Source organism: Dendrobates tinctorius, unplaced genomic scaffold (assembly GCF_039654945.1).
Source record: "Dendrobates tinctorius isolate UK_male_01 unplaced genomic scaffold, ASM3965494v1 ptg000028l, whole genome shotgun sequence".
NCBI classification, from domain to species: domain Eukaryota; kingdom Metazoa; phylum Chordata; class Amphibia; order Anura; family Dendrobatidae; genus Dendrobates; species Dendrobates tinctorius.
Window position 1 is genome coordinate 76067037 of NW_027361696.1, and position 72089 is coordinate 76139125.

The following is a 72089-nucleotide window of genomic DNA, read 5'->3' on the forward strand; positions in this document are numbered from 1 at the left end:
CTAGAGATTTGAGGACGCTGAACTATTGTCTCAGGCACATTAGAGATTACACCTCAATGTAACAGGCTGAAATTGGATGGTGTATGACAAGGTGGAGGGTGTCTATAGTAGTATTGGTGAGAATTTGAATCTCACTAGAGATTTGAGGACGCTGAACTATTGTCTCAGGCACAGGAGAGATTACACCTCAATGTAACAGGCTGAAATTGGATGGTGTATGACAAGGTGGAGGGTGTCTATAGTAGTATTGGTGAGAATTTGAATCTCACTAGAGATTTGAGGACGCTGAACTATTGTCTCAGGCACAGGAGAGATTACACCTCAATGTAACAGGCTGAAATTGGATGGTGTTTGACAAGGTGGAGGGTGTCTATAGGATTGGTGAGAATTTGAATCTCACTAGAGATTTGAGGACGCAGAACTATTGTCTCAGGACCTGGAGAGATTACACCTCAATGTAACTGGCTGAAATTGGATGGTGTATGGCAAGGTGTAGGGTGTCTATAGGATTGGTGAGAATTTGGATCTCACTAGAGATTTGAGGATGCTGAACTATTGTCTCAGGCACAGGAGAGATTACACCTCAATGTAACAGGCTGAAATTGGATGGTGTATGACAAGGTGGAGGGTGTCTATAGTATTGGTGAGAATTTGAATCTCACTAGAGATTTGAGGACACTGAACTATTGTCTCAGGCACAGGAGAGATTACACCTCAATGTAACAGGCTGAAATTGCATGGTGTTTGACAAGGTTGAGGGTGTCTATAGGATTGGTGAGAATTTAAATCTCACTATAGATTTGAGGACGCTGAACTATTGTCTCAGGCCCAGTAGAGATTGCACCTCAATGTAACTGGCTGAAATTGGATGGTGTATGACAAGGTGTAGGGTGTCTATAGGATTGGTGAGAATTTGGATCTCACTAGAGATTTGAGGACGCTGAACTATTGTCTCAGGCACAGGAGAGATTACACCTCAATGTAACAGGCTGAAATTGGATGGTGTATGACAAGGTGGAGGGTGTCTGTAGTAGTATTGGTGAGAATTTGAATCTCACTATAGATTTGAGGATGCAGAACTATTGTCTCAGGCACAGGAGAGATTACACCTCAATGTAACAGGCTGAAATTGGATGGTGTATGACAAGGTTGAGGGTGTCTATAGTATTGGTGAGAATTTGAATCTCACTAGAGATTTGAGGACACTGAACTATTGTCTCAGGCACAGGAGAGATTACACCTCAATGTAACAGGCTGAAATTGCATGGTGTTTGACAAGGTTGAGGGTGTCTATAGGATTGGTGAGAATTTAAATCTCACTATAGATTTGAGGACGCTGAACTATTGTCTCAGGCCCAGTAGAGATTGCACCTCAATGTAACTGGCTGAAATTGGATGGTGTATGACAAGGTGTAGGGTGTCTATAGGATTGGTGAGAATTTGGATCTCACTAGAGATTTGAGGACGCTGAACTATTGTCTCAGGCACAGGAGAGATTACACCTCAATGTAACAGGCTGAAATTGGATGGTGTATGACAAGGTGGAGGGTGTCTGTAGTAGTATTGGTGAGAATTTGAATCTCACTATAGATTTGAGGATGCAGAACTATTGTCTCAGGCACAGGAGAGATTACACCTCAATGTAACTGGCTGAAATTGGATAGTGTATGTGTCATGGTCACGTGTGTCAGGACGCAGATGATACCGCAAGGCAGACCCATAACACACGTGACCCTGGATACCCCGCCTCCAGTGGGGCGCATTTAAATAATAAAACGTGCAGGTGGATACGCCGCCTCCACCTGGCGAATTTAGGTATTACACGTTATACATACAGTAATCAAATAATAAAGGGGGGAACCTGGGAAACTTTAACAATGGTGGGCCCTGCGATAGGGAATGGGGGACGTGGAGACCTCCTAAGCTCCCCTGAGCCAGTGTCCCTGCACTCCTGACAAAAACCAGGGGAAGAGTCTTGAGGAGATCATTTGCATATTCCCAGTGCCTTCTGGGATAAGTGAAGAGTCTCCGCGAGCTCAACGATCACTGGGTTTTGGCCGTTTTTGAAATCGGAAAAACCGCGCGCCTATCGGCGCGCGAATTTTGGCTCGTCTTTCATCGTTTTTAAGAAATCTCAAGATGGAAGAGGCCAGGAGCCATTTGGTGAGCTGCATTTCTTGCTACATGTACACAGATTTACCAGTGGAAAAGCCAAACTTCACATGCCACAAATGCAAGCTTGTGTCCCTGTTGGAGGAAAAGTTGCAAAATCTCGAAGAGAGGTTAGCTACGTTGAAGATCATTAAGGAAGGTGAAGAGTTCTTGGACAGAGCAGGATTATCTCTTCATGTTACAGAAAGAGAAGAAATTCAAAGTGCACCTGAAGAAACAGAGGAATGGAGACATGTGACCCAGAGAAGCAGGAGGATCAGGAGGCAGTCAGCACCCATACTGCTCAGAAACCAGTACCAGGCTCTCACGCAGGAAAGCGATGAAGAAATACATCAGGATAAGACTTTGCCAACAAACAGCAACCTTGTACGCCTTCAGAGTCCTCCTGGATGGAGAAAGAAAAATGTTGTGAAGAAGAAACGGAGAGTGGTGGTCATGGGGGATTCCCTGTTGAGAGGAACAGAGGCCGCTATCTGCAGACCGGATATAACTTCAAGAGAAATGTGCTGTCTTCCAGGTGCAAAAATTAAAGATGTGTCTGACAGGATATCAGGACTCTTCAGACCTACAGATGACTACCCATTCCTGCTACTACATGTGGGGACAAATGACACCGCAAGAAACGACCTGGAAACCATCTGCAGAGACTTTGAAGACTTAGGCAAGAAAGTGAAAGAACTGGGAGCGCAGGTGGTCTTCTCTTCCATCCTCCCAGTGGATGGCCATGGAACAAGGAGGTGGAATAAGATTCTGCAGGTGAACAACTGGCTACGTCGATGGTGCCGTCAGCAACGATTTGGATTTCTGGATCACGGAGTGAACTACTTATACGATGGACTACTTGCTAGAGATGGGGTGCACCTTACGAAGACTGGAAAACATGTATTTGGAAGTTGCCTTGCTACACTTGTAAGGAGAGCTTTAAACTAGAACAACATGGGAAGGGAAGCAAAAGACCAGAAAAAGCCATACACCTGACAAATGCTATTGAGAACTCTGCTATTAGAAGTGGAAAGGAAGAACAAAGACAAAAGAATCTAATTAATAAAAATATTGGAGAAAGAGAAACCAATCACAAACTAAAGTGTTTCTATACTAATGCACAAAGCATGGGCAACAAACAAGGAGAACTGGAACTACTAACACAGGAAAAGAAATATGATGTCATTGGAATCACTGAAACTTGGTGGGACAATACACATGATTGGAATACAAGACTAGAAGGATACAACTTATTTGCAAGAAACAGACTTGATAAACGAGGAGGGGGTGTCGCATTGTATGTTAGAAACGCGTATATCTGCACAGAGATTGAAGCTTCAGAGACTGGGAGTTCTGTGGAAACTGTTTGGGTAAGAATACAAGGACAGAACAATGGAAAGGACACCATTGTAGGCATTTACTACAGGCCGCCTGTGCAAGCTGAAGATATGGATGAACTCTTTATGCATCAAATGGCCAAGTTCTCCAAAAAATATGACATAGTTGTCATGGGAGATTTCAACTATCCAGACATTTGTTGGGAATCTCTCTCAGGCAAAACAAACAGGTCAAGGAAATTCTTATCCTCTCTTGCTGACAACTTTATCTTCCAAAAGGTAGGGGAGAAAACAAGGGGAACTGCTACCTTGGATCTAATCCTTATAAACAGGGAGGAAATGGTTGAGGAGGTAAAAGTGGCTGGGACCCTAGGAGGTAGCGACCATGCTATTTTAGAATTTTGGATAACTAGAGGCGGAAGACCTGTGAAGACTCAGACGTCAAGGTTAGATTTCAGAAAGGCAGATTTTAAGGGATTCAGAAAGAGAATTGGAGGGATCCAATGGATGGATATCCTTAAAGACAAAAATGTCCAGGAAGGATGGGAAATCTTGAAAAATGAAATTCTCAAAGCACAGTTGTTAACAATTCCGAAAAGAGGGAAGAATAGGAAGCATTTAAGGAAACCAGGATGGATGAACACAGAACTTAAGCACATGCTAAAAAGGAAGAAAAAAATGTTTATAAAATGGAAAGAGGGAGGCATATCTAAAGAAGAATATAATGCTGTCTGCAGAACCTGCAGGGCACAAATCAGATTAGCTAAAGCTGAAAATGAATTGAGGCTTGCAAGAGATGTCAAAAGCAATAATAAAGGATTTTGGGGATATGTCAAAAGTAAAAGAAAAGTCAAAGATGCTATAGGATTTTTACAGGATGAAAATGATGAAATGGTAAGACAGGATGTTGAGAAGGCTGAACTTTTAAATTCCTATTTTGCATCTGTTTTCTCTCAGAAAGGAAATGTAACATCAACTGTTATTCTCTGTCCTATTAAGGGAATAGAAGAATCCAGGATATCTATAAACAGAAAGATAGTGAGGAAACACTTAGCTAACCTAAATGAATTCAAGTCTCCAGGTCCAGATGAATTACACCCCAGAGTACTGAAGGAGATAGCAGAAGAAATTTTTGAACCCCTCTCCATAATCTTTGAAAATTCTTGGAGAACAGGAGAAGTGCCAGAAGACTGGAGAAGAGCAAATGTTGTTCCTATCTTCAAAAAGGGGAAGAAGGTGGACCCAGGCAACTATAGGCCGGTGAGTCTGACTTCTATACCAGGAAAGATCTTTGAACAAATTATTAAACAACATGTATGTCAATACCTGGATAAGAATGAAGTGATTAAACAGAGTCAGCATGGGTTTGTAACTAATAAGTCATGTCAGACTAACTTAATTTCCTTCTATGACGGTATCACTGATTGGGTGGATCAAGGAAATGCTGTAGATATAGTATATCTTGACTTCAGCAAAGCATTTGACAAAGTCTCTCATACAATCCTTATTGAAAAAATGACTAAGTATGGAATGGACAAGGCAACTGTTAGGTGGATTCATAACTGGCTTAGTGATCGGACACAAAGAGTGGTCGTAAATGGCTGCACATCCAGTTGGAAGAATGTCTCAAGTGGGGTACCACAGGGCTCTGTCCTGGGCCCTGTATTGTTTAACATCTTTATCAACGATTTAGATGAAGGAATTGAGGGTAAACTGATTAAATTTGCAGATGACACAAAGCTAGGAGGGATAGCTAATACTAGAGAAGAGAGAGAGAGGATTCAAAAAGATTTAAATAAACTGGAGAAGTGGGCAGCAACTAACAGAATGGTTTTTAACAGGGAGAAATGCAAAGTACTACATCTGGGCAATAAAAATGAAAAAAGCATATATAGAATGGGAGGAATAGGGCTAAGTGACAGCACATGTGAAAAAGACTTGGGTATACTAATAGATCACAGACTGAATATGAGTCAACAGTGTGATGCAGCAGCAAAAAAGGCAAATGCAATTCTAGGATGTATTAACAGAAGCATACAGTCTAGATCACGTGAAGTCATTATTTCCCTCTACTCCTCTTTGGTCAGACCTCATCTGGAATATTATGTCCAGTTTTGGGCACCACATTTTAAAAAAGACATCAACAAACTGGAGCAAGTTCAGAAAAGAGCGACCAGAATGGTGACCGGTCTGCAAACCCTGTCTTATGAGGAAAGGTTGCAGGATTTGGGAATGTTTAGTTTGCAAAAGAGAAGACTGAGAGGAGACTTAATAGCTGTCTACAAATATCTAAAGGGCTGTCACATTGTAGAAGGATCAACTTTATTCTCATTTGCACAAGGAAAGACTAGAAGCAATGGGATGAAACTGAATGGGAGGAGACACAGATTAGATATTAGAAAAAACTTCTTGACAGTTAGAGTGATCAATGAGTGGAACAGGCTGCCACGAGAAGTGGTGAGTTCTCCTTCAATGGAAGTCTTCAAACAGAGGCTGGACAAACATCTGACTGGGATGATTTAGCGAATCCTGCTTTGAGCAGGGGGTTGGACCAGATGGCCCAGGAGGTCCCTTCCAACTCTACGATTCTATGATTCTATGATTCTATGATTCTATGATTCCCTATACAGGCTCCGAACCTGTCGCCGCACGTGTACCTTAACGCCCTTGCTCACCCTGACCCTAAACCCTCACTAGGGAATGGGTCGGTGCAGAGACTAATCCCACCACTGCACTAATAACACACGAGGAAAGAGACAATACAGGGGAAACACCACTTAGCTTTGCTCAGTTGCGTGCGCTCCCAGCAACAGAGCCCTCCACCTGAGTGCATCTTCTCCTCCACCTGGATCCATCACCATTACAGGATCCTTCACCTTAGTGCAGCCTTGGAGCAGAGTCCACCACCAGTTGCAGCTGCTTAGAACCAGAGTCCCAAGGATGAGTTCAGCTTCTGACACGAAGTCGAGCATGCTTGAGTCCAGTTCAGCAGCCAAGTCCCACATGGTGAGTGCCACTCTCCATAGTCGCCACTCCACCAGCCCATGCAGACACTTCCCGCTGACACCATCACTGCGACTCCACCACGCCATGCCAGCCCTTCGTCCAGACACCATAGCTGAAACACATCCCCCCTGGCTAAGCTGCGCAGGACTCCTCACCAGCTCCATCCTTCCTCCAGGCTCTCCAACTCAAAGTGAAAGCAATCTCACAATATCACAGGCAGTGATTACACACCCCTAGCACACCTTTATAGGGTGTCACACCTGATCCATAATTAAGTGAACATTAACCTAAACCTAAGGTGCGATACCATTCCCCACCACCGGGCAACTTAGAATGAACGACACCACGTGATAATTCTAATGGCCACCGGGGGCAATCACGACACACTTTGGAACCAAAGGAAAAAAAGTTCACTTAATGCATTTAATACCGCCAGATCCAACACTGGATCATGACAGTATGACAAGGTGGAGGGTGTCTATAGGATTGGTGAGAATTTGAATCTCACTAGAGATTTGAGGACGCAGAACTATTGTCTCAGGACCAGGAGAGATTACACCTCTATGTAACAGGCTGAAATTGGATGGTGTATGACAAGGTGGAGGGTGTCTATAGGATTGGTGAGAATTTGGATATCACTATATTTTTGAGGACACTGAACTATTGTCTCAGGCCCAGTATTGATTATACCTCAATGTAACAAGCTGAAACTGGATGGTGTATGACAAGGTGGAGGGTGTCTATAGGATTGGTGAGAATTTGGATCTCACTAGAGATTTGAGGACGCTGACAATGATGCTCTCAGTCCAAGTATGAACGCAGGCAGCCTAATAAGCAGGACTTCTGCACAGTGCACACACAAAAGGGTGGAAAAATGAACGCTTGGTAACTGTGCAGAAAAGAGGAAGAAAAGTATTTTTGCTTTTAAAAAAGCAGTGTGCAAACAGCAATGCAGCTATCAGGTAGCCTTATAAGGCAGCGTAATAACCAACAGAGCTGATGCACAAAAATATAGCCTCCCCTGTCACTGCACACAAAGTGTTGTGTTGTAAGTGGAAATCGCTAACAGCAGAAGCAGTTTTTTTGTTCTTCTTCCCTGCCTAATGCTCTCCCTACAGAATCAGCAGCAGCAGCAGCTCTCCCTATGCTTAGATCGGCATAAGTTAGATGGCGGTCGGCGTTCACGTCTTTTTATAGCCCCTGTGATGCCACACAAAGCCAGCCAATCACTTGCATGCCCTTCTCAAAGATGGTGGTGAGCGATGCCTATGTCATCGCGTTGCCCACAGTGTGCGTCCTCCATCATTGGCTGAAAAAGGGCGCTGGAAGCATCTTTTGAAACGCGACTTTGGCACTCTGGTCGCCGACCTCGTGGCCGACCTCACGCTATGGTCGGGTTTCGTTTCATAAAACCCGACTTCAGCGAAGGTCGCCGACTTTTGAATATGACCGACCCGTTTCGCTCAACTCTAATCACGGGGCTCCTGAATGAAACTCCACCTATGCTCTATTCATTGTCTATGGGATGCTTGAGAAAGCCAACCATTGCACTTTGCTTTTTCAATCAGTCCCATCATCGACAATGAACAGAGCAAATGTAGAGCAAGTGTCCCTGTTTTAAAGCTGCTTTTTTGCTGTTTCGCACCAGATTTCTCTGTGTGCTTGTGTAACCCCATTTTCTGGATTCCAAAAGTTTGTGCACTAATAATTATTTGCAACCTTTTAAAAAATTTTGTGCAAATGTACTCTAGTGTCTGTAGGGTTGTTTAGTACACCAGAGACTTCGTTGAGTAGTGCCTGTAATATTTTAATGCAATATGCAACTTTTTGCTCCAAAAAGGCTCGGAAAAAAAGCATAAGTCTAACATAAAAAACACTTTTTATTTGGCACAAAATTTATGAATTCTCATGTGACAAGTTGACTCCCAAAAAGACAATATATATTGCAACCTCACTAAAAAAAGCAATTTAAAAAACTTTTTTTCACAATCACACATGCAGAAGGATAAATCTTGTGCAACTTTAGATACTTCGTGTTTGGTTTTCCTTGGGACCAGTGTAAGGGGTTACAAAGATGGTATTATTCCTCACACTTGTCCTGGTAAACCATTGGTTAATGTTTTACTGTGTATATAATGTTTTATACCTGATTGCTGCATATGTACAGTATTGTTCAGGGAGAGTGCAGTACCTAAATTAGTCCTCTAGATGGGGACACATTAGTATTGTAAATAGTTAACATAGGAAGGGTCAGCTGTGGGTAAGCTAGAGACATTTCCTGATTGCAGTCAGTAGGGCCAGGGAGCCCAGACCATCCTGTAGGGCTTTAGAGCCCGGGACAGCACAGTGACCCCGCAACGTTTAAGATAGGAGTCCAGTCGTCCAAAGCTTGAGTATTGGAAGATTCAGCAACAGCGGAATGCAGGGCAGCACCAAGATTTGGCAGCTTCCTATGTGGGCAGATGCCCTTATGTCTGGGGTGAAACAGACAGGGGAACTCCTGAAGGTAGTGAAGCTGGACAGTCGAACGAACTCTGCAGTACCAAACGAAATGGTACAACCCGAGAGCATTCTAGAAGAAATAGGGAAAACCACAGACATAGACCAGGATGTGTGATGTGATGTTCCCTGTGAAGTTGCTGTAACTGATCTGGATGTACTGCAAAAAGATTCAAGTAAAGTTGTCTGTTACAAGTTGAAACTGGACTCTGTCTCCTTTAGTGCGAAACAAAAAGGGGTGACCCACCAGTGTATCAAAGTGGACCCTGATGGCACAGAAGGTGTTAAAAAAGGTACGCTGCAAAGAGGACATTGTAAGTATGTGGCGGGAGACCAGGATGCGTTTGAGCAATCTGTGGCAGCCACGACTATGGCCCTGGCCCTCCCTTAGACCACTATAAGGCAAAAAAAAAATTGTGTGTATCATAAAAAATGTGCTTTTTTATTACAAGTGCCCATAGCCACACAGTGTTTTCTACACTTTAAAAAAAAGTCCTAATGAAGAGCAAAAAGTATCTAAAACAGTAATTGTAGCATATGGCGTGTTCACAAGAATGCTGGCTCAACTTGAAGCAGATTTCTGACATATTTTAGTTGGTAAATCTGCCCCGCTATACTTCACAATAAACACAATTCATATTCAAAGGTGTTAGAACATAAAATCTTTATTACCTCTAGAACTGACAGTATGGCGTAAAGAAGCTTATAGCTTGTGCTATGGTGACATCTAGTGGTGAGTTCTCAGTATGCAGATGATAGCTTTTTTTTATTTTGTATATTATATTATTATTGTAATAGATTTTTTTTGGACTATACTTTTGGAAAATCCAAAAATACCTTGTGTGGCTTACTAAATGTGTGTATATATATATGTATATATGTATGTAGTGAACCAGATGGGGTATTTTTGGATTTTCAGACAGTATAGTCCAAAGAAACCCTATAATGTTATGTATATAATATTATAGGTCTATATCTATAAACATATACGGTATATAAATATATATATATATATATTATTATTATAGGGTGTTTTTGGAGTATACTTTCCGAAAATCTAAAAATATCCCATGTGGCTCACTAGAGATATACATTTTTTTCATTTTTTTTTCATTTTATCTGGATCAGGGCAAATATTGGATGCTTTGCTGTGGAGGCTTCTTGTGCACCTCCGCTTGTTGGATATGTGCTGTTCCATTTTTACATATATATATTTATATATATATACATATATATAATTGGGGCAGCACCAAAATATTACCTCAAATGATGTGCAAAGCTTTCTCAACCAATAATCCAATGGTTACCAACAAAAGAATGAAAAAAAGGAAAACAGCACAAAAAAAATGAAAAAATGTGGACTTTATTGCCCAATGGCGTAGCAACGTTTTGGATAAAGTCCACTTTTTTTTCTTTCTTTTTTGTGCTGTTTTCCTTTTTTTCATTGTATGTATGTATATATATATATATATATATATATATATATATATATATATATATATAGCTCTGAGCTCTGACAAAAATTAAGAGACCACTTCCAAATGTTCAGTTTGTCTGATTTTTCTCTTTATAGGTATATTTTTGAGTAAAATGTAAATTGTTCTTTTAGTCTATAAACTACTGACAACATGTCTCCGAATTTCCAGGCAATAATTTTTTTTTTTTCTGAAAGGAAGAAATGGTCAAAATTAAAAAAAAACCTGTGCTTTCAGACCTCAAGTAATGCAAAGAAAACAAGTTCGTAATCATTTAGACACAACAATACTAATGTTTTAACTCAGGAAAAGTTCAGAAATCAATATTTTGTGGAATGACCATGATTTTAAAAACAGCTTACATATGTCTTTCACACTGCTCCTGGCGCCAAAATTAAAGCAGTTACTCTTTGTGTGATGGCTTGTGACTATCCATCATCCTCTTGATTACATTCCAGAGGTTTTCAATGGGGTTCTGGTCTGGAGAATGGGCTGCCCATGACAGGGTTTTGATGTGGTGGGCTCTTAATTTTTGCCAAAGCTGTATGTATATATATACAGTATATATATATAATATATTGTGGTGTCACTGGTGGTTGCGTGGTTAATGGGAGGTATATGTCACAGGGATGGATGCTCCCTGCAATGCAACCTGGAGTATTTTGTCTTTAGCACACATGAGCACTAATATGTAATTTAGTGCACCTTTTTGGGGTCTAGGGTCTCCTTAGACATAGGACCGTTCTCTGTTTATTGTTAGGGGTCCTTCTAGAATATTGGGTAGAGGGTCTCCCTAGTGGCGGTAGGGCTTTGCATGGTCCCTAGGGACAGCCATCGAGGAGCGGGGGCGCCAAAACGCTCTCCTCTAGGGTGCCAACCTCCGCAGTTAAGAAGGAGTGAGCCTAGGTTGCTTTCCAGGGACTTCTAGACATTTTATTTGGTTATTGAGCACATTGTTTTTTGCTTGTCACTATTTGGTGTGGACCAATTTTTTGGCCTTTTAACTAATAAAGTATTTTTTGATAGGGCATTTTCATGATTTTCTAGTTCTGAGGCCCTACATGTATTTTGCTGTTAGACCTGTAGTAGACCCACATCTGCAATGCCCAGAAAGGGTGAAATGGCTCAGTATGGAGTTCTCTGAAGTTGTCGAGAGAGAGATGCAGGATGCAGGAACAGGTTGAACTCTGAAGAGGTAGAGTGTGAATGGGCAAGAGAGCTCAAATCTAATTAAAGGAGTAATGGTGCGACACATGCTGGCCAAAAGAGAGCAGGATCACGAGATAGAGCGGCTTAAAGAGACAGTGAAAGAGCATGTCGAATGAGAAAGGGTCCTGAAACAAGCAATTGAGCACAGAATGGATGAGCTGGAGAAGGAAGTCTCTGAGCTCAGAGGTCACTTGTCAGTGTGTAAAACCATGAACAAGGCCATGTTGAAAGATATGGAGGTGGTCATAGAGGCCCAAGAGAAGCATCAGCAGGAGCTTCTCCGGAGAGAGGATGAGCGTGGCTGCTTGGCAGAGGAGCGAGATAAAGTTCTCTGAGAGGTCAAGATAGAGAAAGAGGCTAATGGGTTGCCCTCGCACCCAGGGCGGCGGGGTACTTCTGTACCAGGGCCGCGGATCTCCACGAGTAGGGTTGTTGGCACGGCAGCTATGACCCGGTCCGTGGCCCTGGGCGCTCATTGTATATAGCGGAAATGTTCATTGAGTGATTCGTGACGCCACCTGTGGTGTTCGGCAAGAAAGATGTTAAGCCGACACTGCAAACAGATCCTATGGGACAGATGGTGTAGTGCAGCAATGATTTTGTGGCCCCCCACAGGTAGGGCAGTGTAGGTGAAGAGATAGGGGAGAGACGTAGATGGTGCAGTGTCAGGCACAGAGATGTAGCATTGCTGAGGGTGTTGGCGCAGGAATAAGTGGAGGACACCAGAGTATGTAGTTCCAAAGCTTTACTCACAGTTTGTTGTGCATACAGGTGCCCGCATCCGTGCCGTGTCCTCCGGGTCAGGAGCTCAGTCAACTTCCAGGCAAGATGAAGTACTCCGTTCCAACACTCCGCCAGCATATGTGCCTTATCTGAACGTCTGCCTTTTGCGCCTATAGTGAAGTACTCTCAGTACTGAGTTACACTGGAGTTCCTCCTGTCAGATGTTCCTATAAACTCTACTTATACAGCAGACAGCTGTAGCCTGCTTCGGGGACTCCTTGCTACTAAGTCCCGGCTCACTCACATTGCTGTTGTGCCCCCAAGTCTTGTTTGGGAATAAAATGGTGACAACTTCTATTCCTCCGGTGTCTGCTGCAGGGCCTTTAGTATCCATACAACCTTGGGGACCGGACCCCGGCCTTGCGCTGTGAACTTGGGAAGGGTTCTGCTCTAACCCTAATCCTCAGTCCTCCTCTTCTCCTTACATTCCGTTCAAATCTATCTTTCTTATAAATAGTCAGGCTTTCCATCTATGTCTCTTTCCTGTGCCAGCAGACCCAGGTCACTGAGGTCCGCTGCAGCACTTCTCTCGTCCATCCCTCTCCGGGGATCTTCTCTCACAGACTGACCTAGTCATACTGACTAAATCCTAAACTCTTCCCAATCTTTTGGTGCAGACTCAGCTCCACCCACCTCCCAGCACTCTTCATGTTCCAAGCAGGGAGCCACTAAAGGGTGCTTTGCTACACCACTATGTTGTGTGGGATGCAGGTGTTGGAGTGTGGTCAGGTGTCTCCACCTTACCTGAATGGTGGGGTACCACATCTCAGGAGGAGGTGCAGTACCTCTGTGGCAACTGAACCCTCAGGCGCACCACACTAATGCCTAGCTCCAGAAACACACAGTTGACCGGGAAATCGAACTGTCGCGCTGTCTCGGTCTAATGGCATTGAAGGAGAGTGAGCTGGAGAGGATGACCAAAGAAGGGGCCTCCAGCAAGGGAAGCGCCACGCAGATGGCCACACAAGCGAGGTCAACATCTAAGAAAACTGCGCTGTCTCTCAGGACGAGGAGGTTCAACAGTATGTCCAAGAAGGTGAGACTTCGGGTTTCAAGTGCATAATAGAGGTACCCGAAGACATGCAAGAACCGTCTGCCAGTGAGAATGTGCATGAGGCCTTTAGATAGGCAGTAGAAGCATGTAGTGAACTGGGCACCAGAGACGAAGCAGTTGGTCATACTGTCGACTAAGGAAGTCACGGTGAAGCGGGTGGATATCCTGAGGGACATGCGCCTACAATGCCTCCGCACGAAGCAGATGATCATGTTTAGAAATAACGAAGCCGCTCGACGTCTGGAGCAGGCGACAAAAGCACAAAGTCGGCTAGGCTTTGTGGAGGACATCATTCAAGTGCCCAGAGGTCTGGTGAGGAAAGTCATCAGAATACTTGGGAAAGTAATGCAGGAGATGGTGAATAGGTCTGGTGTGATGAGAGTGAGGATTCCGGCTGATGACAAAGCCCAGGTCGTGGGTGAAGAAGGGATGGTTCCATGCCTCGTTGTCGGATCCATGGAGAGCCTTGGGAATATCTGGATGCTACTGGAGTATCGCATGTTGTATCTGAAAGAAGTAGAACAGCTAAGACTTGAGATGGAGCAGATCAACAGAGAGCTGCAGGAAATGGGAAGAAGATGGCCACCACCTTCAACTCGCGATATAGAGAGGCAAAGAGGTTTGCTTAAGACTGGAAGTCCTCAAGCTAGAGCTAATAGAGGACATAGGGACAGATGGAAGGACTGCTCCCCGGGCAATAAAGACCATGTGAGAAATGGCCAGCAGAGAGATAATAGAAGGTGGCCTGACAGAAGAGGTAGAAGCAGTGAAGCCGCAGTTAGCTCAGGGCTGAGTGACCTAAGCGGGAGACCCTGTAGCAGATGAAATGACAAAGAGTCAGACCAGACTGGATGTATGGATGCAAGGGAATTATGCCTACATACTGACCAATTGCGGTGGGGAAGGCCTAATAGATTTCTAACACTGAAACCTGAGGCGACAAAGTCTGATAGCACATTGTTCACAGACAGGGATGTGTTGACAGTGACAGACTATGACTCAGAAGCTGACGCTTGAAACCAATTGGGAGGGCCCTCTCGACGGGTAGGGCAAGGTGATGTGGGTGCCCTGTCTCAAGGCCCTCGGTTTAGGACAAGTGTTCAACCCCACAGGTTTGAATAGAGGGGGGATATGTGATGTGACTGGTGGTCGTGTGGTTAATGGGAGGTAAATGTCACAGAGATGGATGCTCCCTGCGATGCAACCCAGAGCATTTTGTCTTTAGTGCACCTGGGTCCAGGTTGCGGGTAGCTATGAGAGATGGGAGGGTCTGGCTACCCATATTACCTCACCTCTGGGTGAGGGTGCTAACTGTACCCCTTTTTCCCTGTGTGTGTGGTTGTGAGTTTCAGGACATGCAGGAGGTCATGATCATGTGACAAGCCCATGTGATCCACACCTCACCTGTGGGTGTGGTTACAAGCTTTGTAATCGAGGTGTGTTTAGCACAAGAGGGTGAGTGTTTGGGAGTCTGCCAGTGTGGACAGATGTCCATGTGTTCAGGCTGGACACTACAGAGTGGTCTGTGTGCAGAGAGAGAGAAGCCACCCTATGTCTGTGGCTCCAGATAGAGCTCTGCTATGGACATTGATGCTGTGTCTGCCTGATGTAAAGACTGTTTACCTTTTTGTTGCTGACTTGATGATTTATGAAGCAAATAAACTCACATGGACGTTGAAGACAATGTGCCTCCTGTTTTCTCATACACAGCTGAGTGAGTACAATCCTTACAATATATACATATATATAGTGAACCATGTAGGGTATTTGGGGATTGTCAGAAAGTATAGTCCAAAAAAATCCCTATAATAATAATACTGATATACACACGTGGTCAAAACCCCTCGTTTAAAGATAGAAAACCCCTTCTGTCGAAAGATGCAGAAGTCTCATTGACAGTTACAGGAATCGTTTGATTGCAGTGATTGCCTCAAAAGGTTGTGCAGCAAAATATTAAGTTAAGGGTGCCATCATTTCTGTCCAGGCCTATTTCATGAGTTTTATTTTTTTTAATTCTGTGGAAGCATGGTTGAAAAGCAATGTCTGACTTTCATTTGTTCATTTTTATAGATTTTTGATTTATTATTACTTTTGTCAGATTCAAGTTATTTCTTTCACCATTGTAAGTTTTTCTGTCATTAAACGAGGAGTACCAACAATTTTGACCACGTGTGTACAAAATAAAAAAATATATATCTATATATAAAACTGAGTGTATGTATGTATGTGAGTATGTGTTGTAACACCTACCTACCTAGAGTGGACCCTCTGGGTCGAAATACCAGAGTCCCCCTGGGCGAGCTAACCAAGTTGAACCACCCCCTATACAGGGAGTGTCAGGGGCAGGCCCAAAGGGGTTAATATCCCGGCAGCTGGTACTAAAGGGACGGCTCTAAAGGGGCAAAAGAGCAAGAAGTGTAGGAGAGGAAAAGATGACAGAGGGCACGGGGAACCAAGAGGATGGGCTGGGAGCTAGCAGAAAAGCTGGGATAGCTGGGACCGGAGTTGGAGAGGCAGAGCAGGATCCAAGGGCTGACTGGAGATGTGGAGAAGACAGGCACTGTAAGACAAAAGAGCAGAGTAAGCACACGTGGGATGTGCACAGGGAGGCGAACCAAAGACCTGACAACAGAATAGCACAAGTGCCAGTACAAGGACTGGCAGCAAAGCGAGCACACACAGTAATCAGGCACTTACCTCACGCAGGAAGCAGCCTAAAATAGTCAGTGGAGGCCACCATGACAGGGCGGTGCTTGCAGGTCACGACCCTCCAGCAGCATAGGGCAGTGAAGGAGAAAGCGGCCGGGACCTAAGGCGCATGCGCGGGCAACGGACCCGCCAAGGACCCGGAAGTGCCGGCAAGACACGGAGTGGGACCTGCGCCGGGGGACAGAGGAGCCCATGTAAGTATCGGAGTGTGTAACAGTACCCCCTCCCTTACACCCCTCCTTTTTAAGGCCGGAAACAAACCTCACCAAAATACGAGGGGTAATGATGTTCTCCTGAGGTTCCCACGACCTCTCCTCAGGACCAAAACCCTTCCAATCGATAAAGAAAAAGGTTCTCCCCCTAACTTTTTTCATTGCAAGTATATCCTTCACCTCAAAGACGTTTTCAGTGCTAACAGGTTGAGGAGTGTATCCGGAAGAAGAATGAAAACGATTAAATACCACAGGTTTAAGGAGGGATACATGAGAAAGGTGTTTGGAATATGGAGCGAGGCAGGTAGCCGTAATTTGTAAGCATTGTCATTAACTTGGCCTAGGACCTCTAAGGGGCTGATGTAGCTGGGTCCCAAGTTATAGGAAGGAATTTTAAGTCTCATATATTTTGAGGCAAGCCAAACCCTATCACCAGGATGGTACGGTGGAGCGTCTAGACGTCTCGTGTCTGCATGTTGCGTCATCTTGACACAAGCTTTCTCAAGTGCACCCTTAGTCTCTTCCCAGATTTTAGAAAATTCCACAGACAGAAGGTCGGCTGCCGGTACCCCTGGGATGTGGAAAACAGGAAGAGGCATGCCTGGATGCTGTCCAAAGTTGATGAAAAAGGGGACTTGGAGGAAGACTCGCTGGGATGATTGTTGTAAGCAAACTCCACCCAAGGAAGGAGACTGACCCAATTGTTTTGGTGAGCATTAACTAAATGTTGAAGATAAGACATTAGAACATGATTCACTTCTTCCACTTGCCCGTTAGTCTGGTGATGATAAGCAGAGGAGAAGTCCAGGGCTATATTCATGAGTTTGCAGAGTGCTTTCCAGAAGCGAGACGTGAATTGCACTCCTCGGTCAGACACAATGTGTTGCGGGAATCCATGAAGTCTGAAGATGTGGCGAATAAATATCTTTGCCAACTCGGGGGGGGGGGGGGCAGAGGGGAGACTAGATAATGGAACAAAGTGAGTCATTTTAGAAAATATGATCCACGACTACCAGAGCAACTGTACAGTCCGAGGAACGAGGAAGGTTAGTGATGAAATCCATGGCTATATGTTTCCAAAGGACCGATGGCACAGGAAGAGGGTGCAGAGACCCAGAGGGCAGTAGTCTCGAGATCTTGTGCTAGGTGTAGGATGGGCAAGAGGTTGTAAAATCCCTAACGTCTTGACGGAGAGAAGATCACTGTAACGAATGGAAGCGGAGGCACAGGTGATGAAGTTCACATTCGTCTTTTATTTTTTGAGTGGAACCTCAGGACCACGGTCGGGGGCTCCAAAGGGGGCATGACTGGTGAGCCCCTGCTACCCATAGTAAGATCCCTCAAACTGGACCAGAATGGAATACCTGGGGGACACAGGTGCTACCTCCAGTTATTACCCGGACATGTGGCAGCTGTCCCAGCAGGACAAACGGGTAAACAGAAATTACAGATATGGTGAAGCTGGCCGGTGGACACCGGGTATATGAGATGAAGCTGGCTCTGGTGAGGATAGTCGGATTCTGGGTAGATAGCTGGCTTCAGTTACTTTAGCATAGTCCAAGGGTACGGATGGCGGAGTGGCGGAACGGGACGGAACTTGAGAGTAGAGATGAGCGACTTTTCCTTTTTTCGGGTCGAGTCGGGTTTCTTGAAACCCAACTTTCTAAAAAGTCGGGTCGAATGAAATCGGCCGACTATAGGGAAAAGTCGGGGTCCGGCTGAAACACGAAACCCAATGCAAGTCAATGGGGAAGCAAAGTCGGCAGGGAGTGGAGGACAGTAAACACACCTACAGTGCCCATTTCAATGCCAACGACATCAATTCTTATTACTTAAGCTTGGCAATCTTAATTTACTTTCTAATAATAGTTACGCATTGAAAACTGGGGGTTATTTGGTTAAAGTTGAGGGGGGGTAGGGCTGGCACCAGGTTTTCATGTGCCCTGGGCCAAAGAGTGTCAGCGCGCCCTTTTAACACATACCACAATTCAAAATGCTCTGATACGGGACAGAAATATAGGTATAGTACAATGAAAAATACCTCACTGCTTACATGACATGACTGATATCTATTTTAAATTCTACAATAGCACAAAAACCGGACAGTATATTACTCCATACCATACTATGGCCACCACCTAGTGCGTCATACAGAATAATGAGCCCCATATATTTCTCCATACAGAATAATTGATCCCATATAATGTTCCATACAGTATATGATGAGCTCCACATAATGCTACAGTATATGTTGGTCCCCATGGATGATGCTCCACTGTCTTATGGGCCCAAATAATGCTCCATATATACACTGTGTTCCAAATTACTATGCAAAAAATATTTCCTCATATTTTCTCTAAATTACCTATATGAATTGCAGTCATTGTTATTTTCCAGTCATCTACTATTCTAGTATAATTGCAATGTTTTTGAGCAAACTGCCTATGAAAACAGTATATTTTTAAAAATAATAAACACTCAAAATGCATGTTCCAAATTATTATGCACAGCAGAGTTTTCAACCTTTTTATTTTTATTTCGAACAAAAAAATGGTCAATTGTGAAATTATAAGCATTATCAGCTTATTACAAAATGAAATCAAACAGTTTTCAAGTCAAAACTTTATTCTAGGTGATGTTACATTTGCACATAGGACCCCTTGTTCGAAAGAAGCTTCTGAACTCTCTCGTCCATTGAATTTGTCAGTTTTTGGATGGTTTGTGCTTCAATTGTTTTGCATGTGGACAGAATACCCTCCCAGAGCTGTTGCTTAGATGTGAACTGCCTCCCGACATCATAGACACTCCTTTTGATGATGCTCCAGAGGTTCTTAATGGGGTTGAGGTCAGGGGAAGATGGTGGCCACACCATAAGTTTGTCCTCTTTTATGCCCATAGCAGCCAGAGATGCAGATGTGTTATTTGCAGCATGAGACGGTGCATTATCATGCATGAAAATGATCTTGCTGTGGAAAGCACGGTTCTTCCTCTTGAACCATGGCAGGAAGTGCTGTTTTAGAAACTCCACATAGATTATGGAGTTCATCTTTACCCCTTCAGGTATCCTAAAGGGCCCGACAATCTCTCTCACCATGATTCCAGCCCAAAACATTACTCCACCTCCTCCTTGTTGGCGCCTTAGCCGTGATTTCATGGGGTGTCCATCAACCAGCCATCTTCCACTCCATCCATCTGGACCATCGAGCGTTGCACGGCACTCATCGGTGAACAGAACAGTTTGGAAGTCAGTCTTCATGTCTCGATTGGCCCACTTGTGCCGTTTCTGCTTGTGTGCAGTGGATAGAGGTGGTCAACAGTATGGCTTACGCACAGCTGCAAACCTCTGAAGGACCCTGCATCTTGTTGTTCGGGGGACGTTGGAGGCACCAGCAGCTTCAAAAACTTGTCTGCTGCTATGAAAAGGCATTTTTGCAGCTGCTCTTTTAACCTGACACAATTGCCTGTTGGAAAGAGTCCTCAATTTTTCCTTATCAGCACGCACACGTGTGTGTGCTGGGAATCAGCTACATACTTCTTGATTGTGCGATGATCACGATGAAGTGTCTTGGCAATGTTGATTGTAGTCATGCCTTGACCTAAATACTCCACAATTTGTTGCTTCTCTGCAGCCGACACATCCTTTTTCTTTCCCATTTTGGCAAAAAATGTAGGCTGCTTAATAATGTGGAACAGCCTTCTTAAGTAGTCTTGCCTTTATTTGGACACACCTGCCAAACTAATTTGCACAGGTATCTGCAATTGCTTTCAGTGATATAAAGAGCCCTGACACACATCACCATCAATGAGTGTAAATGACAAACACAAAAATTCTAACCTTATCACTCCTAAACTCTTTTTGCATAATAATTTGGAACACAGTGTAATGGGCCCCATTTCTAATGCTCCAGTGTATAATGTGCCCCGTAAATGCTGCTCCAGTGTCTGATGTCCCCCATTTGGAATGCTCCAGTATATGATGGTCCCCATGGATGATGCTCCAGTGTGTTATGGGCCCAAATAATGCTCCATATATAATGGGCCCCATTTCTAATGCTCCAGTGTATAATGGGCCCCGTAAATGCTGCTCCAGTGTCTGATGTCCCCCATTTGGAATGCTCCAGTATATGATGGGCCAAATTGATGATGCTCCAGTGTATGATGGGCCCCATATATCATTCTCCAGTGTATATTGCTCCCCAAAAAATTCTCCCAACATTTAAAAAAATTAAATACCTCTCCTCGCTGGGCGCTGCTCTACTCTGGACTCCTCAGCATTGCCATTTTAAAGCTCTCTGCACGTGTACTGTTTCGGTAGAGGGCATACAGACGTGATGTCATCACGCTCTGTAACCTGAATGTCACTGTCAGGAAAGGCAGAAGACGTCACGGAGGTGGAGCAGGGAGAGGTAAGTATTCCAAGTGCTGTGGCCCTGAGCAAGCATGGGGTCCCACTCGTGGGCGACAGCACTGGCACAGGGCCCCTCATAGTACGACAGTATTTCTGATGGCGAGTGGCCCCTCCCACAGGCAGAGACACTATTGCGTACTATGAGGGGCCCTGTGCCACTGCCGTCGCCCACGAGTAGGACCCCCCCACCTGCTCAGGGAACCGGCACTTTCATCTGCACCTTCCTCTGTGTCACCGTGTAAGGTGGTATAGTATGCGGGAAGGGGCACCTGAGTTTCATCAGTGTCACATTCTGGCTCTGTAGAGTGCGAGGGGAATATAGTGCGGTGGGTCAATGTACCAGCAAAATCATCTAGCAGTGGCTGTGCATCAGTGCACTCCATCTCCAATTCATGTTGGACTGGGGATTTGAGAATTTCACATGATAACACAGGCATAGCCTGTGAAAAGAGCTCCATGGAGTAATCTGAAGTGTGGGCAGCCGCATCCTTCACTTTTAGTGGGGGTGAAGGAGACAAGGAAAGGGGTGATTCCTGACCAGAAGCCTTCACTGACAACTCAGTGCTTGCATTTTTTTAAACTTCAGAAGAGGAGGCGATAGAGCTGGAGGCTTTTTCGGCAATGTAAGGCAAAGCCAGTTCCTGATGCTCCGGCTTTAAAAGCCGTTTACCTACTCCCAGAAAAGGGAGCCTTAAAGGCCTTCTTGTGCCAGCTGATGATGCAGGCTCAACACCTCCTGCCTTAGCTGCTATTGTGCTTTTGACAGAACCAGCCGATGTACCACCACCAACATCAGTACCAGCTGGCCCCCCCACACCCACGCCTGCGGCCTCTTCCACCATACGTAATCATTTTTGTGAAAATGGACTAAAAATATCAGCAGATATATGGTACTGTTTCAGAAGCGGACAGCTCTATACAGTATAGGGATAATTGTAAATCTCCATATATATTTCATGAGTCAGACACAGATGGTCACAGGCTCAGTATGGATTAGACAATAATATAATAATTTGCAAAAGGGTACAGTATCACTAGATACAAGGTATATATAGTATAGTTTAAACATACTGAATCTCCATATACATTTCAGGAGGCAAACACAGACGCTCTCAGGCCCAATATGGATCCGACAATAATATAGAAAGTTGAAAAAGGGTACTATGGCGCCCCTGAGGGTACGGTCACCACAGAGGTACTACACCTCATCCAAAGGTGTGGTATCCCTCCCTCAGGTAAAGAGAGATCACCACCCAGGACTAGTGTTGAGCGATACCTTCCGATATTGGGAAATATCGGATCGGATTGGATCGGACCGATACCCCCAAAATACCAAGGACCAGCAGACGTTGGTGGAACTCGGATACCGAGAAGGAGGCACCTAAGCCAAAAGGCTCTGCCTGGAACCAGCTGACGTTACTGGAACCCAGGGGGACATATTCAAGATTAACTTACAAAGAACCAGCTAATGGTACTGGAACTCAGATAGGCAGCAGAAGGTACACATGAAAAAAAAGTTGCAAGGCCGCGAGCCGGCCGGAGTTACCGAAACCCACAGTCCTACATAGGGAGCTTGTCCCATTGGCACTACGGAACCAGCCTTCATTGCCAGATCCCGCAGCCCACATAGGAATCACCTAAACTGCAGGCACCATAGAGTCGGCTAACCCGACCGCAACACAGGACAACGTATTGGAGGCAAAGTGACGTTGACACTACCCGGAAACAGCTGGCGTGCTGGAACCAGGCTGTCTTGGAGGGAGTACCCGTGCGAAACACACTTCTGAGCATCAACTGGCGGTGTTGGAGCCCAGGGATTAGAGTAGAAACAGAGTGTAGCCAGAGGCCTAATTGGAGCAAGATTAATATCTATAGTAGTGCGAATGTGGACAGAGCAGGAGATATTGCCGGACACACAGCAGGGGATCAGCTGACGTTACTGAACCCCGATAACACTGGAGCATGTGTTGACTGTGCAGACGGCACTTTTGAGCAGCAACTGGCGGTGTTGGAGCCCAGGGATTACAGTTCAGGTGGTAGAAACATGAACACAACAGGAGACCTGGATACTGTTGCCAACATATTATTTAATCTGGAAGAGGACTGGCAAATTCCTGCGAGATCCAGGCCTTGTTCATTTTCAGAAAAGTAAGCCGGTCAACGTTATCGGTGGATAGTCGCATGCGACAGTCTGTTAGTACACCACCTGCGGCACTAAAGACGCGTTCCGATAATACACTAGCAGCAGGGCAAGCCAGCACCTCCAATGCATACTGGCTAAGCTCTGGCCATGTATCCAGCTTCGAGACACAAAACTTGAAGGGGGAAGAGCTGTGTGGGAGAACGCTGAGAGGGCAAGACATGTAGTCTGTCACCATCTGATGGAAACGTTGTCTCCTGCTGACTGGTGCCGTCTGTGATGGTGTAGACATTTGTGGCGGGGACACAAAACTTTGCCACATTTGGGCCATACTGGTCTTGCCTTGTGCTGAGGCGCTGCTTCTACTCCCTCTTTGTACAGAGCTTCCTCCACTGCCTCGAGGCTTTGTAAGTTGTCCCAGTAGCGAGGATCTAGGAGGGTGTACACCCAATAATTAGCCATTTTGAGAATGTGGGCAATGCGGCGGTCATTTCTCAGGCACTGCAACATGAAATCAACCATGTGCTGCAGACTGCCAACTGGCCAAGAAACGCTGTCCCCTGCTTGAGGCGTCATCTCTGCCTGCTCTGCATCACCCCACCCTCGCTCTACATACTGACTACTAGAGCATTGTGTACCTCCCTCCTCTGGACAGATATCTTCCTCCTCCATTGACTCCTCCTCATCCTCCTCACAAAGTGTCCCCTGCCTAGGCCTTTGTGAGGAACCACGTTGCGCAGACTGTCCAGAAGCAGAATGCATTTGTGACTCCTCATTCTACACCTCTTCCACAACCTCCTCCCTTAGTGCTTGCAGTGTTTTTTCAAGCAGGCAGATAAGGGGGATAGTCATGCTGACTAGTGCATCATCTGCACTCGCCATCCGCGTGGAATCATCGAAGGCACGCAAAACGTGGCAGATGTCCTTCATAGAGGCCCACTCAGTGGTAAAGTGTGAATGGCGTGCAGTGCGACTTGTTTGCGCCTGATGCAGCTTGTACTCCATTACTGCTGCCTGCTGCTCACACAACCTCTCCAACATATGTAACGTTGAATTCCACCTGGTGGGTAGGTCACATATGATGCAATGTTCCGGAAGGCGGAATCGGCGCTGCAGAGCTGCAATGCGCGATCTTGCCAAGCTGGAACGCCGCAAGTGAGCACACTCTGTGCAGACCTTGTGCAGCAGTGCATCAAGATCCGGATAGTCCCTCAAAAAACTCTGCATGACCAAGTTGAGCACATGTGCCAGACATGGGATGTGAGTGAGGTTACCTAGGCCCAGAGCTGCCACCAGATTTCGACCATTGTCACACACTACCATGTCTGGCTGGAGATTCGCTGGCACTAACCACACATCGCTCTCCTGCTTGATGGCATTCCAGAGCTCCTGTGCTGTGTGGCTTCGATTCCCCAAAGAAATTAACTTCAATACGGCCTGTTAACGTTTGGCCATGGCTGTGCTCATATCGATCGTAACAGGTAAGCGTTCACGGGTCCATGTGGAGGTAGACTGTGAATCCTGCAGCGCTGAATCAGAGGAATTGGAGTATGAGGAGGAGTCAATGTGTACAGACTGGATTCCTGCAATCCTTGGAGTTGGCAGAACACGTACAGCGCCACTCTCAAGATCTGTACCCGGCTCCACAACATTTACCCAATGGGCAGTGAGGGAAAGATATCGTCCCTGTCCATGGTTACTGGTCAACGCATCGGTGGTCAGGTGGACCTTGCTACTGACGGCGTTTAGTAGCGCATGTTTAATTTTTTCCTCCACATGCTTTTGCAGGGCAGGAATGGCTTGCCTGCTGAAATAAAAGCGGCTGGGCACGTTGTATTGTGGGACTGCCAATGCCATGAAGTTACGAAAGGTGTCAGTCTCCACCAGCCTGAATGAGAGCATTTCAAGGGACAGTAGTTTTGCAATGCCAGCATTCAGAGCCTGTGCTCGGGGATGGTTTGCCGAGTATGGGCGCCTTTTCTCCCATGCCTGTGCCACCGATGGCTGTAGAGTGGCCTGGGAGTGTGAGGATGACAGGGAACGTGGTGCTGTGGGTGGAATGACACTGTGTCTCTGTACAACAGTGCCAGAGGTTCTTCCATGGCGATCCTGTGAGGAAGCCAAACCAGCTGTGTGTGAGCTGGAGGAAGAGGCTACAACACGAGCTGAAGAGGTGATAGGTGGTGCTGTAGGTTGGCCTAGATCTTCAGTGTGTCTTTGTAACTCCACCACGTACTTGGTCCGCACATGTTTCCACATATTTGTGGTATTGAGGTTGCTGACACTTTTCCCTCTTTTCACTTTCTGATTACACAGCTTGCATTTGACAAAGCAAATGTCATCTGCAACTGTGTCAAAAAAGGACCAGGCACTGCAAGTCTTGGGAGCGCCCGTTTTGGGTTTTGGAAGAGGCATGCTCCTAATGGGTGCCGAAGTGGAGGCTACAGGCAACCGAGTCTGCCCCCTCCCTCTCCCTCCTGTTTTGGCCTTTCGGGGAATCTCTTCCTCAGAGCTGCTACCACCACCTTCCTGTTCCTCACGCCATGATAGGTCAAGGACCTCATCATCTACACTACCCTCTTCAAACGACTGCTTCTCCTGGGTAGTCTCGACAGCACAGTACGCACCAGAAAGTGGCACCTGAGTCTCATCATCAGATGTGTACTGAGGTGTGCTAACCATAGGCACTGGCCCACCCGCCTCTTCAGATTCAGAGAGACAAAGCTGTTGTGCATCACTGCATACTACCTCTTCTTCAAATTCTCGAATGCTGCTTGGCTGGCCCCCTCTTTCCAAGCCAACAGATTCAGAGAACAGAAGTAGAGATGGCTCCTGTCCAGGTCTCTCTGACTGCCTGGGCAATTTGGCAGGTGGTGAAGAGACAGATGGGTGCTCTTCTGTGCTCTGGACCTGAGAGGATCTGTAACTAATTGAAGTCGATGCATTAGCTGCAATCCATCCGACAACGGCTTCAATTTATTCGTCCCACAGCAATGGGGTACGGCGAGCTCCTACAAAGCTGCGCATAAAGGACTGTTCCCTGGTTAAACTGGGGGATGCTGAGTCACTGGTGCCCGCAGCAGGCACAGAATCCCCAAGTCCTCTCCCTGCAGAAACTCCACGCCCACGACCACGTGCCTTACTTCATAACTTCTTCATCTGGGTAGACTGATAAAGATAGGCAGAAAAGTACTAAGAGCTTAGGCTAGTTTCACATTTGCGCTTCAGGGCGCAGCGACGGCCTGCGCAAGGCCGCCGCTAAGCCCCGCCCCCTGCTGCGCCTCCGCCGGTAGCTCCGCCTACGGACGCATGACGCTGCATGCGTCCTGTGTCCCCTGTCTTTAGCACTGGGGACGCAGGCCGTGCGCAGTATGCGTTTCGCGGTGCATGCGTCCTTTTGACGCGGCGCCGACCAGCGCCAAACGCAACAGGTTGCAATTTGGTGCACTCGGCGCAGCGTCAAATGGACGCATGCACCGCCAAATGCATACTGCGCACGGCCTGCGTCCCTAGTGCTAAAGATAGGGGATGCAGGACGCATGCAGCGTCATGCGTCCGTAGGCGGAACTACCGGCGGAGGCGCGGCAGGGGGCGGGGCTTAGAGGCAGCCTTGCGCAGACCGTCGCTGCGCCCTGAAGTGCAAATGTGAAACTAGCCTAAGCCCTTAGTACTTTTCTGCCTATCTTTATAGATATAAAGCGGCCATAAATGGCCATAAAACGCTAATGTGAAACTAACCTAAGTGTGCTTATTCCTGAACAGCTGCTAACAGGTATAAGAAACACTAATTTTATAAAGTGTGGACTAGACTTTAATATGAGCTAATGTGGCCTACACAACTGTAAAGTGGAGTGTTTGGAGAACTTTATTAACTTTTTTTTTTTTGCACAAAACGACACTGGATGTGCCCAAAGATGTAAAACCGATAGTATCACAAACTTTTTGTAGCTATTACAATGCAGGAAGGTAACCTACAGTGCAATAGATGAGGCTCCAAAAAATAGGCTAATGCTAATCTGGTTGGGGCTGCAGGGCACAAGCCAGCAGAAAGGCTCCTCTATCTACTCCTATATAGTGTTTGCAAATATTCTAGTAGCTGGATACAGATGGAACCACACTAATAGGAGAAATCTGGAAAAATGAGCAGCACTAATGCAAAAGACGACAATGTATGAGGCATTGACACACGCTGAGCGGACTACAACCAGAGGTGGCTGCAGAACACACTAAAGCGTGAGCTGCACTCACACACAGAGACCTCGCAGACAGCCGTGAACAGCGCTGCAAGGCAAAAGAAAGCAACAGCGGTTGATAAAGTAGCCTGGTTAAAGCACAATATAGCAAATTGCTAGGTCACACTGTCCCTCATAACAGCAGCGTCCTATTCCTAACTGAATTCACAGCAGAGTGAACCCAAAATGGCGGCAGTTTTTATAGTGCATCATGACATCATTTCAGCAGCCAATCACAGCCATGCCAGTAGTTACATGCCTAACATGCTCTAACAGGATGTGCCCACACTTCTTAGGATCCTCATTGGCTGAATAAAATCAAACTGGCTCATTGCATTATGGGAACTTCCGATTCCGGTATTCGATATACTAAAAGTATCGGAACAGTTGATGGGTGGAGCTAGTCTGAGGTAAATGGATCTTTCGAGAGAGTTGTCAGTTGGTGACAGGACAGAGTAAGAGCAGGATTGCTGTGAGAGGGCTGAGGGTCAGAGAAGAGAGAAAAATCTTGTCCAAGCTCCTTGACTAGAAGGAAGGGGTCCTTGGGGCACGGGAAGTGCAATAAGCCACCTGTGAAGCCCGTTTCTGGAGAAGGAAGGACCAGGCATCGTTGGGGAAGGTGGCTCCTGAAGGTAGTGGAGAAATACAGGGCTCAGCTAGAAAGACGGAGGCTATGGTAATTTTAAGTGCCCCAGTCACAGCCGCATTCAATACTCAAAAAGGCAGCAGTTGGAATAAAGGACCCCGGAGCCTGACCCACATCACATGGTGTGATCCGGGACTACCGGCTTGGGACACTGTTTGTGAAGGCCCAGAGCAGGAAAGACGGGAGAGATCAGCGCAGAGACACGGCCTAGAAAGGATACACAAGGAGGTGTCTTGAACAGGTGTTCCTGATCTACCTTTGAGTTTGCTGGACCCCTCCCTCGGATGACACAGTACCAATCGGGTCATCTTGTGCACAAAACTTTTGAGGAAAAACTCAGAAACTGCATCTAACTGCGTCCTTGGTGGCTTTTACAACTCGCCTGCTACACACGCTACACTCACCATCACCGTCAACGGCTCACAAACACCATCTCAACTGCCCTGGGATACAGCTCTGCCCGTGGAGAGCTTCATCATCTTGGCTGCTTTAACACTGGCACAGAGGATCTGCATTGCAGAGTCGGCTACCCTAGCCGAGTACCACGGGTGGCGTCACGATCCCCCTTTTCCAAATTAATTATCATACCATCTTCCCCCTCATCTGAACTGCCATCTTCTTTATTGGACACCCAGGGCCACGGACCGGGTCCCAATCTCCACCTATGGGGGCAGTGCTCTAGAATCACTGCGTTGAGAAACACGTGATGGTGTCTCCGCAGTTGTCGGATGTTGATCTCCATGAGTTCATTCATCCTCCTCTTCATAGTCCTTTTACTAGGCATTGCTCCTACCAGCCAGTTTCCTACTCCACACTGATGAGGGGCAATACCCTGAAACAGCTGTACGTGGATGGATACCATGTTTTGGCATAGGTGGTTTCCTTCATTGGAGACTGCCCTTCCCGTGGTTGTTCCTTCCCGGGCAAAGACCTAGCTGGTCATTGCTTGCGTTGAGAAACATGTGATGGTGTCTCCGCGGCTTCTGTTTTGCATGTTTTACATATTTCCCATAAGGGATGGGGGCAGTGCTCTAGAATCACTGCGTTGAGAAACACGTGATGGTGTCTCCGCAGTGTCGGATGTTGATCTCCATGAGTTCATTCATCCTCCTCTTCATAGTCTTTTTACTAGGCATTGCTCCTACCAGCCAGTTTCCTACTCCACACTGATGAAGGGCAATACCCTGAAACAGCTGTATGTGGATGGATACCATGTTTTGGCATAGGTGGTTTCCTTCATTGGAGACTGCCCTTCCCGTGGTTGTTCCTTCCCGGGCAAAGACCTGGCTGGTCATTGCTTGCGTTGAGAAACACGTGATGGTGTCTCCGCGGCTTCTGTTTTGCATGTTTTACATATTTCCCATAAGGGATGGGGGCAGTGCTCTAGAATCACTGCGTTGAGAAACACGTGATGGTGTCTCCGCAGTGTCGGATGTTGATCTCCATGAGTTCATTCATCCTTCTCTTCATAGTCTTTTTACTAGGCATTGCTCCTACCAGCCAGTTTCCTACTCCACACTGATGAGGGGCAATACCCTGAAACAGCTGTATGTGGATGGATACCATGTTTTGGCATAGGTGGTTTCCTTCATTGGAGACTGCCCTTCCCGTGGTTGTTCCTTCCCGGGCAAAGACCTGGCTGGTCATTGCTTGCATTGAGAAACACGTGATGGTGTCTCCGCGGCTTCTGTTTTGCATGTTTTACATATTTCCCATAAGGGATGGGGGCAGTGCACTAGAATCACTGCGTTGAGAAACACGTGATGGTGTCTCCGCAGTGTCGGATGTTGATCTCCATGAGTTCATTCATCCTCCTCTTCATAGCCTTTTTACTAGGCATTGCTCCTACCAGCCAGTTTCCTACTCCACACTGATGAGGGGCAATACCCTGAAACAGCTGTATGTGGATGGATACCATGTTTTGGCATAGGTGGTTTCCTTCATTGGAGACTGCCCTTCCCGTGGTTGTTCCTTCCCGGGCAAAGACCTGGCTGGTCATTGCTTGCGTTGAGAAACACGTGATGGTGTCTCCGCGGCTTCTGTTTTGCATGTTTTACATATTTCCCATAAGGGATGGGGGCAGTGCACTAGAATCACTGCGTTGAGAAACATGTGATGGTGTCTCCGCAGTGTCGGATGTTGATCTCCATGAGTTCATTCATCCTCCTCTTCATAGCCTTTTTACTAGGCATTGCTCCTACCAGCCAGTTTCCTACTCCACACTGATGAGGGGCAATACCTTGAAACAGCTGTATGTGGATGGATACCATGTTTTGGCATAGGTGGTTTCCTTCATTGGAGACTGCCCTTCCCGTGCTTGTTCCTTCCCGGGCAAAGACCTGGCTGGTCATTGCTTGCGTTGAGAAACACGTGATGGTGTCTCCGCGGCTTCTGTTTTGCATGTTTTACATATTTCCCATAAGGGATGGGGGCAGTGCTCTAGAATCACTGCGTTGAGAAACACGTGATGGTGTCTCCGCAGTGTCGGATGTTGATCTCCATGAGTTCATTCATCCTCCTCTTCCCAATCACCACCGTGACATACTTCCCCCTTAAAAGAGCCTGAAAGGCCCGGTACTGAGTAACGCCTGGCCCTGCGTGGCGTTTCATTTTAACACCAGATAACAGGGATATATTGTATAGTTTCAACATTATAAATCTACGTATATGTTTGAGGAGGCAGACACAGATGCTGTCATGGCCAGTATGGATTCGACAACAAACTAAAAAGTAGAAAAAGGGTACAGTATCACCAGATCAAAGGTATATATAGTATAGTTTCAACATTCAAAATCTCCGTGTTTATTTCAGGAGACAGACACAGAAGCTCTGAGGCCCCGTATGGATTACACAACAATATAAAAAGCAGTAAAAGGGGAATGGATCCCAAGTGTACTGCTGTATACAGTGTTGGGGTCATTTGGTGATCTACATATATATTTCAAGAGTAACACACAGCCTCTCACAGGCTCAGTATGGATCACACCATAGTATAAAAAGAAGATCCGCAAGAAATAATCACACATGTGTGCCAATGTTCCAGGTATCAATGATGCACTTTGAGTGGTGGGTGGAGGATGAATTTCGGGCACAAAGGGTACTGGATCAACAAATACAAGGTATATGCAGTCTACTTAAAATACAAAAAAATTTCCGTATGTATTTCAGGAGGCAGACACATATGTTCACACGCTCAGTATGGATTTGACAATAATGTACAGTATCAAGTTGAAAAAGGGTACAGTATGACTAGATACAAGGTATATATAGTATAGTTTAAACATTCTAAATCTCCGTAGACATTTCATGAGGCAGACACAGACGCTCTCAGTCCCAGTATGCATTAGCCAAGAATATAAAAAGTATAAAAAGGTTACTGCTATGAAAAGGTCACAGAGGAGAAAAAAACAAAAAACAAAAAAAGCTAAGCCACAGAAAACCAGAGAAGTTGGTAACTATGCAGATTGCAGATCCATGATCTTACCACACAACTAGCAGTAGCCGTGGAGCGTGCCTACGATGTTCCTAGACGCCTCTTCACGGCCGGAGGACTACATAAGCCTAAAGCAAGAAAAGGGAAAACTAACTGCTCCAGAGCAGACCCCAAAGGAATAGATAACCCCCACACATGTATTGACGGTGAAACAATATGAAGGCACGAACACAGGCAGGAAAATAGGCTGAGCAAATGATGGGGCCCAAACTAACTAGACAGGATAGGAAAGGCAAGTCACTGTCTGCAACCTGCAAAAAACCCTACAAAAATAATGTCCAACACTTCTGAAAGCAAAATTAACCCTGAAGTCACTAGACTTCTCCCACTATATCAGCACTCTGGAATATTCTGAGACAGAGCAAAAAGAGACCAAACTAGTAAGGGACAAAAAGCCAATTGGCAAAATACTGATAAATAAGAGTGGAAATTCAGTTCAACCCCCAGACGGGGCTGGCAGACCACACAAAAAACTGAATAGACCAACAAAATCAAGTGTGAACATTAGCAGAAAAACTTAGCTTTAGATGACTGGAACAGAGCTGAAAACCAAGAGCTGACAAGTCAGAAGGAATCACCAGCAACTGAATAGGGCGTCGGCTGTCTTAAATCCAATCTGAGAATCCCGAGATCCAATCATCATCCCCATCCTCAGGTGGCAGATCTCCACCGATCAAACCAGCCACACCACCTCCCGACACCACCAGAGGGAGTTCAGAAAGGGAACCTGAGAATGAACTCACAACAGTACCCCCCCTTGACGAGGGGTCACCGAACCCTCATCCACTCCACCAGGCCGATCAGGATGGGCCCGGTGAAAAGCACGAACCAATCTATTGGCATGAATATCGGAGGCAGAGACCCAAGAATTATCCTCCTGACCATAACCCTTCCATTTGACCAAATACTGGAGTCTCCGTCTAACCAAACGAGAATCCAATATTTTCTCTACCTCATATTCCACATTGCCTTCGACCAACACAGGGTCAGGAGGTGCCGCCATAGGAACCACTGGTTCAACAAACCTCTTCAACAGAGATTTGTGAAATACGTTATGAATCTTGAACGCAACTGGAAGAGCCAATCGAAACGAAACAGGATTAAGAATTTCCAAAATCTTATAAGGACCAATAAATCTTGGCTTAAATTTAGGAGATGCAACCTTCATAGGAATATTCTTAGACGACAACCAAACCATATCACCCACTTTAAACCGGGGACCAATGGTCCTATGCCGGTTGGAAAATCGCTGGGCCTTTTCCTGAGAGAGTGACAACTTATCCACCACTTGGTCCCATATCTGCTGCATTCTCTCAACCACAGTGTCCACACCTGGGTAGTACGAAGATTCCACTTGCCCTGAAGAGAATCAAGGATGAAACCCAAAATTACAGAAGAAGGGTGACATCAAAGTGGCATAGCTAGCTCTATTGTTCAGTGCGAATTTGGCCAAGGGCAAAAATGAGACCCAATCATCCTGATCAGCAGATAAAAAACAGCTCAAATAAGACTCCAAGGTCTGGTTTGTACGCTCAGTCTGTCCATTGGTCTGGGGATGAAACGCGGAGGAGAAGGATAATTGAATTCCCAGATTGGAACAAAAGGCTTTCCAGAATCTGGAAACAAACTGGACTCCTCTGTCAGACACAATGTTCTCAGGAATCCCATGTAACCGAACCACCTGTTGTAAAAACAAGGGCACCAACTCAGCGGAAGATGGCAACTTTGGGAGTGGTACAAGATGGACCATCTTCGAAAATCTATCACAAATCACCCAGATAACAGTCATTCTCTGAGAGACAGGAAGATCAGAAATAAAATCCATTGAGTTATGGGTCCAAGGCCTCTTGGGCACCGGCAAGGGCATCAGCAACCCACTAGAACGAGAACAGGGTTTAGACCGAGAACAAGTCCCACAGGACTGTACAAAATTCCTGACATCACGAGATAAGGCAGGCCACCAAAAGGACCGACTCACCAAATCTCTGGTACCAAAAATACCTGGATGACCAGCCAATGAGGACAAAGGAATTTCAGACATCACTCTCTTTCTCCACTGGTCAAGAACATACAATTTTCCCATAGGGCAACGCTCAGGTTTATCCTCCTGAAATTCCTCCAAGGCGCCTCTCAAATCTGGCGAAATGGCAAAAAGAACTACACCCTCACCTAGGATAGTAGTAGGCTCAGTCACACTAAGAGAATCGGCAAAGAAACTCCTAGAAAGAGCGTCTGCCTTAACATTCTTAGTGCCCGGAAGAAAAGAGACCACAAACTTAAAATGCATGAAAAACAAAGCCCATCTAGCCTGTCTAGGATTCAAGCATTTGGCCGACTCCAGATAAATCAAATTCTTGTGATCGGTGAGGACCACAACTTGATGTCTAGCTCCCTCCAACCAATGTCTCCACTCCTCAAATGCCCACTTCTTGGCCAGCAATTCCCGATTCCCCACGTCATAGTTGCGTTCAGATGGGGAGAACTTTCGAGAAAAGAAGGCAGAGGGATTCATCCTAAAAGTCACAGGGTCTTTTTGGGACAAAACAGCTCCTGCACCAATCTCAGAAGCATCTACCTCCACCTGAAATGGAAGTGAGACATCAGGTTGCCGTAAAACTGGAGCTGAAGTAAATCTCTGCTTAAGCTCTTGAAATGCTGAGATAGCCTCAGGAAACCAGTTCAGCACATCAGCGCCCTTCTTGGTCAGATCAGTCAGTGGTTTGACAATACCTGAAAAATTACCTATAAATTTACGATAGAAATTAGCAAAACCCAAAAACTTCTGGAGGGCCTTCAAAGAAGTAGGCTGAACCCAATCATAAATGGCCTGTACCTTGGCTGGGTCCATTTCAGTAGTCGATGGAGATAAGATAAATCCCAAAAATGAAATCCTCTGTACACCAAAGAGGCATTTTGATCCCTTAACAAACAGGGAATTCTCCCTCAAAATCCGGAACACAGTCCGGACGTGTTCCACATGAGAATCCCAATCACTAGAAAAGATCAAAATATCATCCAGATAGATGATCAAAAATGTATCCACAAAGTCACGGAAAATATCATTCATAAAGGACTGGAAGACAGAAAGGGCATTAGTGAGCCCAAAAGGCATCACTAGGTACTCAAAATGTCCCTCCGGAGTATTAAACTCCATCTTCCATTCATCCCCGTGCTTGATGCGAATAAGATTATACGCCCCCCTGAGGTCAAGCTTAGTAAACCAGCAGGAACTCTTAACTAGAGTTGAGCGACTTTTGTTTTTTTAGGGTCGAGTTTCGTTTCATGAAACCCGACTTTTCCAAAAGTCGGGTCGAGCAAAATCGTCCGACTATAGGGAAAAGTCGGGGGTCCGACCGAAACACGAAACCCAATGTAAGTCAATGGGGAATTAAAGTCGGCAGTGAGAGGAGGACGGGAAACACACCTACAGTGCCCATTTGAATGCCAAAAGCATCAATTCTTATTACTTAAGCTTGTCAACCTTAATTTACTTCATAATACTAGTTACGCACTGAAAAATGGGGGTTATTTGGCTACAGTTGTGGGGGGGTAGGGCTGGCTCCAGGTTTTCGTGGGACCAGGGCCAAAGAGCGCCCCTTTAACACATACCACAACTCATGATGCTCCGATACGGCAGAGAAATAGCAGTATAGTACAATGAAAAATACTTCACTTCTTACATCTCATGACTGATATCCATTTTAAATTCTCCAATACCTCCAAAAACAGACAGTATATAACTCCATACAGTATTATGGCCAGCGCTTAGTGCGCTATACAGAGTAATGAGGCCCATATATTTCTCCATATGGAATCATTGATCCCATATAATGTTTCAAACCGTATATGATGAGCTCCACATAATGCTATAGTATATGTTGGTCCCAATGGATGAAGCTCCACTGTCTTATGGGCCCAAATAATGCTCCATATATAATGGGCCCCATTTCTAATGCTCTAGTGTATAATGGGCCCTCTAAATGCTGCTCCAGTGTCTGATGTCCACCTTTGGAATGCTCCAGTGTATGGTGGGCCCCTTATATCATTCACCAGAGTATAGTGCTCCCCAAAAATTGCTGTCCCAACATTGAAAACAATTGCATAAGTCTCCTTGCTAGGGAATCCCTGCACTACTCTGAACTCCTTGTCGTCCCCATCTTCCATCTCACTGCACTTGGCTGTTTATGCCCTCCCACCGGCAGAGACACTTTTGCGTACTATACGGTGCCCTGTGCCAGTGCCATCGCCCATGAGTATGCCCCCCCACCTGCTCAAGGAACCTGCACTTTCATCTGCACCTTCCTCTTTGTCACCGTGTAATGTGGTATAGTATGTGGGAAGGGGAACCTGAGTTTCCTCTGGGTCAGATTTTGGCAGTGTAGAGTGCGAGGGGAATGTAGTGGTCTGGGTCAATGTACCAGCAGCATCATCCAGCAGTGGCTGGGCCTCAGTGCACTTGTGGCGTCCCCAAGAGTACGGTCGCCACTTTGGCATTACCTTCCTCCTAGGGAGTGTGTTGTCAAGCTTGGGAGCAACGAAGGATCTCTCTAGCTGTGAAACCAACACACAACACATTTCCCACTCCAGGCTAGCAGGGAGACCTATGAACCTGACTGCTGAGGAGCTGCTCTCTGTGGTCGGGAGGAGGTAAGTTAGGGCACTCTGTGCAGGGAAGGGGAAGTGTGTGGACGTGAGAAGGGGAGCTGGAGGATGAGCAGAGTTAAGGCTCACTCCTAGCTGGAGCGCATGGTCCCGATTCCGGTCTCCGAGTTTGTAGGGACACTGACGTTCCTGCAGCAGAAACCGGGGGAAGTAGCAGCTATAAATGCTCTGTACCCAACTAAGGCTCGGAGGCCCCAGCAACGATGTGTGGGAGCCAGAAGGAAAAGGCTACAGCTGTCTGCCATACAAGTAAAGTCTGAGGAACATCTGTTAGACAGGAGGCGCTTCAGTGAACCACGGTCCTGTGAGTGCTTCCCCCACAAGCGCTAGAAAGGAGACGTTCAGGAAGGTACATGTTGGTGGAGTGTTGGAAGGGAGCTTTCCATTTTGGTCCCGGAGGTTGGCTGAGGTCCTGACCCGGAGGGCACAGCACGGAGGCAGGCATCTGTGTAACCTGCAGACTGTGAGTAAAGCTTTGGAACTGCATGCTCTGGTGTCCTACAGTTATTCCAGCACCGCTACATCTGGGTACCAGCACCTACACCGCCTGTGCCTTTCCCCCATAACTACATCTACACTTCCCTGGGACTCCAGCTCCACCTGTGGGGAGCTTCACCATCTTTGCTGCACAACACCATCAGTCCCAGAGGATCTGCATGCAGCGTCGGCCTAACATCTATGTTGCCGAACACCACAGGTGGCGTCAAACTATCTATATAAACTCTTTACCGTTATACCACGCCATTTACATGGGTGCCCAGGGCCACCGTCCGGGTCACCGCTGCTGTGACACATCCCACTGACACCGGCCCGGTGCCGAGTACCCCACAGTCCTGGGAGGGCGACCCATATGCCGACTGCTGATCGGGCGGCGTTATTCCCACGAACCTCCAAACAGCGGCCATGAAGGCAAAGTTTTTGGTTTCCGGGGGCAGTATGATTGCAAAGCTGAACCTTAAAGGAATGTCCAAAAGGGCACCACCAGGAGTGGAGCCTGTGGCTTAATTGGACTCCACCCGGGAAACCACAACCATGCCACCTAAAGAAAAGATGCACACTTTGAAAGCTTTGTCGAATCTGTGTGTGGTGTGGTATGTGTGTTTGTAGTTGTGCTAGCGATTTCTCAGCTTTATTCCGTTAACAACCTAGACTCCGGCATGCCCCCGCAGTACACGTCAAGCTTACTAGAGTGATAAGCGAGACTCTGGCACGTGAGATCGAGCAATAACAGGTCTAGCATTCCCGTACATGTCCAGGGCTGCATGCACGCTACACTGAAAGGACCAGCTTTTGTCGCTTACAGGTGCAGATAACCTGCTGAACTCCGTTAGTGATGGGGATCTGGGATTCAGATTATTTCCCGCGAACGATGATTTCCCAGTAAGTTCAGGTCAACCGCAATTCCGGAGTTAGGCCTAACCGTCATTCCTGAAAAAATTACGTGTCCAAACCACAGGTGCTGTAGCTTGCTTAACAGCTCGGCAGCCGTTCTCAGGCCCAGTATGGATTCAACAACGTAGAAAGTTGATAAAGGGTACAGTTTCATCGTATAACACGTATATATGTAGCCTAGTTTACACCTTAAAAATATATGTCCATAGATCAGGAGGCAGACTCAGATGTTCTCAGGCCCAGTATGGATTTGACCAGATTGTACAAAGTTGAGAAAGGGTACTTTATCACTGGATAGCAGGTATATATAGCATAGTTTAAACATGTAAAATCTCCGTGTTCTCAGTATGGATTACACAGCAATCTAAAAAATGGAAAAAAGGAAATGCATTTGAGGCGTACACAACTATATACTTTTGGTGTTATTTTTAAATCTTCATATATATTTCTGTCTCAGTAATACAGTCCAGCCTCTCCACAGTAGGAAATGGGATGCATACAATTACTGACATAAAGCCTAGTGATTGCAGAAATCTAGGAATTACAATTCACGGGAAAAACTTCCGTCACAATTCTCATAGGCGATGCTGACCCTCAATTAATTTGTGTGTTGAGACAGTGAAAACATTTTTTTGTGAATAAAGTCTTGCTGTATCGCACTTCCATTCACTGTTACTCATCTCAATCAAATTTTTATCACAGGGAGCAATGTAAACATGGTGCTCACTGGCTATCATGATCTGTCACGTAACTTTGGAGTGCAAAAGACAGAAGCCACAGGCCGTAGGCGATTCCATTTGATTGGCATGAGAGGGCACATTTTAAAATGTGCGTCGGAATGTCATGTTTGTGAGTAGGAAAACTGTGAAAGCTGATGATAAGCCACCACTGCATGTCATTGTGAGTCGATGTCCATAAGAAATGGAAGCCATTGATCATCTGGAGCTAGAGCCCGGCCAGCAGGACAGGGCATAGCTACATCTTAACCATCATCCTTCAGTTCAATCAATTTGTAGTGGCACTCCCAGTGAAGGATTTGACAGCCCAGACTACACAGCGAAGAAGCAGGGAGAGGTAAACATTGCAAATGCTTGGGCCCTGCCCAAGCAAGGGGGCACACTCGTGGGCGTCGGTGCTGGCACTGGGCCCCTCATAGTACGGCGGTGTGTCTGACGGCGGGTGTGCACCACCACCGTCAGAGACACTTGATTGCACTATGAGGGACCCTGTGCCAGTGCCCGCGCCCAAGAGTCGGCCTACCCACCTGTCCAGGGCAACGGCACTCGCATGGTTTCGTGCGCTAGGTGGTGACCCCGGCCATGGGGGGGCAGCCCAGTTAGGGCGGTTTACAAAGTAGCATATGTTGATGTGGGACATTCAGCTGCTGCAAAAGGCGAAATAGGTCAAGTTCGTGGAATAGGAGGAGGACCAAAGCAAGCCATTTTTCTGGCAACCTATGTGTCATCAAGGGAAGGTGGGACAAAATCCTTGGTAACCCATGCATGGTTCATTTTAATGAAGGTTAGATCATCCACATTTTGGGTTGACAGACGGGTCCTTTTTTCTGTCAGGATTGATCCAGCTGCACTGAAGACTCTTTCCGATAGCACACTTGCAGCTGGGCAAGCGAGCTCCTGTAAAGCATATTGTGCCAATTCAGGCCAGGTGTCCAGTTTAGCGGTCCAATAGTCAAAGGGGAATGACCTGTGCGGGAGAACATCGATATGGGAGGAAAAGTAGTTTGTAACCATAGTTGACAACTGCTGTCTCCTGTCACTTTCCATCGATGCAGAATTACCAGTTGTGTGAGCGGTACTTGAAAAATCAGTCCACAACATTGTCATGAAACCCCTGTCTCCAATGCAACTTCTGCTGTGTGCACCACGAACACCTCTGCCAAGCTGCCCCCGGCCCGTACGGCTCGTGTGAGAACCATCACCGCTGCTGTGTGCTGGGAATGCCTCAACCAACCGGTTTACCAAAGTTGCTTGTTTATTAGCCAATATTAGATCAAGGTTCTCCTGTGGCATGATGTTTTGTAATTTGCCTTTATAGCGTGGATCCAGGATGCTGGCCAACCAGTAGTCGTCATCGTTCATCATTTTGGCAATGCGTGGGTCCCTTTTTAGGATCTGCAAGGCATAATCTGACATGTGGGCCAATGTTCCCGGTGTCAATGATGCACTGCGAGTGCTGGTTGGAGGAGCACTTTCTGGCAAATCCACATCCCTCCAGTCACACACAAACCCTGTACCAGACCTTGCCACGCCAACATTTTCACTTGCCCCACGAGATGCATCCTCCTCCCCTAAGTAATCATCCCCATCATCATCCTCCTCCTCCTCTTCTTCCTCCACCTCGTCCAGGAGAGGTCCCTGAGCAGACAATGGCTGAATGTCATCAAGGATTCCCTCCTCCTCTTCCTCCTCGTCAACATTGGCTGCAGACGCCTGCTCCTTAAGGTGCGTCAAAGTTTGCATGAGCAGACGCATAAGTGGGATGCTCATGCTTAGGATAGCGTCGTCTGCGCTTACCAGCCGTGTGCATTCCTCAAAACACTGAAGGACTTTACAGAGGTCTTTCAGCTTCGACCACTGCAAAGTGCCTGGCCGTGTATCCTCACACAAATGCATTATGGCCTGCCTCTGTTCGCACAGCCGCTCAACCATGTGCAGGGTGGAGTTCCACCTTGTTGCAATGTCGATAATGAGGCGGTGGTTGGGAAGGTTGAGCAATCGCTGCAGCTTCTGCATACGAATGGAGTGTACAGGCGACCGGCGGATGTGCGCGCACAGTCTTCGCACCTTCTGGCGCAGGGCTGTTAACTCCGGATAATTGTTGAGGAAGCACTGCACCACCAGGTTCAAGGTGTGAGCCAAGCAAGGTATGTGGCTGAGTTTTGAAAGGGCTATGGCTGCCACAAAATAACGGCCGTTATCACTAACTACCTTGCCTGCCTCAAGATGTTTACTGCCCAGCTATGGCTCAGTTTGTCGCTGAAAGTACTCGGCCAGCACCTCCGCGGTGTGTCTGTCGCCCAAACACATCATCTGCAACACAGCCTGCTGACGCTTTCCACTAGCTGCTCTATAGGGGGACACCTCGTGTGCAACAGTGGCAGCTGCAGATGGAGTGCTCGTACGACTGTGCTCTGTGGACGAGATTTCGCTTCTGGAGGAGGAGGAGGAGGGTCGAATGCCTACAGCCAGCTGTTTCCTATACCGTTGGCTAGGAAGCACTGTCCCACCACCGCTGTCCCCTGTGGACCCTGCATCTACCACATTAACCCAGTGCGCAGTGATGGACACGTAACGGCCCTGGCCATGCCGACTGGACCATGCATCTGTTGTGAGGTGCACCTTTCCACTCACTGACTGCTTGAGTGCATGGACAATGCGGTCTTTCACATGATGGTGGAGGGCTGGGATGGCTTTGCGAGAGAAGAAGTGGCAACTGGGTAGGTCATAGCGTGGTACTGCTTAGGCCATGAGTTCACGGAAAGCTGCGCTTTCCACCAACCGATAGGGCATCATCTCTAACGAGATTAGTTTGGCAATGTGGGCGTTCAAACTCAGTGTACGCGGATGAGAGACTGAGTACTTTCTTGACCTACTCATAGTCTCTGGGAGGGTGAGCTGGACTTGAGAGCTGCATATGGTGGAACTAGCGGTGGACAGGGCGGACTGAGAGAGGGTTGATGATGGTGATGGAGTTGGTGTTCTTTCTGAAGGCCTAGATTCAGTCTTTCGTTGATATAACAGTGGGATTCCCTGACTGCTTTGGCCTTGCAACGACACCTCAACATTTGCTGCTGTGCTAACCGGTGGGCTTACAGTGGGGGAAACAATGTAGCGTTGCTGACTACCTTCTTTGTGATCAGTTGCACATGTGGTACTTGAGGTTTGGTGTTGTGTCCACGCTTGCAAGTGCATGCTGGTTAAATGTCTAAGCATGCAACTGGTATTCAAATTTTTCAGATTTTTCCCTCGGCTAAAGGTCTTTGCGCACTTCTTACAGATAACCTTGGCCTGACCATGAGGATTTTGTTCAAAAAAGTGCCACACTGCACTCTTCCTACTTTGGAAGACATTTTGAGGCCTAGCACGCTGTGCTATTTTGACCGTCTGGACAAGCTGTCCAGCAACTCTTTTGATTTTTGGAACCTGTCTTTGGAGTGCTCCGGGCCTGCCAGATAACAGCTGTTGCGATGTCGATGTATGCTGTGGAGGCTCCTCCTCCTCATCTGAGCAATTGGAAGCAGCACCCTCTTCCCCCAATGGATGCCAATCTGGGTCAACAACTGGGTCATCCATCACCTCCTCTTCAATGTCATGTGCACCTTCCTCTGTGTCACCGTGTATGATGGTATAGTATGCTGGAAGGGGCACCTGAGTCTCATCAGGGTCAGAATCTGGCTCATTACACTGCGAGGACAATGTAGTGCTCTGAGTGAATGCACCAGCAGAATCATCTATCAGTGGCTGTGCATCAGTGTACTCCATGTCAGATTCATCTTGGCCTGGGTAATTCACCATTTCACTTGATAACCCAGGCATGGTATGTGAAAACAGCTCCATGGAGTAATCAGTTGTATGGCCTGCGTCATCCTTCAATCTTGGTTGGGGTGAAGGACACAAGGAAAGGTGTGGTTCATGAACATCAGCCTCCAATGACAACTCAGTGCTTTTATTTTTTACAACTTCAGAAGAGGAGGCGATAGAGCTGGAGGCTGAGTCAGCAATGTAAGCCAAAACTTTTTCCTGAAGCTCTGGCTTTAAAAGTGGTTTGCCAACTCCTAGAAAACTAAGCCTTCAAGGCCTTGTGGAGCCAGACGATGACGCAGGCTCAACACCTCCTGCATTCGGTCCTATTTTGCTTTTGCCACTACCATCAGATCCACCACCAACACCATCATTACCAGCTGGCAACCCCCGCCCAATTCCATGGCCTCTTCCACCAGCCTTCCTCATTTTTGGTAAAAATGTACACAAAATCCCACAAACTATATAGTAATGTAAAACAAGGTACAAGGTGTATATAGGACAGGGGAGATGTAGAATTTCTGAACACACTTGTGGACACTGTTGGATTGTGTGAGGCCCAGTGAATATCACATCGCTATGTCACAGGCTCAATGTCGCAGGTGTGAAAAATGTCACTATAGGACAGAGGAGATTTAGAATTTCTGAACACACTTGTGGACACTGTTGGATTGTGTGAGGCCCAGTGAATATCACACCGCTATGTCACAGGCTCAATGTCGTAGGTGTAAAAAATGTCACTATAGGACAGGGGAGATGTAGAATTTCTGAACACACTTGTGGACACTGTTGGATTGTGTGAGGCCCAGTGAATATCACACCGCTATGTCACAGGCTCAATGTCGCAGGTGTGAAAAATGTCACTATAGGACAGGGGAGATGTAGAATTTCTGAACACACTTATGGACACTGTTGGATTGTGTGAGGCCCAGTTTATATCACACCGCTATGTCACAGGCTCAATGTCGCAGGTGTGAAAAATGTCACTATAGGACAGGGGAGATGTAGAATTTCTGAACACACTTGTGGACACTGTTGGATTGTGTGAGGCCCAGTGAATATCACACCGCTATGTCACAGGCTCAATGTCGTAGGTGTTAAAAATGTCACTATAGGACAGGGGAGATGTAGAATTTCTGAACACACTTGTGGACACTGTTGGATTGTGTGAGGCCCAGTGAATATCACACCGCTATCTCACAGGCAGAAATTGGCTAGTGTATGACAAACTACAAGGTGTATATAGAATTGGGCAGAATAAGAATCTCCCTAGAGTGTAGGTCTGTAAGCATGCGTGCGCAATGCGTTTTTTACAGCAAGACACCCATTATAAGTCTATGGGTGCGCATATGTGCGCATTGCCATGCTCATGTATGTGTTTTTTTGCGAATGCGTTTTTTTGTTGACCATTAGTTAGACAATGGAATTTAGGGGTTTGGTTTATAGTTAGGGTTAGTTAAGGGGGTTTAGGGTAAGGGTTTGGGTTAGGGTTAGTATGGTTTGGTTAAGGGTTAGGGTTTAGGGTTAGTTAGGGTTTAGGGTTAGGGTTAGGGTTTGGGTAGGGTTTGGTTAAGGGTTAGGGTTAAGGTTAGGGTTAGTATGGTTTGGTTAAGGGTTAGGGTTAGGGTCAGGGTTAGGGTTAGGGTTACTGTTAGGGTATGGTTTGGTTAAGGGTTAGGGTTAGGGTCAGAGTTAGGGTCAGGGTTAGGTTTAGGGTTAGTAAAGTCATGGTTTCAGTTAGTGTGAGGGGCCAACTAATGTTGGAAAAAAACACAAACGTGGTAAAAACGCACTAAAAAGCATACAAACGCTGCGTTTTTTTCATGCATGCTCATAAAAATGCTTGAAAAAACTGCAGCATTTGTATGTGTTTGTATGCGTTTTTTCCATGTGTTTTTGTCAGGGAAAAACGCGCTGCAAAAAAAAGCAAGTGTGAAAGTAGCCTAACATGCCGGTCGGCGTGCACACCCTTTTATACCCCCTGTGACGCCCCCCAAAGCAAGCCAATCACTTGCATGCCCTTCTCAAAGATGGTGGTGACCCCTGCCTATGTCATCACGTTGCCCACAGTGTCCGTGGATCCTGATTGGCTGAAAAAGGGCGGAAAACAAACTTTTGAAACGCGACTTTGGCGCTAAAGTCGCCGAGCTCGTGGCCGACCTCACCCTAGGGTTGGGTTTCGTTTCATGAAACCCGACTTTACCAAAAGTCGACGACTTTTGAAATTTTTCGACCCATTTCGCTCAACTCTACTCTTAACTCTGGAGAATAAATCAGACATCAGAGGTAACGGGTACTGATATTTAACCGTCATCTTGTTAAGGGAGCGATAATCAATACACTGTCTTAATGAACCATCTTTCTTGGCCACAAAAAAAATCCAGCACCTAAAGGTGACGAGGATGGTCTAATATGACCCTTCTCCAATGACTCCTTAATATAGGATCGCATAGCATCATGTTCGGGTACTGATAAGTTGAAAAGCCGACCCTTGGGAAATTTACACTCAGGCATCAACTCAATTGCACAGTCATAACTCCTATGAGGAGGCAAAGACGCAGACTTGCTCTCACTAAATACATCAGAAAAATTGGCTAGATAATCAGGAATATCATGAGAGTGAGGAGAGGAGGAGAAAACAGGAGCGTCCCTAAGAACACACTGACAACCCCAACTCACCACAGACCCAGATTTCCAATCCAAAACTGGATTATGAGTTTGCAACCAAGGAAAACCCAGAACAATAGTATCATGCAAATTATGCAGCACCAGAAATTTACAATTTTCTTGGTGGTCTGGGGCAACCCGCATTGTCACCTGGGTCCAAAACTGAGGTTTATTCTCCACCAAAGGAGTAGCATCAATACCCCTCAAAGGAATAGGCGTCCGCAGAAGCGTCATGGAAAAACCACAACGTTTAGCAAAGTCCAAATCCATCAAATTCAATGCTGCTCCTGAATCCACAAAAGCCTTCGTGGAAAATGTGGATAAGGAGCAGATCAGAGTAATTGCCAAAGGAAACTTAGGTTGTATACTGCCCACAGCAAATGTGTGTGCAAAACGTTTCTCTCATTTTGGACAGACAGAAATAGTATGAGAGACATCTCCACAGAAAAAGCACAGCATATTACGCCTTCTAAACTCCTGATGTTGCACCCTAGACAAAACTCTATCACATTGCATAGGTTCAGACATTTGTTCAAAAGGTGGCAGCGCCTCTCATGTAGTTTTGCGTTCACGTAAACGCCAATCAATTTGAATGGCTAATGACATAGAATCATCAAGACCAGAGGGAACAGGAAATCCCACCATAGTATCTTTTACAGTTTCTGACAAACCCTTCCGAAAGAGAGCTGCCAAGGCACTATCATTACATCTAGTAAGGACCGCCCACTTTCGAAATTTTTGACAGTATAACTCTGCAAAATCCTGACCCTGGTTCAATGCCAATAGGGCTCTCTCAGCTTGATCAATAGCATTAGGTTCATCATACAACAACCCCAAGGCTTGAAAAAATGCATCCACATTAGTCAGAATAGGATCTTCAGGTGTCAAAGAAAACGCCCAATCCTGGGGATCGCCGCACAGCAAAGAGATAACAATTTTAACCTGCTGCGCAGAGCTCCCCGATGAATTAGGCTTCAAGGAAAGAAATAATTTACAATTATTCTTAAAATTCAAAAATTTAGACCGATCCCCGGAAAACACATCAGGAGTAGGGATCTTTGGTTCAGCAGCATGTGAATGAGCGAGATAGGCGGAAATTCCCCGCACTTCAGCAGTGAGCTGCTCCACATGATCATACAATTGCTTAATCTCCATTAAGAAAAAAAATCCTCCTACGGCCCCAGAGAAAAAGAGGAAAAAATGTACATAAAAATTTTTTTTTACAATTCTTTCCTGCTTTTGAGTACCCTAGAATCTGCGGTATGGCTGGTGATTCTGTTATTAAAAGGTCACCGAGGAGAAAAAAACAAAAAAACAAAACAAGCTAAGCCACAGAAAACCAGAGAAGTTGGTAACTATGCAGATTGCAGATCCCTGATCTTACCACACAACTAGCAGTAGCCGTGGAGCGTGCCTACGATGTTCCTAGATGCCTCGTCATGGCCGGAGGACTACATAAGCCTAAAGCAAGAAAAGGGAAAACTAACTGCCCCAGAGCAGACCCCAAAGGAATAGATAGACCCCACACATGTATTGACGGTGAAACAAGATGAAGGCACAAACACAGGCAGGAAAATAAGCTGAGCAAATGATGGGGCCCAAACTAACTAGACAGGAAAGGAAAGGCAAGTCACTGTCTGCAACCTGCAAAAAACCCTACAAAAATAATGTCCAACACTTCTGAAAGCAAAATTAACCCTGAAGTCACTAGACTTCTCCCACTATATCAGCACTCTGGAATATTCTGAGACAGAGCAAAAAGAGACCAAACTAGTAAGGGACAAAAAGCCAATTGGCAAAATACTGATAAATAAGAGTGGAAATTCAGCTCAGCCCCCAGACGGGGCTGGCAGACCACACAAAAAACTGAATAGACTAACAAAATCAAGTGTGAACATTAGCAGAAAAACTTAGCTTTAGATGACTGGAATAGAGCTGAAAACCAAGAACTGACAAGCCAGAAGGAATCACCAGCAACTGAATAGGGCATCGGCTGTCTTAAATCCAATCTGAGAATCCCGAGATCCAATCATCATCCCCATCCTCAGGTGGCAGATCTCCACCGATCAAACCAGCCGCACCACCTCCTGACATCACCAGAGGGAGTTCAGAAGGGGAACCCGAGAATGAACTCACAACAGGTTACTGTATCACCAGATACAAGGTACCTTATTTTTTTCAGGAGGCAGACACAGACGCTCTCAGGGTCAGTATGGATTACACAATATAAAAAGCAGTAAAAGGGTAATGGATCTGAAGCGTACACCTGCATGCAGTGTTGGGGTAATTGTAAATCTCAGTAGATAATCCAGAGTCAGAAAGAGACTCTCACTGGCCCAGTATGGATTAGACCACTATATAAAAAGCAGTAAATGGGTAAGGTATCACAAGTGTACAGCTGTATACAGTGTTGGGTTAATCTTAAATCTACAAATATATTTCTGGAGTTACAGACAGACGTTCACAGGCTCAGTATGGATTACACAAGAACATAAAAACTTGAAAAAGGGTAATGTTTTACAATCGGTCAGCTGCACACAGTGTTGGTGACATTTTAAATCTCCTTATATTTTACCAGAGTAAGACACAAACTCTCATAGGCTCATTATGGATTACACCCGAATATAAAAATGAGAAAAAGGGAAATGTATTCTAAACGTACACCAGTGTACAGTGTTGGAGTACTTTGAAATCTTCGTTTATATTTCAGTGTCAGTCTGCCAGTCCAGACTTTCCGCTAGAGGAAGGTAGATGGATAAAAGTACAGACGTAAAGTCGAGTGATTTTAGATGTTTTTTAATTTGTTATCACGGGAAAACCTCCCGGGAGAATTCGCAGAGGCGATGCTGACCCTCAATAACTTTAACTGTGGTTACAGCTAAAACGCAAATTAGTAAAGAAAGGGTTGCTGTATCACAGTTGCGTCGATCTCATCACCGTAACTCGTCTCCATCAAATTGTGATCACAGGGAGAGCTGTAGACATGGTCCTCACTGCCTATCATGATCTGTCTGGTCACTTTAGAGTGCAAAACACAGAAGCCACAGGCCGTAGGGGATTCTATTGGATTGTCATGACAGGACACATTGAAAAATGGTGGCAGGAATGTCACACGTCTGTGACTATGAAAAATGTGAAAGGTGATCATAAAGCACCATTGCATCCGATTGGGAGTTGACGCCCATTTCAAATGGTAGCCATTGGTAATCTGAAGGTAGAGGCCAGCAGGACAGGACATAGCTACATCTTAACCATCATCGATCAGTGCACCAAATTTGTAGTGGCCGGCCCTGTGATGGATTTAACTGGCCAGACTACACAGCGGTGGAGCAGGGAGAGGTAAGTATTGCAAGTGCTGTGTCCCTGAGCAAGCAGGGGGGACCCACTCGTGGGCGCCAGTACTGGCACAGGGCCCCTCATAGTACGCCAGTGTGTCTGATGGCGAGTGGGCCCCCCCACCATCAGAGACACTTTATTGTACTATGAGAGGCCCTGTGCCAGTGCCAGTGCTGTTGCCCAAGGGTTGAGCCACACACCTGTTCAGGGCAACAGCACTTGCCCGGGTGCGGCAGGTGTTGACCCCGGGTCAGCCCATTTCGGGTGGTTTAAAAAATGGCATATGTTGATGTGTAGGCTGGTCTTTCAGCTGCTGCAAATGGAGGAATTGGAGAAGTCAGAGGAAGAGGAGGACAAAAGCGAGCCTTTTTTCTGGCAACCTATGTGTTATCAGGGGAGGGTGGGACAAAATCTTTTGAAATCCATGCATGGTTCATTTTAATGATGGTCAGATCATCAACATTTTTTGGGTCGACAGATGGGTCCTTTTTTCTGTCAGGATTGATCCAGCAGCACTGAAGACTCTTTCAGATAGCACACTACCAGCAAGGCAAGCAAGCTCCTGTAAGGCATATTGTGCCAATTCAGGCCAGGTGTCCAGTTTTGAGGTCCAATAATCAAAGGGGAATGACCTGTGAGGGGGAGCCTCGATATGGGAGGAGAAGTAGTTTGTAACCATAGTTGACAACTGCTGTCTCCTGTCACTTGCAATCGATTTTGTATTAGCTGTCGTGTGCGCGGGACTTGAGAAGTCAGACCACAACATGGTCAGGAAACCCGTCTCCAACACCAGTTCGGCTGTGTGCACCACAAACGCCTCTTCCATTTTGCCCACTACGGCTCGTGGGAGAACCAGCTCCACTGCTGTGTGCTGGGAATGGCTCAAACAAAATGTTTACCAGAGTTGCTTGTTTGTTAGCCAATATTAGCTCTGGGTTCTCCTGTGGCATGATGTTGTGTAATTTGCCTTTATAGCGTGGATCGAGGATGCTGGCCAACCAGTAGTCATCATCCCTCATCATTTTGGCAATGCGGGGGTCCCTTTTTAGAATCTGCAAGGCATAGTCACACATGTGGGCTAATGTTCCAGGTGTCAATGCTGCACTGCCAGTGCTGGGTGGAGGAGCACTTTCTGGCAAATCCACATCCCTCCAGTCATGCACAAACCCTGTACTTGACCTTGGCACGCCCACATGTTCTCTTGCCCCCTGAGAAGCATCCTCCTCCCCAAAATAATCATCCCCCTCATCCTCCTCCTCATCTTCCTCTTCTTCCTCCACCTCGTCCACGACAGTTCCCTGACCAGACAATGGCTGACTGTCATTAAGGCTTCCCTCCTCCTCCTCCTCCTGTTACTCCTCAGCTGCAGACGCCTGATCCTTGATGCGCGTCAAAGTTTGCATGAGCAGACGCATAAGTGGTATGCTCATGCTTATGGCGTCGTCTGCGCTTACCAGCCATGTGCATTCCTTTAAACACTGAAGGACTTTACAGAGGTCTTTCAGCTTTGACCACTGCACACCTGACAATTCCATGTCTGCACTCAAACTGCCTGCCCGTGTATCCTGCCACAAATGCATTACAGCCTGCCTCTGTTCGCACAGCCTCTCAACCATGTGCATGGTGGAGTTCCATCTTGTAGCAACGTCTATGATTAGGCAGTGCTTGGGGAGGTTGAGTGATCGGTGTAGCTTCTGCATATGACTGGAGCGGCCGTTTGAGCGACGGATGTGCGAGCACAGTTTTCACACCTTATGGAGCAGGGCTGTTAACTCAGGATACTTATTAAGGAAGCACTGCACCACCAGGTTCAAGGTGTGAGCCAGGCACAAAATTCCGCCCATTAACACTGACTACCTTGCCTGACTCAAGATGTAGGCTGCCCAGCCATGACTCAGTTTGTCGACGCAAGTAGTCGGCCAGTACCTCTGCGGTGTGTCTACTGTCCAAAGACATCATTTTTAAAACAGCCTGCTGCCGCTTACCACTAGCTGTTCGATAGTGGGACACCTCGTGTGCAACACTGACAGATGTGGATGGAGTGCTCATGCGACTGCGCTCTGTTGACGAGCTTTCATTTCTGGAGGAGGAGGAGGAGCGAATGCCTACACCCAACTGTTTCCTATACCATGGGCTAGGCAGCACTTTTCCACCGCCGCTGTCCCCTGTGGAGCCTGTATCCACCACATTAACCCAGTGCGCAGTGATGGACATGTAACGGCCCTGGCCATGCCTACTGATCCATGCATCTGTTTGTGAGGTGCACCTTTCCACTCACTGATTGTTTTAGTGCATGGACAATGCGGTCTTTCACATGCCGGTGGAGGCAGGGATGGCTTTTCGAGAAAAGAAGTACCGACTGGGTAGGTCATGAGCTCTCGGAAAGCTTCGCTTTCTACTAAATGGAAGGGCATCATCTCTGAGATCAGTTTGGCAATGTAGGCATTCAAAGCCAGTGTACGCGGATGAGAGGATGAGTACTTTCTTGTCCTACTCAGAGTGTCTGGTAGGGTGAGCTGGACTTGAGAGCTGCATATGGGGGAACTAGCATTGGACATGATGGACTGAGAAGGGGTTGGTGATGGTGAGGGTGTTGATGGCCTAGATTCAGTGTTTCCTCGCGAAAATATTGTGTTTGTGTGACTGGTTTGGCCTAGCGATGACACCTCAACATTTCTTGATGATGGTGTGCTTAGCAGTGGCCTTACAGTGGGGGAAGTGATTGAGCGTTGCCGGCTAACTTGAGTTGGAGCAGGTGCACATGTGCTACCTGAGCTTTTGTAGTCCGTCCACGCTTGCAAGTGCATGTTGGTTAAATGTCTAAGTATGCAACTGGTATTCAAATTTCTTAGATTTTTCCCTCTGCTAAAGGTCCTTCTGCACTTCTTTCAGATAACCTTTGCGTCATCAGTAGGATTTTGTTCAAAAAAGTGCCACACTGCACTCTTCCTACTATGGTACAAATTTTCAGGGCTTGCACACTGTGCTAATTTGACCGTCTAGCCAAGCTGTCCTGCAACTCTTTTAGTTTTCTTGCCAAGTTTTTTGACAGCTAGCGGCCTGCCGGATAACCGCTGCTGCGATGACGATGCCTGCTGCGGATCCTTCTCCTGTTCTGACCTATTGTCACCAGCACCCTCTTCCCCCAATGGATGCCAATCCGGGTCAACAACTGGGTCATCCATGACCTCGTCTTCATTGTCATCTGCACCTTCCTCTGTTCCTTCCTCTGTGTCACCGTGTAAGGTGGTATAGTATGCGGGAAGGGGCACCTGAGCTTCATCAGGGTCTGATTCGGGCTCAGTAGACTGCAAGGGCAATGTAGTGCTGTGGGTGAATGTACCAGCAGATTCGTCTAGCCGTGGCTGTGCATCAGTGCACTCCATGTCAGATTCATCTTGGACTGGGGAATTCATGATTTGAGTTGATAACCCAGGAATGGTATGTGAAAAGAGCTCCATGGAGTAATCTGAAGTGTGTGCTGCAGCATCCTTCACTTTTGGTGTGGTTGAAGGACACAACGAAAGGTGTTGTTCCTGACCAGAGGCCTGCACTGACGACTGTGCTTGCAGTTTTTGTAACTTCAGAAGAGGGGGCAATAGAGCTGGAGGCTGTTTCGGCAATGTAAGCCAAAACCTGTTCCTGATGCTCCGGCTTTAAAAGCGGTTTACCTCTTCCCAGAAAAGGGAACCTTAAAGGCCTTCTTGTGTCAGACGATGACGCAGGCTCAACATCTCCTGCCTTAGCTGCTATTGTGCTTTTGCCAGAACCAGCCGATGCACCACCACCACCATCATTACCAGCTGCGCCCCCCCGCCCACGTCTGCGGCGTCTTCCACCAGACTTCTTCATGTTTGGGAAAATGTACCAAAAATACCAGCAGAGAAATGGTACTGTATGAGTTGCGTACAGCTGTGTAAGGTGTATGTAAGAAGTGAAATCTCCTTATATATTTTGTGAGTCACAGACGCTCACCCAGTATGTATTTCACCGTAATCCAACAAGCACATATACGGTACTGTATCAGAGGTGTACAGCTGTATACGATGTTGGTGAAACTGTCAATCTCCATATATGTATTTACGGAAAGTCACACACACATGCTGACTCTGTGTAGATGTGACCGTAATAAGAACACCAGATATCCGATACTGTTTGAGAATCGGACAGCTCAAAACGGTGTATAGAGAAATGGAAATGTCCGTATATGTATTTATGTAGTGTCACACACACACACGCTGACTCTGTGTAGATGTGACAGTAATAAGAACACCAGATATCCGATACTGTTTGATAATCAGACATCTCTATACGGTGTATAGAGAAATGGAAATGTCCGTATATGTATTTATGGGGTGTCACACACACACACGCTGACTCTGTGTAGATGTGACCGTTATAAGAACACCAGATATCCGATACTGTTTGATAATCGGACACCTCTATACGGTGTATGTATGGAAAAATGTTAATCTCCGTGTAGTTTTTTACGGAGTCACACACATACACTCACTGGCCACTTTATTAGGTACACCTGTCCAACTGTGTGTTAAGACTTAATTTCTAATCAGCCAATCACATGGCGGCAACTCAGTGCATTTAGGCATGTAGACATGGTCAAGACAATCTCCTGCAGTTCAAACCGAGCATCAGTATGGGGAAGAAAGGTGATTTGAGTGCCTTTGAACGTGGCATGATTGTTGGTGCCAGAAGGGCTGGTCTGAGTATTTCAGAAACTGCTGATCTACTGGGATTTTCACGCACAACCATCTCTAGGGTTTACAGAGAATGGTTCGAAAAAGAAAAAAAATCCAGTGAGCGGCAGTTCTGTGGCCGGAAATGCCTTGTTGATGCCAGAGGTCAGAGGAGAATGGGCATACTGGTTCGAGCTGATAGAAAGGCAACAGTGACTCAAATTGCCACCCGTTACAACCAAGGTAGGCAGAAGAGCATCTCTGAACGCACAGTGCGTCGAACTTTGAGGCAGATGGGCTACAGCAGCAGAAGACCACACTGGGTACCACTCCTCTCAGCTAAGAACAGGCATCTGATGGCTACTTTCAGCAGGATAATGCGCCATGTCATAAAGCTCGAATCATCTCAGATTGGTTTCTTGAACATGACAATGAGTTCACTGTACTCAAATGGCCTCCTCAGTCACCAGATCTCAATCCAATAGAGCATCTTTGGGATGTGGTGGAACGGGAGATTCGCATCAGGGATGTGCAGCCGACAAATCTGCGCCAACTGTGTGATGCCATCATGTCAATATGGTCCAAAATCTCTGAGGAATGCTTCCAGCACCTTGTTGAATCTCTGCCACGAAGAATTGAGGCAGTTCTGAAGGCAAAAGGGGGTCCAACCCGTTACTAACATGGTGTACCTAATAAAGTGGCCAGTGAGTGTATAGCATTTATTTGTCCGTGATACCAGCCGGTACACGGTAGTGTGTGAGGAGCGTACACCTCTATACGGAGTGTGAAAAAATTTACACTCAGTATCTACTGTGCAGAAAAAAAGGAATAAAAGGATTTTTGCTTTTAAAAAAGCAGTCTGCACAACAGTGTGCAAACAGCAATGCAGCTATCAGGTACCCTTATAAGGCAGCCTAATCACCAACAGAGCTGCTGCTCAAAAAAGTGTGAAAAAATCAGCGCTTGCTAACTGTGCAGAGAAAAGGAGGAAAGATATTTTTGCTTTTAAAAAAGCATTCTGCACAGCAGTGTGCAAGCAGCAATGCAGCTATCAGGGAACCTGATAAGGCAGCCTAATCATCAGCAGAGCTGCTGCACAAAAAAAGTGTGAAAAAATGAAGGATTGGTAACTGTGTAGAAAAAAGGAATAAAAATATTTTTGCTTTTAAAAAAGCAGTTTGCACAGCAGTGTGCAAACAGCAATGCAGCTATCAGGGAGCCTTATTAGGCTGCTTTCACACATCCGGTGTCAGGGGTGCGGCGGCGTGCGGCGAAAAGCCGTACCGCCGGATCAGGCCTGCAGCGGTGACACGGGATGCAGATGCGGCGCCTGATCCGGTTGGAAAGCATTTAAAGGAGCCGCACCGGGGACGAGAGAGGCAGCGGTATGCGGGGGGGGAGAGATACACGCGTGCTTGCCGGGCACTTGTGGGTTAAACCTTACAGTGTCCGCGCATGCGCTGTGGAAAAAGCCGTTGCGGCGCTGCAAAAAAACGTTGCAGGCAACGCTTTTTGCTGACGCTGGACGGCACAGATTTTACGCTTCCGGCTAAAAACGGAGGCGCCGCATGTCCATCCGGCACGATGCGGCGATCATTGAATTCTATGTGCCAAAACCGGATCCAATTCCGGATCCGGTTTTCACACTCCCGCATCCTGCCGGATCCAAAAAGCTGGATGTGTGAAAGCAGCCTTAGGCAGCCTAATAACCAACAGAGCTGCTGCACACAAATACACTCACTGGCCACTTTATTAGGTACACCATGCTAGTAAGGGGTTGGACCCCCTTTTGCCTTCAGAACTGCCTCAATTCTTCGTGGCAGAGATTCAACAAGGTGCTGGAAGCATTCCTCAGAGATTTTGGACCATATTGACATGATGGCATCACACAGTTGGCGCAGATTTGTCGGCTGCACATCCCTGATGCGAATCTCCCGTTCCACCACATCCCAAAGATGCTCTATTGGATTGAGATCTGGTGACTGAGGAGGCCATTTGAGTACAGTAAACTCATTGTCATGTTCAAGAAACCAATCTGAGATGATTCGAGCTTTATGACATGGCGCATTATCCTGCTGAAAGTAGCCATCAGATGTTGGGTACATTGTGGTCATAAAGGGATGGACATGGTCAGCAACAATACTCAGGTAGGCTGTGGCGTTGCAACGATGCTCAATTGGTACCAAGGGGCCCAAAGAGTGCCCAGAAAAAATTCCCCACACCATGACACCACCACCACCAGCCTGAACCGTTGATACAAGGCAGGATGGATCCATGCTTTCATGTTGTTTACGCCAAATTCTGACCCTACCATCCGAATGTCGCAGCAGAAATCGAGACTCATCAGACCAGGCAACGTTTTTCCAATCTTCTACTGTCCAATTTCGATGAGCTTGTGCAAATTGTAGCCTCAGTTTCCTGTTCTTAGCTGAGAGGAGTGGTACCCAGTGTGGTCTTCTGCTGCTGTAGCCCATCTGCCTCAAAGTTCGACGCACTGTGCGTTCAGAGATGCTCTTCTGCCTACCTTGGTTGTAACGGGTGGCAATTTGAGTCACTGTTGCCTTTCTATCAGCTCGAACCAGTCTGCCCATTCTCCTCTGACCTCTGGCATCAACATGGCATTTCCGGCCACAGAACTGCCGCTCACTGGATTTTTTTTCTTTTTCGGACCATTCTCTGTAAACCCTAGAGATGGTTGTGCGTGAAAATCCCAGTAGATCAGCAGTTTCTGAAATTCTCAGACCAGCCCTTCTGGCACCAACAATCATGCCACGTTCAAAGGCACTCAAATCACCTTTCTTCCCCATACTGATGCTCGGTTTGAACTGCAGGAGATTGTCTTGACCATGTCTACATGCCTAAATGCACTGAGTTGCCGCCATGTGATTGGCTGATTAGAAATTAAGTCTTAACACACAGTTGGACAGGTGTACCTAATAAAGTGGCCAGTGAGTGTATATCCTCTCCTGTCACTGCACACTATACAGTTTTGTTTTACAGTGACATTCTCTATCAGCACAAGCAATTTTTTTGACTTTTTCCCTGCCTAAACACTGTCCTTATTGAGAATGATCAGCAGCAACTAGAGTTGAGCGACTTTGGTCGGATCGGGTTTCATGAAACAAAATTTGTTTCAGGTGAAACTGGTCCGACTAGGGCAAAAAAAGTCGGAGTTTCGTCCGAAACCCGACCCCAATGCAAGTAAATGGGGAATAAAAGTCGGCATTGAGCGGATGACAACTAAATGCTATAACAGCGCAGGCAGAACAGAGACAGAACCGGGATTAGCAAGAGTAGATAATCGTTGCTCCGGCACCCTCCCTATCACGGAGGGGCCAGAAATAGTAATCACTGCGCTGCCATTGGTTAATTAATATTTTCAAAAAATGCGCGCTGTCTCTTTAGGAGACCAGGGGTAAGTGCGCGTCCTAATCACTCTCCCTGGAGGCTGCTGGCAGCGCCCAAAGAAACAGAGGAGAGAGAGGCAGCAGCAGGACGCCGAGAGACAGACAAAGTCCTTACAGGGACCTTGCAGAGGTACAGGGGCAGCGGCAGGAACAGGAGCAGGAGAGGGACAAGAACTGGACCCAGCGCCAGCGCCAGAACTGGGTCCAGAACCGGATGTAACAGTATCCCCCTCTTTACGCCCCCTCTTTTTCAACCCTGCGTGGAATTCTTTAAGAAGGAGAGGGGACTGGATGTTCTCTTTAGGCTCCCATGACCTCTCCTCAGGGCCAAAGCCCTTCCAGTCCACCAGATAATAGGCCTTACCCCTTACTCTCTTAGTGGCCAAGATATGCTCTACTTCAAAGACATCATCCACAGAGACAGGATCTGGAGTGGTACCCGGATCCTTAAAGAAGGAGCTCAAAACTATTGGTTTGAGGAGGGAAACATGAAAAGAGTTATGCACACATAAGGAAGCAGGCAATTTCAGCTTGTAAGAGACCGGGTTGATCTGTCTCAAGACTTCAAAGGGCCCTATGAAACGGGGACCTAATTTGTAGGAAGGCATCTTCAGGCGGATGTATTTGGAGGAGAGCCATACCTTGTCTCCGGGGAGAAAGGTGGGAGCATCCAGACGTCTCTTGTCTGCATGCCTTTTCATATGTTGCGCAGATTAACCTATCTGGACCTGACCTCACCTCCTTACTTACCAAAATCCCACAATGTCTGTCTGCTATTTCAGCTTTCTTCTCTGCTCGCTTTCTAAAACTGAACATAGACAAAACAGAATTCATAATCTTTCCCCCATCTCACTCTACCCCTCCACCAGACCCATCCATCAATGTGAATGGCTGCTCACTTTCCCCAGTCCCACATGCTCAGTGCCTCGGGGTGATCCTTGACTCTGCCCTCTCTTTTAAGCCACATATCCAAACCCTTGCCTCCTCCTGCTGTCTCAAACTCAAAAATATTTCCCGGGTCCGTGCATTTCTTGACCATGAAACCACAAAAACACTAGTGCACGCCCTTATCATCTCCCTCCTCGACTACTGCAACCTCCTACTCTCTGGTCTCCCCTCTAGCATTCTGGCTCCACTCCAAACTATCCTGCACTCTGCTGCTCGACTAATCCTCCCTCAATGGAAGAAGTTCCTCTCTGCGGGTGAAAAAACCTTAGAAAAAACCACAGGAGATCACCTGACCGGTAGATGATTTCTGGGTGAAAACGGCTCCTTGCACATACGGAAGAAGTGTCTACCTCAAGAAAAAATTTCTCATTAGCATTCAGACGATGGAGAACGGGTGCGGAAGGGAAGGCTTTTTTGAGAGAAACCAAGGCCTCCTCTGCCTTGGGGGACGATTCGTTGGAGTTTGCACCTTTCCAGGTTAAGGCTGTGATGGGTGTCACTCGGGTGGAAAAGTCTGGAATGAATTGCCGGTAGTAGTTGGCAAACCCCAGGAACCGTTGTATGGCTTTCAGCCCAGACAGACAAGGCCATTTGAGGACTGCAGACAACTTCTCCGAATCCATCTTTAATCCTGCGGAAGACACTATGTAACCAAGGAAAGGCAAAGAGGATTGTTCAAAGAGGTATTTCTCAAATTTGGCAAAAAGCCTGTTCTCTCTGAGTCTTTGTAAGGCCAGATGTACTTGCCTCCGGTGCAAGACCGAGTCTGCAGAGAAGATCAGAATGTCATCCAGGTAGACAACAACACATGTGTGGAGCAGATCCCTGAAAATGTCATTAACAAATTCCTGTAAAACTGCAAAGGCATTGCTTAGGCCGAACGCCATTACCAGGTATTCCTAGTAGCCATCTCGGGTGTTGAAGGCTGTTTCCATTCGTCTCCTTCTCGAATTCGGATCAGGTTGTAGGCCCCTCTGAGATCCTCTTTGGTGAAGATCTTGGCCCCTCGGAGATGATCAAACAGCTCTGAAATAAGAGGTAATGGATACCTGTTTTTTACCGTGATCTGGTTCAGACCACGGTAGTCGATACAGGGCTGCAGGAATCCATCTTTTTTCTTCACGAAGAAGAATCCTGCACCTGCCAGTGAAGATGATTTTCAGATAAAACCTCTGACCAGGTTCTCTTGGATGTAGTCAGGCATGGCTTGAGTCTCTGTTTGAGAAAGAGGATAAACTGTCCTGCGAGGAGGGGATGTTCTGGGGAGAAGATCAATTGGACAGTCATACGACCTGTGTGGAGGTAGTCTCTGTAGTCTCTCTGTCACTCGGGTGGAAAAGTGTGGAATGAATTGCCGGTAGTAGTTGGCAAACCCCAGGAACCGTTGTATGGCTTTCAGCCCAGACAGACAAGGCCATTTGAGGACTGCAGACAACTTTTCCGGATCCATCTTTAATCCTGCGGAAGACACTATGTAACCAAGGAAAGGCAAAGAGGATTGTTCAAAGAGGTATTTCTCAAATTTGGCAAAAAGCCTGTTCTCTCTGAGTCTTTGTAAGGCCAGATGTACTTGCCTCCGGTGCGAGACCGAGTCTGCAGAGAAGATCAGAATGTCATCCAGGTAGACAACAACACATGTGTGGAGCAGATCCCTGAAAACGTCATTAACAAATTCCTGTAAAACTGCAAAGGCATTGCTTAGGCCGAGCGTCATTACCAGGTATTCCTAGTAGCCATCTCGGGTGTTGAAGGCTGTTTCCATTCGTCTCCTTCTCGAATTCGGATCAGGTTGTAGGCCCCTCTGAGATCCTCTTTGGTGAAGATCTTGGCCCCTCGGAGATGATCAAACAGCTCTGAAATAAAAGGTAATGGATACCTGTTTTTTACCGTGATCTGGTTCAGACCCCGGTAGTCGACACAGGGCTGCAGGAATCCATCCTTTTTCTTCACGAAGAAGAATCCTGCACCTGCCAGTGAAGATGATTTTCAGATAAAACCTCTGACCAGGTTCTCTTGGATGTAGTCAGGCCTGGCTTGAGTCTCTGTTTGAGAAAGAGGATAAACTCTCCTGTGAGGAGGGGTTGTTCTGGGGAGAAGATCAATTGGACAGTCATACGACCTGTGTGGAGGTAGTCTCTCTGCCACCTTTTACCCAAAGACATCAGTGAAGGACCAGTAAGGGGAAGGTAACCCTGGCAGGGTAACTGGTTGAACTGGAGGCAATACAGGTTAAACCTGGGTTAGACATCGATCCATGCAGAAATCTCCCCAACGCAGAATCTCTCCTGTACTCCAATTTAGGACTGGTTCATGCATCTGAAGCCATGGTAGACCTAAAAGCAAAGGGTGAGACAAACCGGGGTACACATAAAAATGGATTCTTTCACAATGCGTTAGACCTACCCAGAGTTCCATAGGTTCGGTCAGGAACTGAAGAGCTCATTCAGGGGTTTGCCATGTGCGAAGGTCACTCGCAACGGGTCAGGAAGACGCTGAACTGGTAGGTGGTAATAATCCAGAAGCACCTGCTGGATGAAGTTCCCGGCGGCTCCAAAATCCAGCAAACAGAGTTCAGACAATTTTATTGCTCCGAAGGACACGAAGGCCGAGATTTGCAGTGTTGGAGAGGAATGTTCTCTACCTAGGGTGGCCTCTCCTACTGAGCCTACGCATTGGAGTTTTCCGACCTCTTAGGACAGGTACAAATCAGGTGCTCAAGACTACCGCAGTAGAGGCAACTTTCCTCTTTGCGACGCGCCTCCTGGCACCGGCTGGCAAACTTACACGATCAACCTCCATAGCCTCAGGTGAGGAAGACGAGGTAGCCGACTTAGGAGAACTATAGCCCAGGAGGTAGGGCCTCTTGTTGCATTTGATCTCCTTGGAATGTTCTTGAAAACGCAGATCTATCTGTGTTGCTAGAGATATCAGATCATCAAAGGTAGGCCTGTCACATCCCGCCAACTCATCCTTGATTCTTCCCGACAAACCCTCCCAGAAGGTAGCCACCAATGACTCGTTCCAGGATAATTCAGACGAAAGAGTGTGGAACCGAACAGCATACTGAGCCACCATGAGAGTTCTTTGACATAGGCGGAGCATAGCTGAAGCTGTCTACATGCCACGACCAGGTTCATCGAAGGTCCTGCAAAATACTTCTAGGAAAGATTGAAGATCATTAACCAGAGAATCCCCTCTCTCCCACAGAGGGTTCAGCCAGGCAAGGGCCGCTCTAGCGAGATGTGACATTATGAAGCGATGATATCAAGCCTAACTTACGGGTGCATGCAGGGCCGCACCTATAATGAGGCCATTTGAGCCTGTGGCTCAGGCGGCAGACAGCTGCTGTGTACGGGGGGGTGGCATTATGCGCTCTGCTACCCGCAGCACCTACAATTTAGCCTGCACGCTGGTGCTGCTGGTAGCGTGCAAAGGCTTGTAATTGATGAGGTCATAGGAGGGAAGGAGTCAGGGCCCCCTGATCATGTGACTCCTGACTCCTCCCCTCCTGTGACCTCATCACAGGTCCTGTGCTGTGCGCATCAGCCCTCGGTCTATCAATAATCTTTGTCCCTGCTCTGCCGCTATGTTCTATTCTCTGCCACAGGACCTGTGAAGAGGTCACAGGAGGGGAGGAGTCGAGGTCACATGATCAGGGGCCTCAGTGTATGCAAGACTCTGCTGTGCTGGTTGTCATGGTGCTGAATGAGGGAAGTTTATGTGTGGGGTCAGGACTCAGGAGGGGTTTACAGGGTGGATGTAGCAGAGCCGCATGTGTGCGAGGTGTACGGAGCAGAGCCATGTGTGCGAGGTGTACGGAGCAGAGCCATGTGTGTGAGGTGTATGGAGCGGAGCTGCACGTGTGCGAGGTGTGCGGAGCAGAGCCATGTGTGTGCGAGGTGTACGGAGTGGAGCCGTGCGTGTGCGAGGTGTACGGAGTGGAGCCGCATGTGAGCGAGTTGTATGGAGCAGACCTATTATGAATGAGTCACTGAGGAGGAAAAAACAAAAAGCAAGCTAAGCCCAGAAAACCGGAGAGGTTGGTAACTAGTGGATTGCAGACCCCTGATCCTATCCACACAACTAGCAGTAGCCGTGGAGCGTGCCTACAGTTGTTCTAGATGCCTCGTCACGGCCGGAGAACTAAATAAGCCTAAAGAAAGAAAGGGAAAAGCTAAACTGCCCCAGAGCAGACCCCAAAGCAATAGACAGCCCCCAACATGTAATGTCGGTGAAACAAGATGAAAACACAAACACAGATAGAAAGATAGGCTGAGCAAACGATGGGGCCCTCACTAACTACAAAGGACAGGAAAGAAAAGCTGCTGTCTGCAATCACGCAAAAAACCCTGCCAAAAAATGTCCAACACGTCTGATAGAAAAAGGCCCTGAAGTCGCTAGACTTCAAATCACTATATCAGCACTCAGGTATATTCTGAAGACAGAGCAAAAGAGATCAACTGATCAGAGACAAAATGGGGATTCAGCCCAGTCCCAGCCAGGGCTGGCTGAACACAAAAACTAAGTAAACTAGACGAAAACTCATATGAACAATAGCAGAGAAAACTTAGCTTTAATAAGGCAGGAACCAAACTGGAAACCAGAAGCCACAGTCAGGAGAAATCACCAGCAAGAAACTAGGGAGTCGACTGCCTTAAATCCAATCAGAAATTCCTGATGTCCAATCACAGTCCTCTTCCTCAGGTGGCCGGTTTCTGCCATTTAGATCAGCTTCATTACCTCCCTTCACCAACAGAGGGAGTCCAGATAGAGTACTCACCACTCCTCTGTCAGCACAGCCAGCTCCACAACCCTCACCAGAAGCCTTAGGCAAACCCGAAAATGAGCTCACAACACAGACCCATGTGTACAAGTTGTTCGGAGCCACGTGTGTGCGAAGTGTACGGAGTGGAGCCACATGTGTACGGGTTGTACGGAGTGGAGCTGTGTGTGTATGGGGCGTACAAAACGGAGCCCTGTGTGTGCGAAGTGTATGGAGCTGAGCCGTGTGTGTATGGAGCGGAGCAGAGCCATGTGTGTATGGAGTGGAGTCACGCCTGTATGGAGCGGAGCTGCGTGTGTGCGAGGTGTAGAGAGCAAAGCCACATGTGTACAAGGTTTACTGATTGGAGTCATGTGTGTACAAGGTGTACAGAGCGTGGCCACGTGTGTAAAAGGTGTACGGAGCAGAGCCGCATGTGTAAGAGGTTTACGGAGTGGAGCCGTGTGTGCGAGGTGTACAAGTGGAGCCGCGTCTGTACGGAGCGGAGCAGCGTGTGTACAGGGTGTACGGAGCGGAGCCGCGTGTGTACGGAGCGGAGCCATGTGTGTACGGAGTGGAGCCACGTGTGTATGGAGCAAAGCCACATGTGTACAAGGTTTACGGAGTGGATCTGTATGTGTACAACGACTACAGAGTGTTGGCACATGTGTAATAGGTGTACAGAGCAGAGCCTCATGTGTACGAGGTTTACGGAGTGGAGCCATGTGTGTACTGAGTGGAGCCGCGTGTGTATGATGTGTACAGAACGGAGCAGCGTGTGTAAGGAGCGGAGCCACGTGTGTACGGGGTGTACGGAGCGGAGCCACGTGTGTACGGGGTGTACGGAGCGGAGCCACGTGTGTAAGGGTTGTACGGAGTGGAGCTGTGTGTGTATGGGGCATACAAAACGGAGCCCTGTGTGTATGAAGTGTGCGGAGCAGAGCCATGTGTGTATGGAGCGGAGCAGAGCCATGTGTGTACAGAGTGGAGCCATGTGTGTATGGAGTGGAACCGCGTGTGTACGAGTTGTATTTAGCAAAGCCGCATGTGTACAAGGTTTACGGAGTGGAGCCATGTGTGTACAAGGTGTACAGAGCGTGGCCACGTGTGTAAAAGGTGTACAGAGCAGAGCTGCAATGTGTATGAGGTTTACGGAGTGGAGCCATGTGTGTACTGAGTGGAGCCGTGTGTGTCAGAGGCATAAAAAGCGGAACCGTGTGTATGAGGTGTGCGGAGCCATACGTGTACAAGGTGTATGGTGGAGAGCATCCATACCTCCCAGCGGGACAGTCCCGATTTTGAGAGAGAGTCTGCCCCTCTGCCCCGGCCGGGGGCTTACTTTTCCCACGGACACAGGAGTACACTGCGGAGCCCCGAGGAGCACTTTAAAAGTCGCACATGACGTTCCACTGGAAGTGACGTGCTAGAAGCTGACCGGAAATGAGGTAATTTTGGGAGGAGATTGTGACGGAACCATGGAGGCACTTCAGGGAATGCTTCAGTTCCATCACCGAGTCCTCCGACAGCGCGGACAGCGGGATCGCCTTGGACTTGGGGATGCAGGCCATGTGAGTGGATCATGATATGTCCTGCATCGAGAGGCTCAGGTGGGCACTATAATGGGAGCTGGGCTGCTATAGTATCTTTATCGAATCTTTCTTTCTTTCTCTCTCTGTTCTTTCTTTCCTCTCTCTCTTCTTTCTTTCTCTCTGTTCTTTCTTTCTTTCTTTCCCCTCTTCCTTTATCTCTCTCTCTCTGTGTGGCGCCCCTGAGGCTCAGTCGCCACAGAGGTACTGCACCTTCTCCTAAGGTGTAGTGCCCCACCAACTAGGTAGGTTGGGAACTCCTGTCCACACTCCAACACCTGCATCCCACACACAGGATAGTTCAGTTGGTCCATCTAGCATCTTCAGGCTGGGGGTAGCAGAACACCCTTCGTGGAACCCTGCTTCGTAACACGAGATGTGCTGGGAGGTGGGTGGAGTTAGTATAAAAGAGGGGGAAGGTGGAGAATTGTAGTTGAGTCTGGAGTTGAGTCTGAGAGCAGGCTGACAGGAGGTCTGACTGAGGGGAGCTCAAGGCGGAGGAAGGCTGTCAGTCAGGAGAGGCTGAGGACTGGTCTTAGTGGAACGAGCCCCCTAGAAGAGAGATAGAAGAGAGAGTGCTGCAGCTGCCTCAGTGATCTGAGCCAGCTGGCACGGGAAAGAGAAGAGAAAGAGAAAGACATAGATCTGCAACCTCAGCTTCCATAAGAGAGAGAGAAGGAACAGTGCAGAACGAAGGAGTAGGAGAACAGAGAGGAGTTGTGGGTTGGAAGAGGAACCATGCCTATAGGTTCTCAGTGCAAGGCTGGGGCCCGGTACCCGAGGTTGTATGGACACTTATGGTTCTGCAGCAGACACCGGTGAGGAATAGTTGGCTGTAAATGCATTACTCCCATCCAAGACTTGGGACACAACAGCAACCGATTTGCAAGACAGGACTCTGAGAGGAGTCCCCGATAGAGGCTACAGCTGTCTGTCATACAAGTAAGGTTCTAGGAACATCTGACAGGAGGAATTCCAGAGAACTACGGTACTGGAGCTCTTCACATTAAAAGGCGCAATAGAGGAGTCGTTCAGGAAAGGCACATGTTGGCGGAGTGTTGGAGAGGAGAACCCTGACCTGCCCGGGAGGTTGATTGAGTCTCTACCCCGGAGGACACGGCATGGAGGCGGGCACCAGTGGGTACCATGAACTGTGAGTAAAGCTTTGAAACTACAAGCCCTGGTGTCCTCCATTCATTCGTCGCTAACACCGTCAGCACCGCTACATCTGGGTACCAGCACTTATACCATTCTGCGCCTCTCCTCATCCATTGCACCTACACTGCCCTGGGACTACAGCTCCACCTGTGGGGAGCTATACCATCTTTGCTGCACCACACCATCAGTCCCAGCGGATCTGCATGCAGTGTTGGCTTACCATCTCCCTTGCCAAACACCACGGGTGGCGTCACAAACTATTCAAATAAACTTTAACACTATTACCATCACCGCCATTGATATTGGGCGCCCAGGGCCACGGACCAGGTCGCCGCTGCTGTGACACATTCCCCCTGACACCGGCCCGGTACCGGGTACCCCACTGCCCTGGGTGTGAGGGGCGACCCATCTGTTCTTTCTTTCTTTCCCCTCTTTCTTTCTCTAATCTTTCTCTTTTTCTCTCTGCTTTTTCTTTCTCAATCTGTTCTTTATTTCTTTCTCTATCTTTTCTTCCTTTCTCTCTCTGTTCTTCCTTTCTCTCTCTGTTCTTTCTCTCTCTGTTCTCTTTCTTTGCCCTCATTCTTTCTTTCTCTCTCTCTGTTCTTTCTTTATTTCCTCTCTTTCTCTCTCTTTGCTCTTTTTCTCTCTGCTCTTTCTCTTTCCCATCTTTCTTTCTCTTTCTGTGCTCTTTCTTTCTTTCCTTCCCCTATTTCTTACTCTCTCTCGGTTATTTCTTTCCCCTCTTTCTTTCTCTCTCTGTTTTTTATTTATTTCCCCTCTCTTTCTCTCTCACGCTCGGTTCTTTCTTTCTCCTCTTTATTTTTTTCTCTCTCTCTCTGTTCTTTTTTTCTGTCCACCCTTTCTTGCTCTCTCTGTTCTTTTTCTTTCTTTTTTCTTTCTCTCTGTTCTTTCATTCCCCTCCTTCTTTCTTTCTTTCTTTCTTTCTTTTTCTCTCCCTCTGTTTTTTTCCCTCTTTCTCTGTTCTTTCTTTTGCTCTGTTCTTTCTTTCTCTTTCTTTCCCCTCTTTCTTTCTCTCTCTAATCTTTCTTTCTCTCTCTGCTCTTTCTCTCTCTCTGTTATTCCTTTCTTTCTCTCTGTTCTTTCTTTCTCTGTTCTTTTTCTTCCCCTCTTTCTTTCTATTCTTTCTTTCTCTCTGTCTCTGTGTTCTTTCTTTATTTCTCTTTCTTTCTCTCTGTTCTTTCTTTCCTTCTTTCTTTCTTTCTTTCTTTCTTTCTCTCTCTGTTCTTTCTTTCCCCTCTTTCTTTCTCTCTCCCTCTCTGTTCTTTCTTTCCCCTCTTTCTTTTTTCTCTCTCTCGCTGTTCTTTTTTTGTGTCCCCTCTTTCTTTCTCTCTCTGTTCTTTCTTTCTTTCTTTCCCCTTTCTTTCTTTTTCTTTCTTTCTCTTTCTTTCTTTCTTTCTTTCTCTATCTGTTGTTTCTTTCTTTCCCCTCTTTCTTTCTTTCTTTCTTTCTTTATTTCTCTCTGTTCTTTCTTTCCCCTTTCTTCCCCTCTTTCTTTTTCTTTCTCTCTCTGTTCTTTCTTTCTTTCTTTCCCCTCTTTCTTTTTTCTCTCTCTCGCTGTTCTTTTTTTCTGTCCCCTCTTTCTTTCTCTCTCTGTTCTTTCTTTCTTTCCCCTTTCTTTCTTTCTCTATCTGTTGCTTCTTTCTTTCCCTTCTTTCTTTCTTTCTTTCTTTCTTTCTTTCTTTCTCTGTTCTTTCTTTCCCTTTTCTTCCCCTCTTTCTTTTTCTTTCTCTCTCTGTTCTTTCTTTCTTTCTTTCCCCTCTTTCTTTCTCTCTCCCTCTCTGCTCTTTCTTTCTTTCCCCTCTTTCTTTTTTTCTCTCCCGCTGTTCTTTTTTCTGTCCCCTCTTTCTCTCTCTGTTCTTTCTTTCTCTCTGTTTCTTTCTTTCTTTCTTCTTTCTTTCTCTCTATGTTCTTTCTTTCCCCTCTTTCTTTCTCTCTCTTCTTTCTTTCTTTCTCTCTCTGTTTTCTTTTTTCTCTCTCTCTGTTCTTTCTTTCTTTTCCTCATTACCAGTCAGTGTGCCCACAGTACCGGTAGAATAAGAGGGGTAGGAAACTAGGTGGCACTGGTCACATTGATTTGCAGGTGTCATACTTTTTATTGGTGTCTAATCATATGCCCTGAGTACCCCCATAAAGTGGGCCAACCCCAGTCAACAGGGTACAAACAAATCACTATTACTATCAGTCCAAGTGGACAATTATATACGTAAAATTAATGATGTCCCTGTGCCAAGCAGTGCAGAGGATCAGAATACACTGAGGAGACGAGAGCAGCGGGGTAAGGGGAGAAGAATTATATGGGGTCCATTATGCTGTATGAAGTAATATATGGTGTCCATTATACTGTATGAAGTAATATATGGGGCCCATTATGCTGTATGAAGTAATATATGGGGCCCATTATACTGTATGCAGCAATATATGGGGCTCATAATACTGTATGGAGCATTATATGGGGCCCATAATACTGTATGCAGCAATATATGGGGCCCATAATACTGTATGGAGCATTATGTGGGGATAGGGGATGACTTTCTGTTTGTTGTGGATCTGACCGCTGGGACCCACATGATCCTGGGAAAAATAGCTTTGAAGAGCACCATGTAAATGGTGCTGTGGTCAATCATACGCACTATAATGCCATTCACATGTGGCTCTTCAAATAACTCCTTTAAGAGAGTGATGAGGGGACAACAAAGTATAGCAAAAATTCACTGATTGGGGCTGATGAGTGTAATAGTTTGTGGGCTGGTGGGATTTGTGTGGCACGGCTGCATTTTTGTCCCAGTCCGGCAGTCCGGCCCTGTGCCAGGCCTACCATTGCCATTAATGACCCTTGTCCTGGATACTTCCATGTTGTTCTTGTATGTACGTGTGATGGCGCTGACATCCTTGTGTTTGGACACCTTTTTTTTCTATTTGTCTAAATTAAAATGTCCACTATTGTACTCAGTTTTACAGGATAAATATGAAAATTTACTTTGTGCGCGGGGGGGGGCCGTCATTTTACTGTTCATCTCAGGCAGCAGAGAGGCTAGGTTCATGCCTCCAGAAGCACGGGCTGGAAATAACGTACTGGTCACTGCAGCATACTATTCACTACAACGTGGTGGTCAATACAATGGCAGTTTGCAATTTTCACTTGGCAACATTCATTGCTGCTTGGTTCTGTAAAATCCTCACTACACCTGTAGATAAATTCCCAAAGGGGTATAATTTCCAAAATGTGGTCACTTGAAGGAGGGATTATGCTCTTCTAGCAATTAGGGGCTCTATATAGGATTCCGTAAACTATTCTAGGAAAATCTGTACTCCAGGAGGCAAATAGTGCTCTATCTTCTCCTTATGGCTAGGCATACAGTTACATATGGGATATTTCCACATTCAATAGAATTTTACCCATTTCTTGTGTGAAAATGTAAAATCTGGGGCTAAAACAAAATTTTGGTGGTAAAAATGTACTTTTCTTCAGTGCCCAATGGTTTAAAGTTCTGTGACACACCCATGGTGTCAATGTGATCACTGCACCCCTAGATTAATTTGTTAAGAGGTGTAGTTTACAAAATGGGGTCACTTATGGGGTTCTGCTGTTTTGGCAACTCAGGAACTCTCCCAGCAGGTCATGACACCTGCAAATCATAACAGTAAAATCTGCACTATGGTATGGTATGGTTCTGAGCTTTGCACTGTGTTAGGAGTCAGATTTCTGCCTCTCCTTTGCTGAAATCTAGATCCGCACATTCTGCAGTTTCCTGCTCTTCATCTGCTGTAGAGGAGATTGCAGAGGAGATTGCCCTGCGGCAACTTTCTCCAGAGGCTAAGTCCTTTACTCCTGCATCTGAGCATGCTCATGGGACGAACTCCCATTGGAGTTCGGGAGTCAGGTGTTCAGGTCCAGTGTCGGATCCCATTGGCTCCTCTTGGAGACCTGGAGATTTCCGTAAGGTCCCGTTCGCTATAAAAAGCGCGCATAGCTGTTCCGCCATGCGCTAGTATATTCATACTTGCTGCTGTACGTTTGTGGATGGATGCATGGACTGGTGAATGACTCATTTGAAACCCCCATTCCTCTGATACTACGTTTGTGAGAGTGATTGAGTTATTGCCAGCGCGCCATTGCTCCATTTCCTCAGCAGCTTAGCGTCTGACATCGCGCCTGCTTACGATTGGTGTCCTGGAGGCACTATCTACACCACGCTGCAGTAGCAGCTTATTTGCGGGTTTGCGGTTGCAACGCTGAGCACACTTGTTTTCACGGTAGGTCTCTGCGGGTGTAGTGCGGTTTATTTAACTACTCTGGTGACCATCTACCGTGTCTGTGCCGCTGATTACCTGTTCTGCTAACAGGCTCAGCATACTTTATTCATTAAGTTGGTTCAGCAGCTCTGTGCAAATAACAGAAACTGCTTGGTGCACCTGGGTGATATTGAACCCTGTGCACATTACCGCCAGATTGCTCTGTCGTCACTTAGCTGTGGTTTTTCCATCCTCCGCACGGTGGACCCCGAGTGGTGAAGGCACTTTATTTATATTTTTATTTAGTGCCTTACGCCACTCCTAACACACTGTGCCTCAAAAATATTTCCACATTACATGTAGGTTATTGGCACACCCAGGAAAAAATGGACCTCAGTTTGTTGTAAAAAAAATTTCCTATTAGCCCTTAGAAAAATTAAAAACTTGGGGATAAAACAACATTTTAGTGCTAAAAAATTAATTTATTCTTTCTTCACTGCTCAATGTGGTGTCAATATGATCACTGCACCCCTAGATGTATTCATTGGGGAGTGTATTTTATAAAACGAGTTCACATATAGGGGGTTTCTTTTGTTCTGGCACTACAGGGGCTCTGCCAATGTGGCATGGCACCCTCAAACTGTTCCATCAAAATCTGAACTTCATTGTGGAGCCTCTTCCCTTCTGACCTTTGCACTATGCCTCAAAAGTAGTATTCTCCCACATTTGGGGTACCGGCATACTCAGGAGAAATTGCACAACAAATTGTATTGTGAAATTTCTCCTGTTATCCTTGTTAAAATAAAAAAACTGGGGCTAAAATAACCTTTTTGTGAGGAAAATTGTATTTTTTTTTATTTTCACGGCTCAACGTTATAAACTTCTGTGAAAAGCTTGAGGGGTTCAAGGTGCTCACCACACATCTAAATACATTCCTTGAGGGGTCTACTTTCCAAAATGGGATCATTTGTGGGGGGTTCCATTGTTTAGGAACATCAGTGGCTCTCCAAATGGGACATGGTGTCCGCTAATGATTCCAGCAAATTTTACATTCAAAAAGTGATGCTCCTTCTTTTCGAAGCCCTGCTGTGCAGTATTCTCCCACATATGACATATTGGCATACTCAGGTGCAATTGCACAACAAATTGTATGGTGCAATTTCTCCTGTTACCCTCCTGAAAATGCAAAACTTGGGGCTAAAATATCATTTTGGGGAAAATGTGATTTTTTTTATTTTCAAGGTTAAAGTTAGACTGAGACATTTGTCTGTTAAAAAATCACATGATTTTTCGAACAGTGCCAATACTTTTGTCCACAGTCTTTTTTATGTTTGGTGTGGAATTATATCCAATTTGGCTTTAGGACAATTCTTTTTGTGTTTTTTCATTTAAGACAAATTAAATGAAGATAATAACACCAAAGAATTTGTGTTTGCAATCATTTTCAGGAAGAAACTGAGTATTATCTGACAAAATTGCAGGGGTGTCAATACTTTTGGCCACAACTGTATACCACAGCAGTCAAGAAAGACTAACATAGCCTATATGAAAGCTTAAGCAGGGAATGCAGCAGCAATTTTAGCTTAATTTAGAATAGTGAGATGTCAAATGATAAGAGAAAAGAGATATTGGAGAGAAGCCAGCAGCAATGCTAGAGTGTTATTGATTAGTAATATGGTGTAGCTGACATCTGTCCTGCTGCATTAGAATTACAATTACACATTTTTTCTTTGTTCTTAATGCACTAGAAAGCAGCAACAAGCCACATACATAAAAATCTGAAATCAGTGTCAGTGAGAGACAGTGCAAGTGAATGTACCAAATTTTTAATTTCTTGTAAAATCTTTTTTTCTGAAGGGAGGAATGATTGCTTTTGAATAATGCAAAGGAAAATTCATCAAAATCCAGATTTATCTGTGACTGCCTCACAAAGTATGTGCTTCACAAAAAATTTAGTTTTTGCACAGTTATTTCACTTCTCAAATTTTACATCCGGACACTGCACACAAATACAGTGCTCTGTTGCAAGAGTTGGGTTTTTTTTTAGGCTTATCTACTTGTTTTTGTATTTTTGGGAAGGCAGTTAAATTTTGTAAAAAAAAACAAAGTAAAAAATTGTTATTTAACTGTGCATGTCTGTTTTTGCACACTTGTTTTATTAGTACAATATGACAACCATACACACCACACTTATACTGTTAGCTGCTGCTACCTCTTGCGTTCTGTGCATGTACCTACCCATCTACCTAGTATTTCTTGTTATGTGACTCTTGACAAGGTTAGAATAATTGTGATTGAAAAAATTGTCAAAAATTAATTATAGTGTTTTATAAAATGTACTGTAAAAGAGAAAGTCGCAATTGCAATGGATGGGGTAAAGTAAAGCAAAAAAAAACAAAAACAAATCACAACTAAGAATGTGGAAGCCGCTAGTAGCTGCAGAAGCATCACCAACACCACTGACATCAACCATCCAGGCAATAGTTCCACCAAATGCAGGCCACAATTGGTCTCTTTGCCTCTAGCAAACTTATTGCTGAGGAGGAAGCAGAGGATGTTATAGAGTACTAGATGGTGGCCCGATTCTATCGCATCAGGTATTCTAGAGTCTCTGTTAAAATAAAAAATAGTGATATACTCACCTCCCGACAGCCCCAGACTCTTTCTCTCCTGTCACCACGCTCTCGGCATCTTTCAGTCCCAGTAATGCTTAGCGCGAAACACCGCTGATGACAATGCGCTCTCGCGAGAGTGACGTCATCTCCGGCCCTTCTCGCTAAGCATTACTGGGACCGGAAGATGCCGGGAGCGTGGTGAGAGGAGGGACAGAGTCCGGGGGTCGTCGGAAGGTGAGTGTATAACTATTTTTTATTTTAACAGAGACTCTAGAATACCAGATGCAATAGAATCGGGTCACCATCTAGTGTATTATACTCCTGTTACACCCGGAGCTGCTGTTACCTAATGTATTGTACTCCAGTTACAGCCAGAGCTGCAGTCACTGTTCTGCTGTTACCTAATGTATTGTACTCCAGTTACACCCAGAGCTGCTGTCACTGTTCTGCTGTTATCTAATATATTGTACTCCAGTTAATCCCAGAGCTGCAGTCACTGTTCTGCTTTTACCTAATGTATTGTAGTCAAGTTACACCCAGAGCTGCAGTCACCGTTTTGCTCTTACCTAATGTATTATATTCCTGTTATAGCCAGAGCTGCAGTCACAGTTCAGATCTTACCAAATGTATTGTACTCAAGTTACACCCAGAGCTGCAGTCACTGTTCTGCTGTTACCTAATGTATTGTACTCCAGTTACACCCAGAGCTG